Raw genomic sequence first — 72,089 nt, 5'->3', positions numbered from 1 at the left:
TAATAGCCTTTATAATTAATATAGGAAAGCTTTTTTAATAAGTAAAAATCTTGTCTTTAATAAAGCTTAATTACTTAATAATTTACTAAGTATTAAATAATATTTAAGATTTTTAATATTAAAAAGAAATAAAAAGGGTTTGCATAAGAGTTTATAAGTATATATTAAGCTTAAAAATAATAAATTTTAAGTCTTAAGATAAGATTTTAGCTTTTTTAAATATTATCTTAATATTATTCTTTATAAAGATTTTATTATAAATTATTATAAATATAAGAAAGAACTTAAACTTAATAATATAATTAATAAATGCTTAAATAAAGAGATTAATTTAATTATTATATATATACTTTAAAGATAAATATAATGTAATATTTAATAGCTAAAATAAATAAAAAAAATGTAATAATATATTAATAAAAATAATATTATTATTCTTATAATATTTATTAAACTTAGCTAATATATAGCTTTTATAATTATTTAATATTAATATTTAATATATACCCTTTATTTATTACTTAATATATTTATTAAAATATTAAATTTATTTTAAATTACTTTTATTATTTATTTATTTATTTAAAGTAAGTTTAATAATTTAATTATTTAAAAAATTTAATTTTATAGCTTAGCTTAGAAAATAATAAGTATTTTAAATAATTATAAATAATAAAATATATTAACTTTTTATATTAATATATTTAATAATTATAACTTATTTTTAATTATTAAGTTAAATTAATTTAACCTTTTTATATTTATTAATATTTATAATTATTATTAATATAATAATTATGCTTATTATAAAGTTAATTTTATTAAAGTTATAAAAATTATTATTTATAATTTTATATTTAATTATTATATTATAAAGTAGCTTAAATTAATTCTTAATAATTTTTAAATCTTTATAAAAAGCCCTTTAATAATTATAAGAATAATTAAACTTAGTTTTAAGGGTAAATTATAAGTTTATAAAGCATTAAGCTTAATGCTTATTAATAAATTTAGCATTATATAATATTAATAAAAAGTTAATTATATTTTCTATATTAAAAAATTATAAGGAAAACTTTTAAGTATTTTACTTAATAATATATTAAATAAGCATTTATTTTTTAATTTAATTAAGTTTATATATATTAATATATAATTCTTTATAAAAGCGTTATTAATTTATCTTATAATGAAATATAATTTTAAAGATATAAAAAATCTTAATAACTTAAATTATAAGTAAAGGTTTTATATTATTTTTTTTAAATTTTTAAATTACTTAAATAATTAAAAGAATTTTATTTTCTTTAAATAAAGGATATATTAATAATTATTAATTTTTAATATATTAAATGTTTAAGTAAATAAATTAAAGCGAAATTAATGCAAAAAATTAAAATATAATTAACATTAAAATAAAACCTTTTTATTAAAAGTTAATTACTTTAAACTTTAATGTAATTACTTTTAATTACTTTAAATTAATTAAATTAATTAAAAATAAGAAATTAAAAGTAATTAATATTAATTAATGCTAACTTTTTATTTATATATTAGCCTTAAGGTAATATTAATATTAGCTAAAGTTAAGTAAAGTTACGAAAATCTACTACTTATTAATATCCGCTACTTATTAATAAACTATATTATTCATTAATAATTAATAATAATTTAATGTTTTATAATACTTACTTATAAGCAAATATAGTTATATTATTATATTACTTAAGTAATGCTTATTAATATGGAAATTAAGGGTAATATAAGGCTTAATTATAATTATATTGCTTAAAATTATAAGGCAATAATTTAATTTATGCCTTTTAATATTTAAGTATAAGTTTTTATAAGATTAAATTAATAATAAAATATATTATAAAATTTAACTTTATTTTTATTATAGTTTTACCTTTATTTAAGCAGCTTATTTTAACTTTTATTAGCTATAAAAAGCGGCGGTTTAATATAAATATTACTTTTTACATTAACGCCAGCAAATTTTAACATGAAAATTACTTATATATTTAAAATGTTTATTATTATTATAATTAGCGGCGGTAAAAAGAAAGCTATTAAAAGTAAAGTTATTATAATTTATTATTAGCTATAAAAAAGCAGTATTTTAAGGTTTATAAAAATTAATATTGCAAAAATTAGCTTTTTAAATAATGAGTAGCGTGTTTTAATATTTTTAAATTATCCCTTAAAAAGGAAACGCTAAGCTTTACAGGTTTAAGCTAAAGGTTGCGGTAAGGTATTATAATAAAGTTAAAAGGCCTTTATTGCTAAGATTAAAACTTATTAGCAAAGAGTAATGCGGTTTAAAGGAATAAAGATGGGGGTAAATAAAAGTAAAATTATTAACTACTTTATTATTTCCCTAGGTAGGATGGCTATTAAGATTTACGCTAGCATAATATTAATTAAGGGCTTTAAGCTTTACGTAATTAATATAATTCCCATCCTATTTTAAAGGCGCAGCTAGCATTTCTCTTATTAATGGAAAGAGGCTGTTAAAATTTATATTAATATAACATTAATTAAGGGCTTTAATGCTTTAACTTTTTATTTAATTTTTAATATAAAAGGTTTAATATTCCTTTTATTTTACAGGCGTTATTATTATTTACCTTATAAAAAGGCTGCTATTCGTTATTATAAATTAATTAATATAGCTATTTCTACCCTTACTTAAGGGTAAATTAAAATTAACTTGCATAGCTTAATGAAAATAGGTTTTTATAACTATATCTTATGTTTTCCGCTTTGCAATAATGGTATTCTTTACCTTTTTATATAAGTTTATAAGAGTTTAAAGCGTTTCCTTTAAAGCATAATAGGTTTCCTTAATTTATTTTAATTATATTATTGCTTGCTTTTACTTATTAAATAATTATAAAAGTTATTATAATATAAAAGCTATTTTATCCTTATATTTAAACAATATCTTCTGGTTTTTTTAAGCATAAATTTGCTTTATATAATTTTAATAAATTGCCTTTTTTTTTAGTTTAGTTTAAAATGTCGTTATTTTAAGGAATTTAAATATTATTTATAATCTTTTATCTCTTATAAAGGGGCATATAATTCGTGTTAATAGTAAATTTATTATAAATAATTAAATTTAAGGCTTTGCTAATTAATGTAATAAGGAAAGGGTAAGCCATGGTTATAATAATTGCTTAATGGTAGTAATTATAAAATAATTAAAAAAGAAGCGTTTTAAAAGTTTAAGCGTTAAATATTAAAGATATAAATTAAATTTAGGATATAAAGGGTAAAAAGGGAACTTAATTTATGGAAAATAAATATTAAATGAGTTTTTATTATTAAAGAAGTAATAAGCCTTTTATTTATTAATATAGTTATCTTATATAATTTATTAATAATGTTAAAAGAAAGAGATTTAAAAAAGAGATATTAAGAATAAACTTATTATCTTAACCTTATTCCGTTTAATAAAAACTTAAAAATTAAACCAAGCCTTAAAATTTTCTTAAATTTATATTTTAATATATTTAATTATAAACTTATTTATTAACTTATTTTTTACCCTTATAACTTAATTAATTATATTTATTAAATTAAGTAATTTATTATAAATTAATTATTAAAGCATATTAAATAATAAATACCTTAAGTAATAATATTAGCTTTAATAAAAAAGGCTTAATTAAAAAAAAAGTTATTAAAAATAAATTAAAATAATATATAATTAAATTATTATTAAAACTTTAATAATTATATATAATTTAATAATTAAAAGTTTTATTATCTTAAGTTAATTAAATTATAATAAATTAAATTAATATTAAAACTTTAAGTACCTTTTTAATAAAGCTTAAAAATTAAAATAATTAAAATTATAAATTTAAACTTTAAATTTAAATATAAGAATTAAATTCTTATATTATAAATAAAAAACTCCTTTTTTTATATTTTAAAATACTTAATATTTAATAGAAAAAATATATTAAAAAACTATATATATTATAAATTATATAATTTTAAATAATAAATAATAAAGAAAAGATAAAAATATAATTTAAGAAAGGATTATAAGTAATTAAATAATATTAAACCTTATTAAAAATAATTAAAAAATATTTAATTTAAACTTATCATAATTTAAGCAATTTAATATAATTATTAAAAGGGTTTATTTTATATAAAACTTTATTTTAATAGTTTAAAGTAAATAATTAATGGTAATAATAGCTAGTTTCTTTAAAATAAAGAGCATTTTATAAGGAAATGCTTAAGATATCCTTAAATAAATTAAAAAGATTATATATTAATATTAATACTTTTAATTATTTTAAGAAATAAAGCATGCTTATGTTTAATTAGCTTATTAATTTAATTATTTAATTATGTAATTTATAAAAATAAATATTATTTCTTAATCCCTTAATTAAGCAAGTAATTTTAAAAATTTATAATATTACTTTTTAATTTTTTAATTAAATAAGTAATTTAAAAATAATCTTAATATACTTCTTAATTCTTTAATTAAATAAGTAAATTAAAAAATAATATTACGTTTTAAATCTTAAGTTAAGAAAGTATAATTAACTCCATATATTAATATAAATACCCTTAATTTTTCTTGCATTAATAACCTTAATTTAAAGCACTTATTTTTTAATTACTTTTTAATAAATAAAAATAAAATCTTTAAATTTTATTATAAATAAATTTCTTTAAATTTTTAATTAAAAATTTATATTTTTTTAATAACTTAGTTTAAAATATACAGCATTTTAATTCTTTATAAATTATTAAAATAGTATAATTATGCCTTTTAAGTGCTTTAAAAAGAAAAAGAAAAGCAAAGATAATAATATTAATAAATCTTAAAACCCTTTTTAAATTATATTATATTAATAGCATTTTTTAAATACTTAATTTATTATTAACTAATATATTACTTAAATTATTAAAATAAAATATATTGCAAAGAAAAAGAATAAGGTTTATAACTTTATTAAAAAATATAATACTCTTTATATAAATTATAAATAATATTGCTTTTAATAAGTTAATTAAAAATTACCTTAATATTAATATTAATATTAATAATTATTATATTTAATATAATTAAAATAATAATATTTATATAAATATTTTTAATATCTTAACTTTAATTATGCTTTATCTTTATATTTTTTAAAAAATTAAGTTTAAATATAAAACTTTAAATGCTTTAAATAATATAATTTAAATATAAAAAGCTTATTATAAACTTTATATTAATAATATATATAATAATTTATTTATTTATATTTATAAAAAATAATAATCTTAAGTTTAAAATAATTTTTATTTTAATTTAAAAGCTTATTAAATAATATATATTTAAGCTTATTACTTTAAGTTTCTTAACTTTAAGTACCTTATTTAAAAAGTATATTTTAAAAAAAAAGTTTAAAAAGTTTAATTTTAAGAAGTTTAATTTTAAAAATTTTAATTTTAAAAGATTTCTTAATAAGCTTTAAAAGTAAATTTTAAATTATTTATAAAAATTAATTTACTTAAGAAATTAAGTTTTAAGCATTAAATAATATTAATATTAAAGGAAAACTTAAGAAAATATATAAATAATAAATTAAAACTTATATTATAAAATTTATTTTTAAAAATTAATTATAAATTATAAAACTTATTATTTTAAACTTATATTTTAAAAAATAATTTATTTAAAAAAAGAATTTATATTCTTTTTAACTATATAACTTTTTCTTTAATATAAATTATAATTTTATTATAATTTATAAGCTTTATAAAAGTATTATTTAATTTTATCTTTATTATTATATTAATTAAGTTATTTTTATTATAAATTTACCTTATTTTATTTATTTTTTATTATTTATAAAATTATTTTAATATTATAATATTAATTATTAAATGCTTTTTAATTATAATTTTAAGTTTAATTAAATATTTATATAATAATAAAGAATTAATATAAATAATAAAGGAAATTAATAATAATAATAACTTTAAAATAATAATATTAAGCATTATTTATAATATAATATTAATATTAAATCTTATTATTATATTATATATTATTAAAATAAGAATATTATAAATAATCTTTTTATATTTTATTAAGCTTTAATAAATAAAATTAATATATAACTTAAAAAGATTACTTTATAATCTTTTATTCTTAAAAGTAATAATAAAATTAATTTATAAGTTTAAGTTTATTATATTTATTAATAATATATTTATAAAAATATATAACTTAAATATATTTAAATTAATTAAAATATATTTTAATTTTTAATTAATACTATTAATTTATTATTATAAATATATATTAAGTTATTTATAATTATTTTTTAAAAGGTTTTATTAAGTTTATATTATTAAAAAGAAATAAATTAAAGCTTTTAATTATAATATTATTATAATTTAAGTTACTTAAATTTATTATAACTTATACTTATTTTCTTAATTTATATTTTCTTAATATATAATTTTAAATAATATACTTTAATCTTTTTAAATAAAGTTAATTATATTTTTATATTAAATAATTTTATAATTATTAAAATTAAGATTATTATTATATATTAAATATATTAATGCTTTTCCCTTAAGCTTAATAATATATAATTAAGCATTCTTTTTTTAAAAATAATAAATTATAAAGTATAAAAGTATTATTTATTTATATTTTTATAATATTAAAATTAGTTATATTATTTATTATAATTAATAAATAAAGATTATATAAAAATATATTTATATATAATTATTTATATAAATAAGGTTAATAAGTTATAAATTAATATATATTTAATTTTATAATTTTATAAAGTAATTTAATAATCTTAATAATAATTTTATATAAATATTTATTAATTAATTTATTTAATAATTAAATAATAATATTTCTTTAATGCTTAGTTTTTAATTATATATATATATTTATATAATATTTTATAAAATTAAAAGCTAAGTTTTTAAGGATATTTTTAAAAGTATTAAGGTTAAGATTAATTTTATATTTATTTATTAAATTATTAATAATTAAGTTAAAATTAATAACTTTTTTTATTATTATATTTTTATATAATATTTTTATTTTTTTTAAATAAATTAATAAATAACTTTTTAACTTTATATATAAAGCATGCTTTAAATATTTATATATTATAATAAAGAATTTTATTATATTATTTAAATATAATTACTTTTTTATTAATTAACTTTTATAACTTAATTATTATAAATACTTTAAATAAAACATTTAATATTATAATAATATCTTTTCTTTATTATTTTAAAGTAAGTTTATAATTATTAATTTCCTTTTATATAATATATTAATTTAATTTATCTTTTAATTTTAATAATTTACCTTTTCCTTATTATATTTATTAATAACTTCTTAATTTAATTTAAGTTTATTAAGCATTTATTAATAATAATACTCTTTATATTTATATTTATATTTAATTTATATTAATTATTTAATTTATTATATTATTTATATAATTTTATACTTATTTATTTAAATAATTATATTATAATTATTAATTACTATTAACTTAAATAGCTTAATTTAATTATGCTTTTTTCTTTATATAAGCATATTGCTTTATATAAAGAGTTAAAGCATATTTATAAAATTTAATTTATAAAGTATTTTTAAGATATATTTAATATTCTTATATGCTTAATTTTATTAAAATGCTTTTATTACTTTTTAAATTGCTTTTAATTTTTAAATTATAATTAATATTAATAAAGATAAATTTATTATTTTAAAGTAAACTTTAAAAATAAATAAAATTAATATAAACTTATTAAGCCTTATAATATTATTTATTATTTTAATAATTATTTATAAAACTATTTTTCATTATAATTATATTAAGCTTAAATTATAAAATTTAAAATATATATCTTAAAAGTTTATAATACTTTTTTTCTTTTTTAATTTATTAATATACCTTAATTAATACTTATTTATACTTTATTTTTATAAGCTTAACTTTTTTATAAAATTTATTTAAATTAAATTAAGTTTTAATACTATAAATAATATAATTAAGTAATTTTAAATAAGTATTTATTTAAATTTATTTAAATGTTTTTTAAATAATCTTTATAAAAATATTATATATAAATAATATATTTTAAAAGTTAATTTCTTTATTAATAATATATAATATTAATTTTTTATTTAATAAATATTTAATATTTATAATAATAATATAATTAAAATTATAATTATTTTAAAGTATAAATTTAAAGCAATAAGAGTTAATTAAATATATTTAATATTAATAATAAAACTTTTTAATAAATTTTATTATTTTTTAATTTATATCTTTATAGTTTATTTTTATAAATAACTTATATAAATAATTAATTAATAAATAATTAAAGTATTTATAAAAGCATTATAACTTTATTTTTATTAAATAAAATATAATATTTCTTAAGATATATTTTAAAAAGAATTATAAGTACTTAAACTTTATTATTACGGAAATTAAAAGTTTATCTTTAATATATATTATTTCCTTAATTATATTATAAACCTTAATATTTAATTAATTTATATATTTAATAAAAAATAAAAAAAAAGTATTTAAATTTATAATATAAAAAAGAATTAAATTAAAGGTAATTTTAATAATTATAAAATTAATTAAGGTTGCTTTGCTTTTTTTAAATATAATTTATACCTTATTATTAATTAAAATATTAAATTAAATTCTTAAATACTTTTCTTAAAATGCTTTAAATTAGCATTTCTTAATAATTAAAACTTTTATTATATTTATATTTAAGAAAATACCTTAAAAAGTTATAATAAAGCAACCTTAAATAATTAAATTAATCTTTAATTTTTAATTAATCTTTAATTAATAATAATATTAATAAAATAATAAATAAATACTTAATTTTTAAGGTAATAAATTAAGCCTTAATTATTATTACTATTTTTTAAATTATTATTATTTTTATTTTTATTAATTTCTTTAATTTTTAAGTTTATATTATGGGCTAGCCTTAGGTTGTTTCTCATAAGGTGCTTAAATGGGGTTTATATTTAAAGTATAAAGAAAAAGGTTTATTTTTTATTTATATTTATATTAAAGCTTATTTTTATAAAGCTAAAGCCTATTAATTAATTATAATAAGCAAAGCTTAAATTATAATATATCCTTCTTTTTTAAGTTTTTATAATAAGCTTTAAAGGGTAGTTATATAATAAAAAATAAAGAATATTATAATTTAATTATAAATTAAATATTGCTTTTTATTTAATTATTTAATTATACTTTAATACTTTTTAATTATATTAAAGGCTTAACTTATTATTTATAATTAATATATCTTAGCCTTTATAATTTAATATATTAATTAAAGCAAATTAATAAAAGATAATTATTTAAGTATAAATTAATAACTAAATTAATAGCATTTTTATAATTCTTTAATATAAGCCTTTTATATAAGCTTTTTTACTTAAAATCTTAAAATTATAAATTTATTATATAATTTATAATTAATTAATGCTTAATTATAAATAATTTGCTTTATTAATAGGAATTTCTTAAATTTTAAGCATTTTTATAATATTAAATTAATTAATATATAGCTAGCTTATTTTAAGCTTAAGTTAGCATTAAGTTAATAATGCTTTTAAGCTTTATCTTATAAAAAAGATTTTATATTTCTTTAAATAAATTCCTTTTTTTTATTAACCTTAATTAATAAAAGCTATATTTTTATTTTTTTATAATAATTTAAATAATTATGCTTATAATAGCTAAATTAGCTATATATAAAATACTTAACTTTACTTATTAAGATTACTATAATATTAATATTTATTACTTTATTATTTTAAGGTTAAGTATTATTTTTCTTTATTATAATATTAAAAACATCCTTATATTATTATAAAATAAAGTAAAAAGCCTTAAATATATTTAATTATTTTTTATAATTAAGTTAAGTTTTTATTATAAAGGTTAAGCTATTAATTATTAATAATATTTTATATTTATTTTATTAATTTTAAGTTTTTATTATATAAATTAATTAATTAAATTAAATAAGAAATTTTATTATTCCCTTTTTATAACATTATTATAATATAATTAAGTTAAATTTAATATATCTTTATTTAAAAATATCTTTAAGTATAAAATAAATTTTTTTTAAAAAGCTTTTTAATTATATTTTAAATATTTTTATAAATTTAGTATAAGATAAAAATTAATTATAAAAATTTTTAAATTAATTAAATATATAAAAGAAATTAAGCCCCTTTTATATTAATTACTTCCTTATTTATTATAAACTTAATCCTTATTTTTATTAGTTAAGTTATTAAGTATTCTTAAAATAAAAGTTTCTTAAAATAAAGAAAAGCTTAATAAGCTATTATTATTTTTTTTAAGTTTTATTATATTAAGTTTTATATAATTATATTATAAATTTATAATATAAAAAAACTTTAAATATATATTATAAGCTAGCCTTAAATTATTTATTATAAGGTACTTAAATATAGTTTATATTTAAAGTATAAAGGAAAAGGTTTGCTTTTTATTTATATTTATGCTAAAGCTTATTTTTATAAGGCTAAAGCTTATTAATTAATTACAATAAGTAAAGCTTAAATTATAATAATTTATGCTTTTTATATTTATAATTTATACTTTAAAATTATTATTTTAATTTACTTAATTTTACTTATTATTTTTATTTATTTATTAAAAGTTAAAATATTATTACTTTATAATATTTCTTTATATAAGGTAATTTATTAATTAATACTTTTATTTTTTATATATAATATATATTTTAAGGCTTATATAAAAATTATTATAAGGTAAAAAGCTTTTTCTTTATATTATTACTTAACCTTTATAATTTCCTTTTTAAAAAGGTTTTTAAAAATATTCTTTAAATCTTCCCTTATATTAAAGTATTAATTAATTATATTAAATTTATTAAATTAATTTATTATATTAATAATTTATATATATTACCTTTAATTAATTAATAATATATATAAAGCTTTATTTTAATTATCTTATTAAAGTTATATTAAATATAATTATAACTTATTATATTAACTTTTTTATATTTAATTTTAATATTAAAAGTATTATTTTAAGCTTTTAAGAATTATAATATATTTTAATTATTATAACTTAAAGTTATTTATTTATATTTTATAGTATTTTTAATACTTTTTAAGCCTTAAATAGAGTATTAAATAGAATTTAAAGTATCTTTTTATTATGATTTAGGCTTTGCTTATTATAATTAGTTAATAGGCTTTGGCCTTATAAGAATAAGCTTTAATATAAATATAAATGGAAAATAAACCTTTTCCTTTATATTTTAAATATAAACTTTATTTAAATACCTTATAATAAATAACTTAAAATTAGCCTATAATATATATTTAAAGTTTTTTTATATTATAAACTTATAATATAATTATATAAAATTTAATATAGCAAGATTTAAAAAGAATAATAATAGCTTATTAAGCCCTTTCTTATTTAAAGGAACTTTTATCTTAGGAATACTTAATAACTTAATTAATAAAGATAAGAATTAAGTTTATAATAAATAAAGAGGTAATTAATATTAAAAAGGCTTAATTTTTTTATATATTTAATTAGCTAAAAACTTTTTATAATTATTTTTTACTTTATATTAATTTTATAAAGATATTTAAAAGATAGCTAAAAAGCTTTTTAAAAAAGATTTGCTTTATATTTAAGAACTCTTTTAAGTAAAGGTATATTAAGCTTAGCTTAATTGCATTATAATAACGTTATAAAAAAGAAATAATAAAATTTCTTGCTTAATTTAATTAATTAACTTATATAATAAAGACTTAAAATTAATTAAATAAGTATAAAATATTATTAATAGCTAATAATTTAATTTTTATAATAAAAGCTTAACTTAATTATAAAAAGTAATTAAATATATTTAAGGCTTTTTACTTTATCTTATAATAATATAAGGGTATTTTTAATATTATAATAAGAAAGAATAATACTTAACCTTAAAATAATAAAGTAATAAATATTAATATTATAATAATTTTAATAAATAAAGTTAAGTATTTTATATATAGCTAATTTAGCTATTATAAATATAATTATTTTAATTATTATAAAAGAATAAGGATATAGCTTTTATTAATTAAAGCTAGCAAGGGGAAGAAGTTTATTTAAAGGAGCATAAAATTTTTTTTATAAGATAGGGCTTAAAAGTAATATTAGCTTAATATTAGCTTAAACTTAAAGTAAATTAATTATATGCTAGCTAATTTAACCCTATAAAAATACTTAAAATTTAAGAAATTCTTATTAATAAAGCAAATTGCCTATAATTAAGTGCTAATTAATTACAAATTATATAATAAATTTATAATTTTAAGGTTTTAAGTAAAAAAGCTTATATAAAAGGCTTGTATTAAAAGATTATAAGAATATTATTAATTTAATTATTAACTTATGCTTAAATAATTATTTTTTATTAACTTATTTTAGTTAATATATTAAATTATAAGGGTTAAGATATATTAATTATAAATAATAAGCTAAGCTTTTAATATAATTAAAAGATATTAAGGTATAATTAAATAGCTAAGCAAAAAGTAATATTTAATTTATAATTAAATTATAATATCTTTTATTTTTTATTATATAGCTACTTTTTAAGGCTTGCTATAAGAATTTAAAAAAAAAAGATATATTATAATTTAAGCTTTGCTTATTATAATTAATTAATAGGCTTTAGCTTTATAAAAATAGGCTTTAGCATAAATATAAATAGAAAGTAAACCTTTTCCTTTATATTTTAAATATAAACTTTATTTAAACACCTTATAATAAATAACCCAAGGCTAACCCATAACACTTTTTAAGTATTTTCTAAATATTATTATTATTTATTTTAATTATATTAAGTATATTACTTATTTAATTATTATAATAATATTAATAATTTATAATAATATTAAAGTATAGCTTAAGTTTTAAATAAGTATTTTTAATAATATTTTCTTTTTTAATATATTAAATTTAAAAATTAAATATAAAATTTAATATAATCTTTTTAAAGATTATTTTAAATCTTAATAAGATAATTTTATATACTTTATATATAAAAAAAATATTAAATAATCTTTATATTAAATATATTATAAGCTTATTTTATATAATATTATTCCTTATTATATAATTTTATAAAGCTTATTAATTTATTAAATAAAATAATATTATTATAAAACTTTTTTAAAGGAAGTATATTATAATTATTTACTTTTAATTAATTTATTTTAAAATATAATTTTATTTTTTAATTTAAGCTTAATTAATATAATGATTTTTATAACTTTAAGCTTATATATATATATATATATATTAAATTATATTATAATTATTTATATAAGTTATTTTAATAACTTTAAGCTTAAATTTACTTATATAACTTAAAAAGTTAATTTAATAATTATTTATATAGTTTAATTATTTTATTATTATTATTTTTCCTTATAAATTATACATAAAGAGTTTAATTATATAAGTTATATATTTTAATAATTTAATTATTTAAGGAAATTCTTTTATATTACTGTTTTTATAAATATTATTAAAATGCTTTAACTTTATATTTTAATATAAATCTTATTTTATTTAAAAGTATGCTTTATTTTTTATAATAAAATTATATTAATCTTAAAAAATATCTTTATTTTATAGTTTTTAAAATTATTAATAAACTTTATAAATAAATTATAATTATAATAACTTATTAAAATATATTAATAAAGGTATTATATTATAAAGGCATTTAATTATTTAATTAAAAAGTTTGAATTATTAATTACTTTACTAATATTAATTAATTAATTAAATTATAATAAAGTTAAAAGCTAAATTTAAATTAGCTAAATAATTTAAATAGGCTTTTTTTATAATTTATTTTTAAGGTTTAAAAAATCCTTAATATATATATTAATTTTAAATATATTTTTTAATCCTTATATATATAAAATAAAAAAGCAAAAGCAATAAAGAAAATAATTAAGTTAAAAAAAGGGAAATAAAAAGGGAAAGAATATATTTTTTAATAAAATTATAAGTTTTTAAGTAATATTAAAGTTAAGTTTAAATAAATAAATTACTTTTTTATTATATATATAATATAATACTTTTTAAAGATAATAAATTATTTAATTAAGTGCTTAATAATTTTATATTACTTTAAAGCAATTAATTAAGTAGTTTAATTAAGTAATTTATTTTATTAAATGCTTAATAATTAAGATTTTAATAAAATGCCTTTTTAAAAATATAAATTATTTATTAAGCTTTAAAATTAATATTTAGCATATAATTAATAAGAAGTTATTTTAATATATTAAATTTTTATAATAAATAATTAATACCTTTTCTTCTTTTATTAATTTATAACTACTTTATAATTATTAATTAATATTAAAATGATTTATTTTATATAAAGTTTTATTTTAATGGTTTAAGGTAAGTAATTAATAATAATAATAGTTAATTTCTTTAAAATAAAGAGCATTTTATAAGGAAATGCTTAAAACGTTTTTATATAAATTAAAAAGATTATATATTAATAATAACTTATAAAGAAAAGCATTAATTTATAAAAAACTTATTAAATAAATACTTTAAATAATTTCCTTAACTTATAAAAGTATTTATTATATTATAAATACATTTATTTAAAAATAAAATAAAAACTTAAAATTAAAGTATAAAATATTATTAATTAATAAAAAGATAAAATTAAAAATAATATATAAATATTAATAAATAAAAAATACTTTTAATAAAAGATTTTTAAAAAAACTTTTTAATATTAAAAATATAATATTATAAGTATTAAATTTATTATAAATAATATTCTTTAAATAATTTAAATAATAAGTTATTATAAATAAAAACCTTATATTTTATAAAATTAAAAATAACTTTTATAAAAAATTAATAACTTATAATTTATAAAAACTCATTAAGGTTTTAAAAAAGATATTTATAATTATTTATAATAATAATAAAAATTATAATAATAAAAATAAAAATATTTAAATTATTAAAAATTAAGAAATTATTAGTTTAGCTTTTATATAATTAATAATAAATAAATAAAGTGTATAATTAATTTAGTTATAATATAAAGGGTAGGTTGCAATAAAGCTGCAGCCTTTTCTCGTTTAATTATAAGCTAGTTATAATGGTTTATGCGCAGGGCATATAACTGCTAGCTGGCAGCTAGCTGGCATTAACTAACAGCTATTATTAATAAGATTAATTTAAACCTTGCACCTTTAAATTTATATATTATTTATAATGTATTTATTATATAAATATATTATATATAATATTTATATATATTATTTTTATATTAGCAATCTTTTATATATATATATATATATATATATACTTTAAAATTATGCTTTTCTTTAAATTATTACTTAATTAATATAAATATTTTATTTTTTAAAGAATTATAAAGAATTAAGTACTTTATAATTATTACTTTAATAAGTTAAGTATAAGTATTTAAATATAAGTATATTTAAATATTTTAAGTATTTAAATTACTTAAATTACTTAATTAAATTATTTAATTATTAATATTTTAAAGCTTTAAAGTATTTAAATATTATACTTTAATTAATTAAAGATTTAAGTTATAATTATTAAAATAATTATTATAAATATTATTTAAATTATTATTTAATGCTAAATAATTATTTTTCTCTTTTAAGTTATAATTAATTTTATAAAAACATATAATAATTATTATTTTAAATAATTTCTTTTTAATTATTTCTTTATTTTTTTAATAATGCTTAATTATTATTTATTAAGGCTTATATTAATATTAATTATATACCTAGCTTTTTTTAAGGTTATAATAATATTAATAATAATAATAATTAAAATTATTATTATTTAAATAAATAAAGCTTTATAAATATATTAAGGTATTTTTAATAATATATTTAACGTCTTTATTAAGAAGAAATTTATTAAAGAAATAGTTATTAATAAAAAGATTATTAATAAGGAAATTATTATTATTATTAAAAAAGCTATTAAATAAGAAAGCTATAATTAAGAAAAAAAAGGTTTTTTTATAATAATTAGCTTTTTTTTAATTAATTTTAATTATTATTTTTTAAAAAGCTTTTATTAATATTTATAAATTATAAATTATAAATAAAATATTATTAATATTAATTTATTATTAAGCTATTTAAGTATATTAAGTTAAATAATATTATTATATAATAATTAAGATAAAATAATAAGTAATATTATTATTAATATATAATTCTTGTTTATATAAATTTTATAATAATATAAGATTGATTTAAGCTTTTAAAAAAGCTTTTAATTAATATTTTAAAAGCACTCTTATATTTATTCTTTAAATATATTATATTAGCTATTATAAAGAATTTTATTATCTTTATTATTATTATTAAAATATTAAGAAAGAATAAAAGCCTTTTTTTATTAAAAAAAGTAAAATAAGGTATTTAAAAAAGGTATAATTAATAAGTAATTTCTTATAATTAATAATAAGTATTATTATTATTAAGGTAAATTTTATAATAATTAATTATAAGATAAAGAAAAAGGGGAAAATATTTTTTTATTATATCTTTAAATTAATAATTAGTTTTTAAATTATTTATTTATAAATAATAATATTTAAATATTATTATTATTTAATAAATTAACTTATATTAAATTTTAAGAATTGTTTGTATTAAAGATTATTATTATTAAAAAGAAAGAAAAAAAGGAAAAATAATAAAAGTATTAAGAAAAAAAAAGAAAAAAAATATAAAAAAGGAAAATTATATATATTAATTAAATATTAATTATTATTAAAAGGTAAATATTTTAAAAATTTAATTAAGTTATTTATTTAATTAAATTTATAATAAACTTTAATTATTTTCTTTAATAATTTTAAGTTAATTAAATAAATAAAATAATTATGTTATTTATTTATTTATTAATACTTTAAAGTTTTAAAATATTTAATTAAGCTTATTAATTAAATATATAAATTATTAAAAAAAAATAATTTTTTTATTAATATTTTAAAGTATTTAAAGTACCTTATATTTTATTAAATATTTAAGGGGTTTTTAAAGAATTATAAGCTTTAAAAGTATTATATAAGTATTTTAAGGGTATTAATTATAAATAAGGGCTTTTTAAAAATATTAATTAAAATTTTTTTAAAAGTATTAATTAAAAGCTTTTTATAATAATTATAAATAAAAACATTAATAATTAAAAGTATTTTATAAAGGGCTTTTAAAAATATATTAATTATAAATATAAGAATATTAATAATTAAGAACATTAATAATTAAAAATATTATAAAAAAGGCTTTTTAAGCTTTTAAAGGGTTTTTTAAAGTTATATAAAAATTTTATATAATTATATTTATTTATAAAAATTATAAAGGCTTAAAAATATTATAAGAAAAGCTTTTTAATATAAAGAAATTATAAAAAAGGCTTTTAATATAAAATTTTTAAAACTTAATTAATAAAGGTATTTTAATTAATATTAATTATTATTATTAAAAATTAAATAAAAGCTATAAATTAATTTAAAGTTTATTAATTATTATTAATATTATTATTATTAAGTAGTTTTATATTAATAAAATATAATTAAAGTTAAATAAAAATTATAAATTAATAAAGCTTAAAAATAATAAGATTATTATTATTATAATTAAAAATTAAATAAAAATTATAAATTAATTTAAAGTTTAAAGAAAATATTATTATTATCATTTTATTATTAATATAAATCTTTTTATTATAATTATTATAAATAAATAAATATAAAAAAAAGAATTTATTTTTTTAATATTTAATTATTTATATTTATAAAGTAAATATTAATTAATATTAATTTAACTTTTATATAATTAATAATAAATAAATAAAGTATATAATTAATTTAATTATAATATAAAAAATAAATTATAATAAAGTTATAGCTTTTCTTTATTTAATTATAAGTTAATTATAATAATTTATATATAAAGTATATAATTATTAATTAATAATTAATTAATAATTATTATTAATAAAATTAATTTAAATTTTTTACTTTTAAATTTATATATTATTTATAATATATTTATTATATAAATATATTATATATAATGCTTATATATATTATTTTTATATTAATATATATATATATATATATACTTTAAAATTATGCTTTTCTTTAAATTATTACTTAATTAATATAAATATTTTATTTTTTAAAGAGTTATAAAAAGTTAAGTGCCTTATAATTATTGCTTTAATAAGTTAAATGTAAGTATTTAAATATAAGTATACTTAAATATTTTAAATATTTAAATTACTTAAATTACTTAATTAAAATATATAATTAATTTAATTATAATATAAAAAGTAAGTTATAATAAAGTTATAGCTTTCCCTTATTTAATTATAAGCTAGCTATAATAATTTATGCGCGAGGCATGTAACTGCTAGCTAGCAGCTATTATTAATAAAACTAGTTTAAACCTTGCACCTTTAAATCTAAGCATTGCTTGCAGCGCACTTATTATATAAGCACGTTATATATAATGCTTATATATATTATTTTTATAAAAATATTATTATAAAAAGATATAATTAAATTATATAAAAGTTATAATAAAAAAAACATTATTAATTTAAAGAAAAACTATTTTAAATAAACAATATTTTATATATAATATATTTTATATTTTTATAAAATATTTTTATATTTTTTTTAAAAAGGCTTATTTTAAATAAAAAATTATAAAAAAAGATTTTTAAAAAGAATAAAATAAGCTTTTAAAAATAATATTAATTTATAAATATAAATTTAAATTATTAAAAAATAAAGTTTAAATTAAAATTAAAAATATTAAAATTAATTAAAATAAAAGTAATTAAAAAAATAAAAATTAACTTTTAAAATATTATATTATTAATATAAAAGTTAAAAAAGTTTTTATAATAAATATAAATAGAAAAGTTTTAATATTTAATAATATTAAATTTAATAAATATAATTTTAATTATAAATAATAATAATAAATTATTTAATAATTATTAACTTTTTATTTTAAAATATAATTTATAATAATTTATTATAAATAAATAATTTTTTATAAATTAATAATATTTTATTTTAAAAATATTACTTTTTATTTAAAGTTATTAATAATTTTAATATTATTAAAATAACTTTAAAAAAAGTATTTATTAAAATAATAAATATAACTTAATAATTTTTAAATAATAAAATAAATTAACTTTATATTAATTTTAAAATATTTATAATTAATTTATTATTAAATATTAAATTATTAAAATTTAAAATATATTTAATATTTAATAAAAAAAGTATATATTTTATATTAAATAATAATTATTTATTAATAAAGTTATTTTTTAATATAATTAAATAAAATATTTTAGCTTATATATATTTAAATACTTTATATTTTTATTTTAAAAAATATATATTTAAGAATTAATAATAATTAAATATAAAGTATATATTTTAATTAAAATTATAAAATAAATTTATTAAATATTAAGAAACGTTTTTAAATAAGAAAGTTAAAAAATTATATTAAAGTTTTATAATTATATATTATAATTATTATTTATATATAAAGTTTTAAAATATATTTAAAATTATTATTAAAATAATTAAATATAATATTATAGTTTTTATAAAATAATAAATAATTAAGATTTTTCTTAAATTAAAATATATTAAAATTAAGCTTTTAATATTAAATATTTAAAAAATATAATTAAAAAGAAAATATAAATAATATAAATAAATTTAAAATTTTTATATTTACTTTAATTAAAAACTAAATATATAATTATATATCTTAATAATAAAATATTAATTTATAACTTTAAATATAAAATATTATATTATATATATTAATTAATAATTATAAAATATTTTAATATATTTAATTAAAATTAAAATTAAATTAAATTAAATATATTTATAAATCTTTAATTATAAAGTATATATAATAACTTTAAATATATAACTTAAAAAAAAGATATAAATATTTAAAATTATAAGTATAAATTAAAAGGTTTCTTAAATATTAATTTTTAAATATTTATTAAATATAAACTTTTTTTATTAAAAAAATAATTAATATAAAAAATATTATTTTTAATAAATATTAAATATTTAATAAAAATTAAAAAAAGTTTAAAAATAAACTTTTAATTATAAATATTAATTATTTAATAAAATAAATAAAGAAATACTTTTTTTAAATAAAAATAAAACTTTAAAATTAAAAGCGGAAAATTTAATTAAAATAAATATTTAAGAATTTAAAAATTAATTTAAAATTAATAAAAAAAGTAATATTAATAATATTTTTAAAAAAAATATAAAAGTTAAAGAAAAAGAATACTTTATAATAAATTAATAAAATAATATTTATATAAATATAAAACTTATCTTTTTATTTATATTTTTATAATTATTATTTTTAATATTTTTAATTTATATAATTTAAATAAAGATAAATAATAAAATTATATTTAATAAAAAAGTTTATTAACCTTTTAAATAATAAGCTATATTTCTTATAAGTATAAATATTATCTTAATAATAAAGTTAAATAAAAAAATCCTTAATAAAACTTAAATTAAAAAATATTTATATTAAAAAATAAAAATATATAAAAATAACTCTTTAAATTTATTAAAATAATATAATAATTTAAAAAATTATTTATTTAAAGCATTATTTAAAAAATAAAAATTAATTATTTATAAAGTTATAAAAATATAAAATTATAAATTAAAATTAATAAAAAAGATATTTATATAATTAAGAAATAAATCTTAAATTATATATAAGTATATATTTATAAGTTTAATAAGTATAATATATTTTAAAAATATAAAGCATAATTTATTATTAAAGAAGATTAATAAATATAAAGATAAATATAAGATATTTATATTATTATTTTTATTAAATAATTATTTTAAATACTTATTATTATTATATTTAAATTTAACCTTAAATTAATTTAATATAATATTATTAATATAATTATTTATACTTTAATAAATTAAAATATTTTATAAATATAAAAAAAGAAAATAATCTTATTATTTAATAAAATACTTTATAAATTATAAATCTTATTATTATTATAATAAAAAAAGTTTATAAAAATAATTTTAACTTATAATTATAAATAAATTTTATATAAACTTTATTATTATATTAAAAATAAAGTTTTTATATTTTTTTATATTAATAATATTATTATAATTTATTAAAAGAATAAATAAAAATAAGTTAATGCTTTTATTTAATAACTTTAAGAAAAGTATAAAATTAATAAAGAAAACTTAATATAATAATTTCTTATTATAAAAGTTATTTAAAATTATTTAAATAAAAGGATTTAATTAACTTAAATTTTATATATTAAGAAAATTATTAACTTAATTAAAAAAAACTTTTTTATATATAATTCTTATAATAATTAAAAAGCAATTATTATAAAATAATACTACTTTATTAATTAAAATATATATTTATTAATAAAAGATTAATTTATTATTATTTATTATAATATTTACTTAATTAAATATTATATTTATTACTTAATAATTTGCTTAATTCTTAATTAACTTAAATTAAAAGTATTAAAATATTATTAATTAAGTTTTTCTTTATTTTAATTAAATTAAATATATTATATTATACTTTAAAAATTTAAATAATTTAATTATTATAAGTAATGCATTATTTATAATATAATTATTTAAAAACCTTATTAATTAAAAAGTAAATAAGCAAGATATAATTATTATATTAATAATAAAACCTGTTATGGGCTCGGCCCCATAAGGGGCTCCAGGCTGGCTAGCGCCTTCTCCCATAAGCTGCAAAGCAGCAATCTTTTAACCATTAAGCCAAAAGGTACGTAATAATCCAAGCTCCCTTGGATTATCTAGCCACACTATATAAGGCTTGGGCTTCCAACCTAAGCCCATTACAAAAGCTAAGCTTTTAATACATATATAAGTTGCAAAAAAAACGCTTTTTATAAGCTAGCTTTTTAAAACATTATTAATAAATTTAAATATTATTATATTTAATTTAAATATAATAATATTTAAATTATTAATAAATTTAAATAATAATATTATTTAAATTAAATATAATAATATTTAAATTATTAATAAATTTAAATAATAATATTATTTAAATTAAATATAATAATATTTAAATTATTAATAAATTTAAATAATAATATTATTTGAATTAAATATAATAATATTTAAATTATTAATTTAATTAATAAGAAAGTTATTACTTTTAAAATAAAATTTTAATAAATAAATATTTATAATTATTAATTTTAATAAAAAGTTTAAAGTAATTAAATTTTAATAAAATATAAATTAATAATAAAAATAATAATAAATAAGTTAATAAAAGCTTTATTAATTAAGAAATAAATAAAATCTTTTTATTAACTTAAGCTAAAAAATATAAAGGAATAAAGAAAGGAAAATACTTTAAAAGAAAACCTTATGAGAAATGAATATAAAATAATAAAAGATTAAAGTAAGGCTAAATTAAGTAATTTATTATAAATTAATCCTATATTTAACCTTTTAATATTTATAAGTTTAAGGGGGTATATTAAATTAAGTAATTTATTATAAATTAATTATTAAAGTATATTAAATAATAAGTGCCTTAAGTAATAATACTAGCTTTAATAAAAAAAGCTAAATTATTAAAAAAGAAGGAAGTTTATTAAAAATAAAGTAAAATAATATATAATTAAATTATTATTAAAACTTATTTAATTATTTATAATATTAATAATTATATATAATTTAATAATTATTATAAGTTATTACTTAATTATTTTAAACATTTCTTTATATAATATAACTTTATTATAATTATTTAATGGAAATTTATTTATTTTATATAAGGTATTTAATAATAAAGGTAAATAAACGCATTATTAAGAATTTTAGCTAAGGCTTAAAATTTCTTTTTTAATATTATCTTAAAATTATTATTAAACTATTTATATTATAAAGATATATGCTTAATATATTTAATATATTAACTTTATATTACTTTTATTTATTAATATTATTTTTATAATTAATATATTTAATAAAATAATAATATTAAAAGCTATTAATTATATTTTATTTAATATAAGATAATTATATATATAAAGCTTAATATTATAAAAATATAAGTTTTATATTTTATAAGCGCGGTAATTAATATTAAGCTATTAATTAACTTTTATAAGCTTTTTATATTTAAGTTTAATGCTTATTTTAAGAAACTCTTAATTTAATAATTAATAATAAGGTTATGCTATTTTTTATTATTATAATCTTTTATAAAAAGGCATTAATTAAAGAATATATTTATTATATATTATAAATTAAAAATATTAAATAATTTTAATATAAGTATAAATTTAAATATAAGCTTTATTTTTATTATAATAAGTTTTAAAGCAACTTTATAAGGATAAATATATTAATAAATAATAATGTAAAGATATAAGCATAATTTAAATAATTAAGTTATAAAAGTAATATTATTATTAAATATAACAAGGGTAATTTTAAGGAAGCTTAAGTTTTTATAAATATAAAAAAACTTTAAGCCTTGCTTTTTAATCTTAAGTTAATAAAGGCGCCCTTATTATTCTTAATGCCTTTTAACGTTAAAATTTATATTTAATGTTATTTTTTACTTAAACTTAATTTAGCTAACCTTATAAAAAGGCTATATAATATTAATGCTTAAGTTAAATATTATAATAATGAGCTATTAATATAAGTTAAGCTATATATTATAATAATTTAAGATTATATTTATAAAGGTTATTTCTTTAAATATTAGCTTTATATTTATGCTTAATTTAAAGAAACCGTTATTAATATAAAGGTAAATAATATAATTTTAAGCTTAAAATAATGTAAAATTAATAATTAATTATATATATTACGTGATTTTATATATGCAAGATTATAATTTAAAGTTTTAAAAATAAAAAATTTTATTAATTTAATTAAAATATAAAGAATTAATTAAGATAATTTATAAATAATAAAAGCTTATAATATAAAAAGAATTATTATAGCTATGTATTTTATTAACTTAAATAGCTGTTATTATTTACTTTTTAAATATTAATTATAATATTATATTGAATTATTATTATTCTTGCATTTTTATTTATAATAAGAACTTATTATCTTTAATATAAGCGTTATTAAAATATTATTATAAGAGATTATATAATGTATTTTTAATTATATTAATACCTTTAAATCTTTTCCATTTTAAGTATAAAAATAATAATAAAGGCAAGTAAATAAGTGTTATTTAATGAATATTTTTTTATTAAGCTTAATAATAAAGGGGTGGTTATATATAATAAGGGATAGGAATAAGTTATGATAATGGTTGGGGACTTTAAGTAGTGTTAATAACGGCTTATTTAATTAAAGTAGGTTTCCTTGCTTATTAATAGCTAAGTTAAAGGCTAGTATAATTAATATATAAAATTAAGCTTTAATACTTAGCTATTATGGGCTCGGCCCTAAAGGGGCTGCAGGCTAGCTAACGCCTTCTCCCATAAGCTGCAAAGCAGCAACCTTTTAACTAAGCTAAAAGGTACATAATAATCCAAGCTCCCTTAAATTATCTAGCCATATTATATAGGGCTTAAGCAATAACCTAAGCCCATTACATAACCCCTTCCCCCAAAACCCCTTTAATATAATAATATAATTACCCTTAAGGCTTACCCATAATATTGCCTTTTTAAGCCAAGGTTCCTCTTTATAAAAGGGGTGCCTATATATTGCAGCAAACATAACTCAAGCCTTTAACCCTAAAGCTTAAATTATTTATTATAGGCTCGGCCTTAAAGGGGCTATAGGCTGGCTAACGCCTTCTCCTATAAGCTGCAAAGCAACAACCTTTTAATTAAGCCAAAAGGTACATAATAATTCAAGCTCCCTTGGATTATCTAGCCACACTATATAAGGCTTAAGCAATAGCCCAAGCTTATCACATTAGCAGGAATTTTATAAATTAAAATTAGGAAATAAAAACCTTGCTAAAAATCCAGAAATTAAAAGGGTATAAAAGCATTATAATAAAACTTTATATATATATTTATATATATGAGAAATATTTAATATAATATTAAACTAATTATTATTTAAAAGAAAGCTTATAAGTTTATTAAGGCGTTATATAAACATTTATATTTAAGCTTGTTATGATTTAAGCTTTGCTTATTATAATTAATTAACGGGCTTTAACCTTATAAAAATAAGCTTTAACATAAATATAAATAAAGAGCCTCTTTCTTTATACTTTAAATATAAACCTTATTTAAGCACCTTATAATAAATAATTTAAGGCTAACTTATAATATATATTTAAAATTTTCTTATATTATAAACTTATAATATAATTATATAAAACTTAATATAATAAAACTTAAAAAAAATAATAATAATTTATTAAGCTTTTTTTTATCTTAAGAAACTTTTATTTTAAAAATACTTAATAACTTAATTAATAAAGATAAGAATTAAGTTTATAATAAATAAAAAGATAATTAATATTAAAGGAGCTTAATTTTTTTATATATTTAATTAGCTAAGAATTTTCTATAATTAATATTTACTTTATATTAATTTTATAAAGATATTTAAAGAATAATTAAAAAGCTTTTTAAAAAAGGTTTATCTTATATTTAAAGACTTTTTTAAGTAAATATATATTAAGCTTAACTTAATTATATTATAATAATATTATAAAAAAGAATTAATAAAATTTCTTATTTAATTTAATTAATTAATTTATATAATAAAGGCTTAAAATTAATTAAATAAATATAAAATATTATTAATAATTAATAGCTTAATCTTTATAATAAAAGCTTAACTTAATTATAAATAATAATTAAAAATATTTAAGGCTTTTTATTTTACTTTATAATAATATAAGGGCATTTTTAATATTATAATAAAAAAGAATAATATTTAACTTTAAAATAATAAAATAATAAATATTAATATTATAATATTTTTAATAAGTAAAGTTAAGTATTTTATATATAATTAACTTAGCTATTATAAGCATAATTACCTTAATTATTATAAGAAAATAAGGATATAATTTTTATTAATTAAGGTTAATAAAAAAAGGAGTTTATCTAAGGAAATATAAAATCTTTTTATAAAATAAAGCTTAAAATATTATTAACTTAATATTAACTTAAGCTTAAAATAAGTTAATTATATATTAATTAATTTAGCATTATAAAATACTTAAAATTTAAAAATCCCTTATTAATAAAGTAAATTATTTATAATTAAGCATTAATTAATTATAAATTATATAATAAATTTATAATTTTAAGGTTTTAAGTAAGAAAGCTTATATAAATGGCTTAAATTAAAGAATTATAAAAATGTTATTAATTTAATTATTAATCTTTATTTAAATAAATATTTTTTATTAACTTACTTTAATTAATTTATTGAATTATAAGGGTTAAAAGTATATTAATTATAGAAAATAAGCTAAGTTTTTAATGTATTTAAAAGGCATTAAGGTATAATTAAATAATTAAGTAAAAAGCAATATTTAATTTATAATTAAATTATAATATTCTTTATTTTATATTATATAATTATCCTTTAAAGCTTATTATAAAGACTTGGAAAAAAAAGATATATTATAATTTAAGCTTTGCTTATTATAATTAATTAGCGGGCTTTAGCCTTATAAAAATAAGCTTTAACACAAGTGCGGATGGAAAGCAAACCTCTTTCTTTGCACTTTAAATATAAACTTTATTTAAGCACCTTACGGCGGATAGCTTAAAGCTAGCTTATAATAAAGCTAACTTTTATTACTGCTTTAATTAAATTTACTCCTATGTTAATTGCTTTAACTTTAAATAATTTTATAAATAAATATTTTATTTTAATAATAAAGATTATAAATATATATAAAAGTATATAATTTAGCCATTAAATAAAACTTATTTAATTATATAATAATATATTATATAAGGTTATATAAGTATAAAATTTTTAAAAACTAATGGTATTTCCTTTTTATAATGCGCTTTTTATTAATTTTAAGCTATTAAATTTAATCGTTATTATAAGAAACTTTTATTAAGTTTTATATAGAAATTACGTTAAGATTATAAATATAATATATTATTTAAAATTATGAAATATTTATAATATAAGGCATTAAGGATTATATATTAATATAAAGTTTATTTACTTTTATAATAAGTTTAAAATAAAGCTAAGCTAAAAGCCGCTTAATATAGCTAGCAGGATAAAGGTATGGAATGTTAATTATATATTTAAAGTTAATAAAATGTATAATGCTTATAATTAAAGCATATTTAAGAAGAGAGCGATATTCTTTGCTATAAATTCCTTCTTTATTATAATTTAATTAATTATAAAGTTTATATATTTATATTAATTATTTTATTTAAACGCTGCTTTTTCTTAATAATAGCTATTAAAAGGTTTTTATTTATAAAAATTTATTTCTTTTAAAGTAATTATTTAGCTTGCCTTTTACTTAGCATTCTCTTGCTATTATTTCTTTCCTTAATAACTTTTAATGCCTTTATATAATTAATGCTTTGCTCCTTAAAGCTTGTTAAAAGAAAGCTATTTAAGTAAATAAATAAGTAATATATTTATTATGCTTGCTTTTTATTAATTAAGGGGTATATATAAGCCTTAATATTTTCTATTCTTAAGTACTTTAAATAATAAAATAATATATTAAAGTATACCTTTTTTTTATAAACTTTTATTATATATATTATTAAGTTAATAAAAAGCTTATTATAAATAAAATAATGCTTTTATTTATTCTTTAATTTTAATATAATATAAGTTATATAAATAAGTTCCTTATAAATTAAAGTATAATATAGCTTTTAATTTTTAATATTTTTAATAAATATAACTTTTATACCCTTTTTAATATGCTTTAAATATAAAAAAAGCATTAAATTATTTTCTTTCTTAAATATATTAAGAAATATAATTTTTTATTTAATATTAATATATTATATAAAAAATATTGCTTTATTAAAAATATTATTAAGTAAAGAATATTTATATTATTATATTACTTTATTATATAATAATATTACTATTTTATAATATAAATAAAATAGCTTTTTTAATTAACTTAATAATATTTAAGATAAGGAAATAACTTTTTAAATTTATTTTCTATCTTAATATAAACTTTTATTATATAATAAGAAAATATATATATTATAAAAAAGATTGCCTTTAAATATTATAAATATTTATATAGCTTTATATTTATAAAAGGCAAGTATTTTATATAATAATATAAAAAGCAAGGTATTATTATAACCTTATAGCATTAATAAAATTATTATAATTAATGCTTAATTGCTTATATTTATGATAAAGTAAGGGCTTAAAAAGAGCTTAAAACTTATTGTAATCCTTTTTTTAATAATTACTTAATTTTTATATTCTTTAAAACATTTTACAGCTTAAGAAATATTAAAAGGGCTCCTTTTTACTTAATATATATTCCTTATATATATATATATATATATATATATTATTTACTTAAATTCTTTATCTTTTTTAAGGTTGTATTTTATCTTTATTATTAATACTTAAAATTATTTTACAGTTATTTTATTTCATTAATATATTGCTAATTATTATATTTTTAAATAATATTTTATAATTTAAAGGTAATTAAGTATAAAAAGCAAGTTAATAAGTTATAATATATTTTATTTAAATATTTAAAAAGAAATTAATATATATTAACTCTTAATTAATATTTAAAGGCTTATTTAAGTTTAACTTTAATAAGGAGTTAATTTTATTAATAATAAATAAGTAAATAATCTTATAATAAATTATAAATATTAAACCTTTAAGTTAAAAGTTATTAATAATATTATTAAGCATCCTTTATATATTAATTGCATTAAAGTAATAATTTCTTATTTCTTTAATTTAATATATATTTAAGCTAATGTAATGGGCTTGGGCTGGAAGCCCAAGCCTTATATAGTGTGGCTAAGTAATTCAAGAAAGCTTAAATTATTACATACCTTTTGGCTTAAATAGTTAATTAATTGCTACTTTGCAGCTTATAAAAAAAGGCGCTAACTAGCTTATAACCCCTTTAAGGCCAACCTATAATAAATAATTCAAGCTTTAAGATTAAAGGTTTAAGTTATATTTACTGCAATATATAAGCACCCCTTTTATAAAGAAAAACCTTAGCTTAAAAAGGTAATATTATAAATAAGCCTTAAGGATAATTATATTACTATATAAGCTAAAAAAAAGGGCTATATAATAAGCTTAGGCTAAAAGCCTAAGCCTTATATAATATAGCTAAATAATCCAAGAAAGCTTAAATTATTACATACCTTTTAACTTAAATAATTAATTAATTACTGCTTTATAGCTTATAAAAAAAGGTATTAATTAGCCTATAGCCCCTTTAAGGCCAGCTTATAATAAATAATTTAAGCTTTAAGATTAAAGGTTTAAGTTATATTTATTATAATATATAAATACCCCTTTTATAAAGAAAAACCTTAGCTTAAAAAGGTAATATTATAAGTAAGCCTTAGGGGTAATTATACTATTATATAAGCTAAAGGAGGGGGCTATGTAATGGGCTTAAGCTGAAAGCCCAAGCCTTATATAATGTAGCTAAGTAATTTAAGGGAGCTTAAATTATTACATACCTTTTGGCTTAAATAGTTAATTAATTGCTGCTTTATAGCTTATAAGAAAAAATGCTAACCAACTTATAGCCCCTTTAAAGCCAGCCTATAATAAATAATTTAAGCTTTAGGATTAAAGGTTTAAGTTATATTTATTATAATATATAAACATTCCTTTTATAAAGAAAAACCTTAGTTTAAAAAGGTAATATTATAAGTAAGCCTTAAAGGTAATTATATTATTATATAAGCTAAAGAAGGGGGCTATATAATAAGCTTAAGCTAAAAGCTCAAGCCTTATATAATATAGCTAGGTAATCCAAAGGAGCTTGAATTATTACATACCTTTTAGCTTAAATAATTAATTAATTGCTGCTTTGCAGCTTATAGGAAAAGACGCTAGCCAGCCTGCAGCCCCTTTAGGGCTAGCCCATAACAGCTAAGTTTAATTATATAAATTTTATTATATTTATTTAAGTTATTATTATAATATAAAGCAAAAATATCTTTCTTTTTATTTTAATAAATTTAATCTTTTATAAATGCTTTTATTAAGGTTAAATAATTACATTATAATAAGAATTATTTTAATAAGTAAAAAAGGTTATTATTACTTTTTCTTATTATTTTAAGCATTAAGATAATAAAGAGATTTTCCTTAATATATTAAGCTTTATAACTTCTTTTATAAATTATAATTATATAAAATAAGAGTTGATTTTAAATAATAAAAGTAAAAGTATTTAAATTTAAGAGTTAATAAAATAATTTAATTATAATATTTTAAGTAAAATTATTTTAATATATTATTTAATTTATTCCTTGCTTTAATTTTAATTATATATAATTATAAGTCTTTTAAATAGCTTATAATAATAATTATATAACGTTATATAAATTAATATTTAATTTATAAAATTAATAATATTTTATATTTTAATAATTCTTTTTTTAATAAGAGAAAAGTATAATTTATATTCTTATTAAATAAAGGTTAATTTAATAATTTATATAATATTATAAAAGAATATTAAAATATATTAATTATTAAAGCCTTTATTATAATAAAACTTATAAAATAAAAAAAACGTTAAGAATATAAAATAAAAAAGAATTTTAAGCTATAAAAAGTTAATATAATACATTATTTAGCATTTAAAAAGGTATAAGCAAGGCTTATAAATATTTTTAATTAATATAAATTATATTAACCTTTTATTTATTTTATTATAGCTTAAAGTAAGTAATAATACTCTTATAGCTTATTTTAAATGCAATATTATTTTAATAAAAATGTTTTGATATTTAATATTTATTAATATATTAAGGTAAGTTTTAAAGATAGCTTTAAGTAAAAGTATAAAATAAAAGGAAATATAAGTTAAAGAAGTAATTATAATTAAGTTAATAAATCTTTAAAAAACTTAAAGTAAAAAAGTAATATTTTTATTTATTGCTTCTTTTTAAATAAATAATTATTTATTGCTTAGCTTTATTAATTATATATTAATGTTAATTTATTAAAAAAAGTTTATTAATTATTAAGTAATTAATTATTTATAAGCTTTATAAAGGGAGCAGGATTTTAAACTTATATAAATAAGCTTATTATTTAGTTTTAAGCCTTAATTTAATTAAATTTTAATATTAAATTTTAAATTTTACTTTTTAATATTATTTAAATTTTATTAATACTTTTAAAAAAGTATAATTTTATTAAAGATTATAATTATAAACTTTTATAAGGAAACTTTAGTAAAAACTTAATTATATAAGTACTTTTCTTTCTTTTTTTAAAAATTAATAAATATTTAAGATTTTATTATCTTTATTATAATAAAAAAAAGTATACCTTATAATATATAATAACAGCATTATATTTTAATTTAATATTATAAAGATTAATTTAAATTTAATTTAAGTTAGTTTTAATTATATAAGGGGCTTATTAAAATTTATAAAAGTTAAAAGCGTTACTTTCCTTTTTTTAATCTTTTTTCTTAAGATATTTATATAATTATATATATTATATTTATTTATTTTATTTTTTTTAATATATAGTTTTTATTTATTTATATAAAATAACTTTTTACTTAAATTTTATTATTTTAAGGATTATTTTCTTAAAGTTTAAATAAAAAATTATTTAGCTTATTATTAAGTAAAGTAAGGTATAATATAATAAGATAATAAACAAGGCTTAAAAGCTAGCTTTATTATTTAAATAATTAAGTTAAATAATAAGGTAATAATTTAATTTATATAAGTAATATAAATAAAAAAAGTTAAATATATTATAATATAATAAAAGTAATTTTAATAAAATAAATATTTTAAAGTAATAATTAATATATTAATATTATAACATTATATAATATAAGGTAATGCTTTTTTTATGCTTAATTATTAAGTTATTATTTTATAGCTTATTAAGGTAATAAAAGTTAAGAAAAAAGTAAATATAAGTAGATTTTTAAGAATTATAATAAGCATTAAAGGCTAATATATAAATTGTAAATTTTATAAATTATGGAAATAGGAAATCGTTAAATTTAATAAGTATAAAGTAATATATATGCTTAAATTTTAACTTATATTTTATTAAGGGGCTTAGCGTCTTATATAAAAGGCAGCCCTTTATATATATAATTTATTTTATTATTATTGCAAGATAAGGTTATTAATAAGGTATTTAAAGATGGGACTTAGAAAGTATGGTTACCTTTGCTTAGGCTATCCATACGGGCTACCCTTGGGTAGATCCTTAGCAGCATTTGCAAAGGGCATTAACATATCCAAGAAACGGAAAATAACTCACGGTCGGCCAGAAACGGCGCCAGTGGTTTAGCGGTAAAATCCATCGTTGCCATCGATGGGCCCCCGGTTCGACTCCGGGCTGGCGCAAACGTTTTGCTGTTTTCGTGCTTCTGCACCGTCGTTCATCCCAGGCTTTACTCTTCTTCTTTCTTTTTCTGGTGGGATGCTCTGTATATTCCGCAGGTCGTACAGAAATCCACGAGGTGACATAACTTACTTGATAGATTTAACGCCAAGTTCTAAGCCGCTGTAATTCATTTTCACGCAGGATTATCGTCCAGTTTCCAATCCCGCAGCCCTGGTTTACGCGCCGTTGGATTTGTTAGTCCAGTGTTGCGTCTATCGACACGTGCAACGGCTGATCTCGATGCCATGTGCCTGTTGGAACAACGAAGAAAGGGCAGGTATGTCCTGAAGGGGCAGTCCGATGCAACAGTCTTTTGCTCTTCGGGGCCTGTTCATCACTCTGTCTGTCCATTTTCGCTCCCCGGCCGCGTGCACGACGTTGCAGATGCCTTTGAGTGGAATATATCACCCATAAGGGTCTTACATCCAGGAATGTAGCACAAGCCCTCGGACGACCTGAACCGCCGCGCTGGAGTCCGAGATTATCTACAGTCTTAAGTGAGGGTCATCATCCAAACTGCACCTGCGTCCTAGTACATACAGGTGTAGCAGGCACCGACAATAGAGATACCGTTATTTCTCGTTGTCATTCCGTAGCTTTACAGTGGGATCGTCTTAAGCCATATCTCGATGAAGTTAAACCAAATCTTCAGCTCGCTTAAGCGACAGTCTTTAAGTTCCCAAGCAGTTCTCACTATCCGAACTAAATATGCATATCCGACATAGCACGCCTCGGATGGAGGCCATGCAAAATTTACGCCTCTCCCCTTTTCCATCAAAGGTTCGATTCAACTTTCTCATGATGAGCCACGTGGGCATGCATGCCCGTGACACTGGACCATAGGCCCTAGGCCTCCAAAACTGCAATGCTGATTATGCTCAGTTGGATTTCTAGCATGTCGCATGAGACAACTCCAAATATAGCCAGACAATTTGTGCAACGACTTAGACGATAGAAAGATGAAAAGCTTGAATAGGCTCCAATTTACCTACATCATAAGCCCAGCGCTGCAAAGCTTTTGGTTAGTTGACGCATTGGACGGCATCTGAACCACCCAGGCAAAGAAGACGCAATTCAACTCGAGGTTCCCGGGAAAAGGTGTGGTATATCATAAAACAAAGCTTCAATGCTAAAAGGATCGTGAAGAGAGAAGAAATCGAGTCAGCCCCCATGTCCCTTCACCAATCTGGCCCACTGCACCGTACGCACCCACCCATACGCCTGCCTCATCATCACATGTCCCTGACCAAATTTCCCGTGGTGGCTTGATTCCCATCATCGTCCGCAAGCTTGAAGAGGGCCTGATGCTCGGCCCAGCCTCTGGGAGGTCGTTTCCGCAGCTTTCTGGGCCGGCGAGGTTGTTGATGTTGACGGTTGTTCGAGGAGGAAGGGGGAGCGGAGTAATTGCTGTCGCTGCTGCTGTTGTTGGTTGTGGAGAAAGAAGAGGAAGAGGAGGACCCTGCAGTCAAACGAGCGAACATTTTCGGAAGTCACCACGCGTTGCGATCCCAATTCGGATCTGTAGGCCACAATGTTAGCCATGCTCTTGTAATTTCCCTCTGAACGGGCGTGCACGCGAGCAACCTCTCGTGCCCCCCCGTGGCAACCAGCTTACCTTGCACAAAGGCCGCGAGGACCTTGCTCCCTGTCTGTAGCAGCGGGTGGCCCACGACGATCTTGAGGAACTTCTCCAGCCCCGCCCTCCTGCCCTCGATCACATCATCACTGAACCGGTTCGTGAACACCTTGCCGGGCAGGGGCGGTATCGTGACGCGCGCGCTCTCGCGCTCCAGGATGTCACGGAAGTACTCAAAGTCGGAGTACCGGCGGCGCACGGTGCTCTGCCGTAGTTTGAAAGCTGGGATGTTGGTCCGGCAGACGATCTCGTAGTCAGTGTACATGGAGCGGCCGATGCCGTGTGTCCGGGGGTTGCGGACCTGGTTTGCGGCGGACACGGTCAGCGTCTTGTTTGCGTCTTGGGGTATGCGTACGACTCTCTGTGTGCGTGCTTTGCAGGCTCAGGTAGCGTAGTCACACGACATCGCATGAGGCCGAAAGCAGTCGGGCAGACTGGGGAAGGGGGCAGGCCACATACCTCGATTTCGAGGAAATTCTCGGGAGGGCCGTAGATCTCGTCAAAAGACTGCTGGCGCGTATCCGGCAGACTGGACATGGACTGCATCACAGGTTTCTGGAAGCGGGAGACGGGCCCCTTGGGGGCGGTTGCTGGGCCAGGAGAGGTGGGAGAGATGGGCGGCGCCTGGTTCGCCGGTGCCGCAGCGCCATCGGCGCGCGGGGCGTCGTCGCCGTTCGAAGCCGTTTTGACGGTATTGCAAGGGTCGTCTGGGTGTTGTTCTGCGTATTCGGCCCGCCGTCTGCCGCCTGGATGACGCGCGGGTAGCTCGTTCTGTCGCGTGGTGGGTAATGATGTGAGAAGTGGTCGGGCTTGGGGTGGACGAGACCACAGTAGCAGCCAGCTACAAAGTCAAGGTGGGGATTTGGAAGCTGCTCGTATAAGCGCGGGGCGCTGTCGAGCTTCCTCCAGTGAAGGCAATTGCTTGGCGCTGCCGCATCAGCTGCGTCACTCACTTCGCATGTGCCTCTCTACGATGCGCACGTGCATTATCACTTTGTGAGACTGGGTCTGTCGTGTTGGAGAACATTATTCTTTCTGGGTCCGGGTACAGATTGCATTCTAAAGCCCATAGAGCCAGGGCGGAAGCAGCTGGTCGCAACCGACGCTGGCCTAGTATCGCCCAAGGCCAGCGGGTACTGGATCCTTAGACACACATAGCGAGCAACTCAGCTCTGCAATTCAGGTCTCTCAACACGTGCTATGGTGTACCTAGGTAGCTGCCTCTTGACCCAATTCGCTTAATGCCCACAGGAGGGCAATCAGATCTCCGTCACATCAGACGGTGCTTACAGGAGCTCCTCGTGGAGAGAACATGTCTCCAATTCTCCTGACACAGTCTCACGGCACGATGGGGGCATTGATGCATCAACAACCTGCTCCATTTGGTTGGTATAAGCCTTGACAAACACACAAGTCGTAAGTAATTATGTCTCACCTAGCATCCTAACGCCTGTGCCCTTCCCGCAAACCATGCTACGACCGCACCTGGGGCTGCCCGGTTCGGCTGTTCTCGATATAATGACACGGCAGCCGGCATGCTGTACCTCAATGAGACCCAACAGCATTTTCATCTGACAGGTCCGCCACCTTGCCTCATCTCTTCTCCCCGGCAAACTTCTGATGAATCGCCCTAATCTGCTCCTCCACGTTGACTGACTGCAGATGGTTCATGTGGGCCTGGCTCTTCCCATCAGGATTGCCATCGAAAGCGTTGACCGCGACCTTCTTCCGCCGGGCTGCCTCTTCCTCAGAAACTGGCAAGCCGGTAACCCCATCGAAGACATCGCTGCGCTGACTTGCAAGTCTCTTGAGGTTGTTGGCCACGTCCACCGTCGACAGGTTCGTCGTGGCATACCGCGAATCCGCCTTGGCTTTCTGCTCCTTCCACCGCGGGTCCAGGAGTTCGATGCGCATGTGCTCTTGTAGCTCGTTGAGTGGTATCTGCTGCTTGCAGTTCGGGCAGATTGCCATCTGCGCTCCCACTTTGTTTGCGTTCCGCGCGGCTGCTCTGGGAACCGGGGTTTCTCTGATCTTGACCTGGGCAGGGCCTCCTCTGGCCTCTGCCTGAGCTTGTTGCATACGGGCCCGTGCTTGCTCGCGCTCCTGGATTCTCTGAGCTTCCTCTTCTTCCTGCGCAGATCTGGCACGCACGGCAGGAGGCGTAGCCCCATGTGAGGGCGGGTGCATGGGGGGTTGGAATTGTGGCGGGGTTCCTTGCGCAGCTGGAGAGGGGTGGACAGGTAGTGTTTGCTGGGCCGCGGGCGTGAAAGTGTGGTCGTCGAAGGGGAAAGCCTCCTCAAGGCGGAGGTTGGAGCTGATGGCAACGTTGTTCTTCTCCTCCAATGAGGCGTACTGCAGGTCGTTCAGGGACGTAGGCGGAGGGAGGTTGGCCTGGTCATCGGACTCGGTGAAGACGATGGTCTCGACGACCACAAAGTCGTTCCAGTCGATTCGGGCAAACTCGAGCTTCTCCTCTTCCTCCTGCTCCTCCTTCCTTATCCTCTCGGCCTCCTGGTGCTTTGCCCACTCCGCCCTCTGCCGGGCCCTCGCAAGCACGTGGTACTTGTCGTCGACGGTCCGCTGCAGCTCCTCCATGCGCTCCTGCTGGGCCTTGGTTCCCTCGCCGGTGCTGCCACCCTCTCGAAGCAATATTGAGTACTGGTCAATCATGTGTTGAAAGTAGTTGTGGAACGTGTGGTTCTGAATCAGGAACTGGAATTGAGGGTTGCCGCCTTCGCGCTGTGCCAAGGTCGTCATAAACTGGCGTCCATTCCTCGCGACGAAGAGCGCGGTCAATCGGAGGATTTCCAAGTCCTTCTGGTTGATGCGCGGCATGCGTGCAGAGAACTGGAAGTCGGGCGGTTTCGGGGGTCCCTTGGGTTCCTCCTTGGCCGGCGTCGCGAAGTCCTCGCCGACGCGGCCGGCGGCGTGAGCTGTGACGTTGCCAGACTTGTACTGTTCTTTTCGCCACTCGTACCAGGCGTTATAGGGGTCGGCTTGGCCATTCAAGAAGCTAAATTTGGGGTTGGCTCCATGGCTCTCGCGGATTCGTTCCTCGAAACTTACTCCACGTCGGGCTACGAAGCCAGCAGTCTTCTCAATGGCTTCACGAATCTCGCCAGGTGGAGGGACGACAATGCCTGGTGGGGGCTTCAGCTTGTCGAGCTCGGCGGCCGCAGCTGCAGCTGCAGCATCGCCGTTGGGAGTGGCCATGGTCGAAGATGTACGCGATGGCCCACTGCGATGCGGGTTGGACAATGAATGGTTCAGGTAGGTCGGGTGTTTCGAGGCAGACAGATAGGGACGTGACACGGCCAAAAAAGTTAGCGCAGCGCAGTGAGGCAAATGGGGGTGGTGTACACATGGGCTTTTCAAGAGGGACCAGGGGCAGCTCTTAATCACACCACCCCGAAAAATGGGGCTCTGTCACTGACCAGAACCTGCCCAAATTCCGTTTTGTCCAAGGGTCGTTGGGATCTGCCATTGAAAGAAGATTTCAAACCTACTGAGGTATCGATCCCGACATTCTTCTAGCAGCTCCTCGGCAGCATTTGTGAGCGAGCTCAACACAAAAACCTGCAGCGCTTTCCAATTGGGTGTTGAATTCGTTTAAACACAGAAACACAAACTCACGCCACGCACCTCACACTGCCCAACGGACGAGACAGATATCTCACATAGGCTTGCACAAATCTGTGCTGAATTGGGGATATAAAATTACTTGTCTTTTTTCTTATTATTTGTGGACGGCATTCGCTGGCCGCCCTCCGTTACAAGTTCCGGCTACTCAACGTCGGACCAATTTCCAGTCAAACAGGTTGAAGTATGACGAGGTGAAGCATGTGCGTCTACAGACATACATACCTACAAGTACATGGATAGCTCCAAGCAGAGCGTGACAGCATCTGCTGTTCCCAAGACGGAATGGAAAGGTGGTCCTAATTCCCACGGTCAACACGCGCTGTCAGTCCAATTTTAGTATGGGGAAGACTTGGCATCCAAGTCCGTGCAATGTCTAATTAGATGGTACATCAGCCTGCTCGTGGATTTTCTCCGTTTCCCGCCGACAAGAGGTGTAGATACAGCACTGTACTCCCTCAATTGTGATGTCAAGACAGCTGGATGTAGAACCGGAATCTCCTCCATCTCCTGGTGGATTTCGAAGCGGCACAGCTGCCGACCACAGTATATGGTACACGATATGCTGTGTACGTATCGAGCCACCGTTGTCGTGTCCACAGTAGCTCTTCCAGTAGCTGTCCCCTGTTTCCTGCCACGGTGGTACCGTACTAGCACTAGCGGGAGCTGACAGTCAGACAGCAAGCTGTCTTGTTTGTTTGCCTGGCCAGGATGATGTGGAGGAGAGTGCTCGCAACGAAAGACCAGACGAAGTTTCTTCCAAAAGCCAATTGTGTTTCTAGAAGTCACAGGGAGGAAACAGGCCAGGGCCAAGGGATGGGGTGTTCGGAAGATCGTCAAAAGCATGTGCCAAATTGAATCTCCCTTGGCTGAGCCCGCCCCTGCGCGGCCTTGGGCGGAGCTGGATCAGTGCTGGGGCCAAGGGACCCTTGTGGTCGAAAGTTTAGAGGCCAGGTCAGCCTACAATGCTACCCAAGCTCCCACAACGCAAGCAGGCATCTTCTTAATCCCATCCCCTTTTTTACCCACCCACGAGCTTCTTCTATCAACTTCGAACAAGAGGCCACTCTACTGCATCGTCAGTATAGGCGACAGGAAGGACAAGCCATTCTTGATCTCTTGTCCCCGACCCAGGCACGCTGCCTCTTTTTCTTCTTTCGTCCGTCCTTCGCCTTTTCTCCCATGACGACGACCTCCTTCTAATGTCCTTCACTTCTCGACGATCGTTTCCGTAATCCGTTCCCCTTACCACTTCCCTGCGCGTATCGACCCTGGCGACCTGAGTCGTACGCGGCATCTATCCCATAAACCAAAGGGCTGCTGCTCCTTCAATTGCAAGAGCACCAGTTCAACCTCGGATCTTGACCTTTGGCACCATGGCGCGCTCAGTTGGCGCGCAAGCGCAAACAGCGAGGCCACCTTCTCCCCTCCCCCAAAAGAACCATGTGGACCCCAGGACTCGGGCACGGAAGCCTGTCGACTACACCTCCGAGGGTGTGGACGATAATGATGTCTTCCTCCTTCCTGTTTCCGACTACCAGGTCATGCTCGGCGTGACGATCCTCGCCGCCATCGTCCGTCTCTTTCGCATTTACCAGCCCAGCAGTGTGGTGTTCGATGAGGTCCAGTATGTAGCCTTCTGCTCCGCTCCCCCCTCCCCTCAAACATCGCATCCCCGGCTGACGAGTTTCTCCCCCTAGCTTCGGCGGCTTCGCTTCGAAATACATCAAGGGCAAGTTCTTTATGGACGTCCACCCTCCTCTGGCCAAACTCCTCATTACACTCTTCGGCTGGCTCGCTGGATTCAATGGCGACTTCGACTTCAAGGAGATTGGGAAGGACTATGTCGAGCCCGGTGTCCCATATGTTGCCATGCGAATGTTCCCCGCCATCTGCGGAATCCTCTTGGTCCCTGTCGTGTTCCTGACTCTGAAGGCTGCTGGGTGCCGAACCTTCACCTCGGCCATGGGAGCTGGCCTGATCATCTTCGAGAACGGCCTCCTTACCCAAGCCCGTCTGATCCTCCTCGACTCGCCTCTGGTTCTCGCAACGGCCTTCACGACCATGGCGTTCCTTTCGTTCACCAATCAACACGAATTGGGCCCTACGCGAGCTTTCCAGCCAAGCTGGTGGTTCTGGCTTGCCATGACCGGCCTCGGCCTCGGTGCAACTATTAGCATAAAATGGGTCGGTCTCTTTACGATTGCATGGGTGGGAAGCTTGACGCTGGTCCAGCTCTGGGTCTTGCTCGGTGACACCAAGACCGTCACCACCAGGGTCTGGTTCAAGCACTTCATGGCCCGCTTCTTCTGCCTGATTGTCATCCCGGCCACCTTCTACTTGTCCATGTTTGCCATCCACTTTATCTGCCTCGTCAACCCTGGCGAAGGCGACGGTTTCATGAGCTCCGAATTCCAGTCCACCTTGAACTCGAAGAGCATGCAAGATGTTCCCGCGGACGTCCTCATGGGGAGCAGAGTCTCTATCCGCCATGTCAACACCCAAGGAGGTTACCTTCACTCTCACCCTCTGATGTACCCTACCGGTAGCAAGCAGCAACAGATCACGCTATACCCTCACAAAGACGAGAACAACGTGTGGTTGCTCGAGAACCAGACTCAGCCACTAAACATCAACGGCGAACCAATCAACGGGACGGACGCCTGGGACAAGCTGGATCCGACCTTCATCAAGAACGGTGATGTTCTCCGCCTGTACCACATCAACACGCATCGACGTCTCCACTCCCACGACGTCAGGCCCCCGGTCACCGAGCAGGATTGGCAAAACGAGGTTTCTGCATATGGCTACGAGGGATTTGAGGGCGATGCCAACGATTACTTCCGGGTCGAGATCGTTGGGAAGCAGTCCAAGTCCGGCGTCGCTCAAGAGCGGCTGCGTACAATCGAGACGAAGTTCAAGCTGGTACACATCATGACTGGCTGTGTTCTATTCTCGCACAAGGTCAAGTTGCCTGAATGGGCCTCCGAGCAACAGGAAGTCACCTGCGCCAAGGGCGGCACACTTCCCAACAGCCTGTGGTACGTCGAGTACAACGAGCACCCAGGCCTCGGTGCCGATGCCGAGAAGGTGAACTACCAGAACCCGGGCTTCTTCGGCAAGTTCTGGGAACTCCAGCAGGTCATGTGGAGGACTAACGCCGGCCTGGTCGAGTCGCACGCCTGGGACTCTCGCCCGAACTCGTGGCCGATTCTTAAGCGAGGTATCAACTTTTGGGGCAAAGACCACCGCCAGATCTATCTCATCGGCAATCCAATCGTCTGGTGGAGCTCCACTCTGGCTATTGCGGCATACGTCCTTTTCAAGGGTATCGCTGTGCTCAGGTGGCAGCGGAGCTACAGGGACTACGACAACGTCACCTTCAAGCGTTTTGATTACGAGATTGGAATGTCTGTGCTTGGTTGGGCATTCCACTACTTCCCGTTCTACTTGATGCAGCGTCAGCTCTTCCTTCACCACTACTTCCCGGCTCTGACTTTCGCGGTCATCGCTCTTTGCCAAATCTTCGATTTCTTGACCGCTCGAGTTACAGCTTTGGGCATCCGAGAGAACTCGATTATCAACAAGACGACAACCACGAGCTTCCTGGTCCTGTCTGCTGCCGTCTTCATGATCTACGCACCACTCGCATACGGAAATACGTGGACGAAGTCAGAGTGCAAGCGCGTGAAGCTTTTCGACTCTTGGGATTTCGATTGTAACACGTTTTACAACGACGTAAGTTCTTTTTCTGGCTCCCCTCCGGAACAGGTACCTGAGAGACAGTTGTCTCAAAAGGGCTAGGAACAAGGAGGGACAAGTGGAGGAATAGCTGTAGCAAGTGCTCCATAGTATTCCGCAAATTGCTTGCGCACAATTTTGCGACCTCTGCAACCTTCCGGGGAACAGGATAGCAACTTGAAGAAGTCCCTCGCAGCATAGCTTGGCAGACCTGGAAGTCTTTTGATAGACGGCAAGGCGGCAAATGCTCCGAATATCGTAGTGGAGATAGGCATACAATGTTGACTTCGCGGCTCAGTAACTAACGGTGTACCATTTCACGTAACAGTACTCGCAGTACAACACCATCGGGGGAGTCCCAGCTGCGTCGGCAACGTCCAAGAACTCGGTGCCGAGCTCCAAGGCCCCGGAGGCGCCTGCGGTGGCGCCGCCCGCTGATGGGCAGCAGGAGAAACTGCAGCAGGACCAGGGCCAGAAGCCGATACACGACAAGGACGAGTTCTTCAAGGACGGCGAGGCAGGCATCAGCGGAGCGCCGGTGCCGCCGGGCCAGCGCCTAGTGAAGCGCGAGGAGCGGATCGAGTACCGCGACCAGGACGGCAACGTGCTGAACGAAGAGCAGGTCAAGGCGCTGGAGGGCAAGGTGGAGTTCAAGACGCGTTACGAAACGCGGACGCGCATGGTGGACGCTGATGGCCGTGAGTTCGAGGCGCCGCTCGGCGAGGTCCACCAGCAGGCGGTCGGAGAGCCAGTTGCTGTCGCGCCGCCGCACCCGGACGTCGAGGGCGTCGACACGCAAACGGCGCAGAAGCAAAAGGCCGCCGGTGACGACGAGGTTGTCCCACCTGCCAAGGAGAGCGTGGAGGGCGACCACGAGGCCAAGGCTAAGGCTGCGAAGCCTGCCAGCGAGAAGAAGGAGGCCAGCAAGGAGGCTAGCTCGTCGTCATAGAGGTGACGGGCAGCCTCCTTTCCCCCTTGCTAAGTTTTCTCGCCGCTGCTGGGCCCCATTGGCGCCGCCATTTTTTGTTCCTATGTCGTTCTTTTTTTTTTTTTTTTTTTTGGTAGAGTGAGGGGAAAGGATGTAAGATACCAACCAAACAACATTTATACTCGGGACCAAATGGGAAAGAGGCGCAGAGTCAAATGCGGTGCGAATCGGGCTGGGCAGTCAGTTAGTTGATCTCGCAATGTCTGACGAAGTTGATCTCATCTAGGGCAAGTATAGACAGTTGATCTAGGTCCTAAACATTATTACCTACCAGTCATCAGCTCACAGCTTACTGCAACTGACACCAATGCTCAGAAACATCATAAGCCGCCCTGATAGGTAATATGGTTGGCCTTGCATTGAGGTAGGAGATATTGAAGCTCATGCATGGATGGATCTCGTTGTTTGTCATCGGTCATCCTAAATATGGGTTTCTCGCCGTCAGAAAAAATATAATCTGCATATAGGCCTTTGGATTATCTATCATCGGGATAAATACTAGGACAGGGGGGGTAGAGCACATCGAGCGTCTGTAATGGTCTGATTATCTGGGCTCCTTATGACCTGCATCTCATTGACGCTGTTGGCCGACTGCGGACCAAGTAATGGTGCCCACCACGCCCGGAACTAAGAACTAAACATTGTTTGGCGCCTCGGCCGCTTTTGATGGCAATGCTCATGCGGCAGATGTAGGACATAAGTTAAGGCTGTCATTCCAGAGCATGAGACATGAGCCTCAATCTCCCAGCCAGCCCACCAACTGCCCTCTGAGCAGGACAATCACAAATATTGAATGTCAGCAATCTAACAGCGAGCATGCCTCCAATCTAACAAGACCGTGAATAACTAACGGCGTTTTGTCTCTTGTTTTTGTTTTGGGGGGGTATCTGTCCATGCACTTTTCCCCTTCCTTAAGCTCCGGGTTGATGCTGCAATATCTAAGCCGCGGCCGTTTTTTGGTATCCGATGCGATGTCTCCAATGTGCCCAGAGACACCAGAATGCGTGATCCATCACAATGGGCATATACTTCAAGATCTCGCCCCGCATAGTCCTCCTCAAACAAGTTCTCTCCACCGGAACCGCAGCCGTCCATACGTGGGTGTCGCTTGCAACTGTGTTTTCGAGGAATGTGGCCCTCTTCTCTATGCCGGATCTCAGCAATTCCTCTCTTCCTCCCTCTCGCTATGGTCCCATCTTCGCCTCGCCGTCAGCCTCAGTCGTCGTCGGCCTGCGCAAAAGGATTCGCTATCTCCTCGCTGCCGTCGACGGGGCTGATCAGCACGATCAGGGTGCCGCGGGCGACGGTCAGGCCCAGGGCCCGCGTGGTCTCCTTGCCCTCGTCGTCGCGCATCGTCTCCTTGGCCTCGTCGAGGACTAGGTTCATGAGAGGGTCGTAGCCCTTGAGGACGCCGGTGACTGTTACTCGCACGAGCTCTCGGTTAGCACTTGACCACTCTTCTTCCATGGGGCTCAGATAGCCCGTGGGCCCCGGGGGTATCGTGTGCGGGAAGGAAGGTAGGCAGGTAGGTAGGTATGGGAAAACGCACCCTCACGGCCGCCGTTGAACTTCACGGTGATCTGCTTGTCATTGTACTTTGACAGGTCGAGGATGTTCTCCTTCTTGGGTCGCGACTCCCCGCCGCCCTCGCCGCCGTGCTGGTTGCCGCCCTGGTGGTGGCCACCCCCGTGGCCTCCGCGCCCTCCACCGCCGCCGCGTCCTCCTCCTCCTCCGCCGCGCCCGCGGAAGTTACCCCCTCCGCGGCCGCCTCCGCCGCGGTGAGATCCCCTGTCTGCCATGGCAAGGCGAAGCAATCGAGGTGTGTGTGTGCGTATGCGTAGTGCGTGTGTCGCGCGCGTGTGGGGGAGTCGCGTGATGGTGGCAAAAAAAAGGGGAGGACAAGGAATTACTGAACAGACAGTCGGGGGCCGGGGAAAGGGTAGCGCGCTCGTTTCGAGTGATGGTGGAAATTGTGAGGCAAGGCAGGGTGGGAGGGCGATGTTGCAGGTGGCGTTGGAGGGGTTTGGGACAGGGAGCCAGCCGCGAAAGAGTTTCCCAGCACCTTGGGGTAGCTCGGCAGAGCCGTCCAGCAGCTCCAGCTCTTGGCAGGTGCGGCAGGGTTCCAATCGTCGAGGCTGCGGGTTTGGGCATTGGCGGGGGTTGGGCCCTGTTGGCCGGGGCCCTGCTCGGGTGCAACCCTTGAATGAAGGTACACCCACCTGCGTATCTACTGCATCTACCTGTCCGAGTGCTTGGATCAAGAATTGCGTCTACACGTAATGAACATGGGTCAATTTCCCGCTGACCACCACCTACAAAAAGAAACAACTTGAAATACAATAAACTCGAGTTCTCGTCTTGAGTGTCGCAGGGGCGGGGACAATACCGGCCGTCGTAAGGCTGGCAGGGGCCGAACCAGGTTTTGATCAAAGTTAGTCTGGAATTAGCAGCGTCCTGGGCATGACATGTCGGTGACTGAGGATGCAAGATGTAATGTGAAACCACAGGAATTCAAATAGCATGCTATTGAGTTCGTCGACATTACTATTCCTCGGTACCGTTTGTACCTGATACGAGCACGGGCATGAGCTCTCGAATAGTACTATCGAGCTTAGTTGGGCAGTGAGGTCCGCCAATACATCCATCCGCCCGTGGATGAGTGGACGGGAACAGCAGGGCTGCAGCGGCAGATGAGATCGCTGTGTCATGTTGGTCAAGAGTGCGATTGAGCAAGTGCTTTTTTTTTTTTTTTTTTTTTTTTTTTTTTGTTTTGCCAGAGATGCTCCGGGTGATACCAACTTGTTTGTGATCTGCCAAGTATCACAGGCTCGCAAATTGCTTGCCGTATGCGCATCTTCATGTGTGAACTCGGTTCTGTCTGCATACTGGCCCTTGGAGTGCAGACCATTGTATCCATAGGCCCTCTCACAGCGTCCATGTCTGAGAACTTCCAGATCCATGGGTATCTAGTCCCAAGTGATGGGTGGGATACTAAGAACAACGACGTCCTGGTCAGCTATTTTCTCGTGGGATCTGTCGGATAGCATCCTCTGGGATCCTCGACTTGTTGTACGTGATGTTATCAAAAATCCTTTCAATCTCAAGGACGCTGTTCAACAAAGCGCGGTCTGGTATTGTACGCACGCATATAATGAGTGTTTGGAGCGAGAGGTGAGGCGGACAAGTTCTCACCCAGTGACATCACCAGCTTGGCCGCGGACAAGCTCGTCGGGATCCCGAGTCAGTTGTCTGGCTGTCTGGCGCTCGTTGGTGCAGGGCTGCGTGGGACGGAGGAACCAGGGAGGCATCGCGGGCGCCCGTCTGCACGTCCGCGGGCCGCAATCTCGCCTCCCACCGCCCGGCGGACAGGGGACACCAGTGGAGGATGCAACACAGCGGGCGAGGCAGACGCGCGCCTCATTGGCTGCGGGATGCTGTGCCGCTGCTCTGGGCTCGATGTCCGGACCAGTACGCCGCAGGGGCACCAGGCTAACGGCCTGACGGGGAGCTGCTGTGTTATCCTGGGGGAGGAGCAATTACCCCCTCGCCACAGGTGTCAACCTTAATCTTGAGACGAACCACAAAGGAATTGGGGGAGGGAGACGTCATAGGGGTCCAGATGGGCTGACACAAGCTCAGAGTATATCCCCGGGGTCTGCCGGGGTTTGATTTGGACGAGGATGGGACCGGCTCGGAGGATTTGGCAGTGAGCTCGCTGGGAGGCAAGCAGCATGTACCTGAGAGTCCCTGAAGTCGATGGTCTCCAACAACCCAGTTAGACCAGACTACCAAGGTACAAGGTAGAGTGGCATTGGGCTCGGCCCAGGGGAATGGCGGGTGACACGGAGGGTGACAAGGTTCATTCGGAGTGCAAGAACTTGGTAACAGGATATTTGATGTCTAATGTATATGTGTGTGTGTGTGTGTGTGTGTGTGTGCACGCGTGTGGCTGGTTGGATGGATGGAATAGATGGATGGGGATGCTTGGTCGTGCCGGAACCGAGGACGGAGTGCTGTGGAGAGGAGGGGGGGAGGGAAGCGGGAAGGGCATATCCCATCACATAATGTCGGAACCACAAAGCACAGATGATGTTGGATGTTGCGGCAGAGAGGTGCAGGTGCACACGCAGTAGGTAGGCGGTGATGGCATCGGATAAGTAGGTAATTGGTGCCCAGACCCCAGGCAAAACAAACGAGAATGTTGACGACGAAGAGCACCAGGTGGATTTGGGCCGGGGCGGAAAAGGCCTTAGCTCCCGCCCCAGCGGGTTGCGTGGATCTAGGTACGGTGCCATGTAACTGCAGCGTGTATGACATCCAAGGATGTGTGTGATGCGTGCAATTCGCGGATGCAGACATTACTTTTTTTGTGCAGCTTGGCTGGCTTGGGGCCCCTGGCCTCCCCACCCCCGGCACCCGGGCACACAAGGAAGGAAAACCCCCCGTGGGACGCCCCTCCCGGTGGACAAGGGCCCCTGCCGCCAGAGGGGACAAAGTGGTTCGATTTCGACATCACCGGGCATCAGAGGCGGAAACACAGACATGGGCTTGTCGATCGCAACGCCCCCAGGGCGGCGCCGCGAATCTGGCTGCGACTTTGCGAGGGCGACCGCTTCGATCCGACGGAATCCTCGTACGATGCAGAGTTTTGGCTCCGGAGAGGCTCGACACCTCTTGCACCTGCCGCACAATGCAGACACGCACATGTGGCACATGTACCTGTGGGTGGGGGGTTGCAGAGGAGCCCCAAGAAAAGGGCGAGCGCTGTGTGTCTGTTTCCGAATCGAGCCCGCTGCAAGGAGGCCCCTGGCAGGGGACATGTCCGCCGTGTGCCCAAGGTTTCCAAGATTTGGGGGAGCTGGGGGCTGCTGGGAGGAAGAGGCTTCCATTCCATGTTTCTAGAAAGAAACAAGGCAGAGGGGCGGGAACTCGAGCGGCGGGCAGGAGGCGAATTTGGGACTTGGCGGCGACAGTTCACGCAGCCGGTCTGTCTGTGCCTTTGCCTGTGATCTTGTGTTACGGCACGACTGCGCAGGACTTAATTAGTCGAGGCACCGCGTCTGCATCTGACTACCCACCTGATACGTCCAAAGTAGAAACAGTGCCCAGCTCGACCAGGGCATGTTCTGGCCACCAGCATCATACACATCACCATCTCCTCTCTACAGTACTGACCATCTTCGGTGTCTCCCCCATCCACCCCTGGCCCCGGCTGGCGACCGACATCCAGGTGCCGTTGCCCCCGGGATCCGGCAGAGGGATTCGTTTCCGTCTCGTTTCGTTGCGTGGCGTTGCGTGGGGCGCGAGGTGCTAACTCAGAAGAGAGAAGTGCCACAGGCAGAGGGCGAGGGCATTGGGCGTGTTGGAGTGCGGGTGTGTTGAGTTGATGTGGAGGGGGGTGAGAGGACGGACGTCGACCCAGGCACGAACCCGATTGTCACGAAATAGTGTGTACCGTACCCTTGACGGCCAAGGCAAGAAGCGTCTACAATACAAGCCGGCCTCCTTCCGTCTTAGAACCTATCCACCTGCAGCCTGGATCTCGATCTTTTCTTCCCCTTCCTCCACCCTTCTGTTTCACTGTCGCCCATAGAGAGAGAGAGAGAGAGAGAGAGAGAGAGAGAGAGAGACAGGCCAGCCAGCCAGACAAGCACACGCGTCCTCAGCCTGCGTTAGCAGACCTCCGTCCCACTCCGCCGCCCTCCGGCCTCTCGAGCTCCAATCCGCCCTGCCGACCTCGACTATCACCGCCCTGCATCTCGCTACCACCGGATGGCGTAGCCTCGCGAGCCTGGCAAGATCTGCCCTCAGGTATGCATGTGCATCGAGCTATCGGGATTTTCTCACACACACACACACATTCTCCCACACGCACCCACTGCCATCTCCACGCGCACACACGCGCACGTACACACACACATATGCATTGTACATGTGGCCGGCCCCACAGGCGCTCCCCATCCCCCCATACTCCCCTCCCTCCAAATCTGTCGACGCCGTCTCTAGGCCCGCGGGACCGCCCTTCCCAGTCGCACTCCTCCCACGCCGCCAGGCTCCCCACACCCTCCCTCCAATGCACGTCAGAGCCGTCCTCATCGGCACGCGGGCAGGAAAACAGCTGAGCTAACAGCCCCTGGCATGTGCTGCAGCTCCATCAGGAACAGGAACACCAAGAGCAACAGCAACAAGAGCAAACGCGTACAACCAAAAAGAAAAAAGACAAGAAAAAAAAGGAGTGTCCGCCGCACCTGCTCCACGAGCCGCCCTGCTGGCCTGCTGCTGCCCCCGCGACGTCTCCAAACACACGAGACGAGACAGATGACAGTGGGAAAAAGGAGGGCCGGATAGCGCACAAACGAGCATGATTCACTGACCCAGTGTGGGCTCTTGGCGTCTTGTTCCTCCTCTCGCCCCGTCTCGCCCGTCGCCATTCCTCGCCTTGCGCCGAGCCGAGCCCTCCCCTGCCTTGCCTTGCCTTGACTCCGGGTCTCTGCCTCTGCCTTTGCGCCCAGCCAGGCCCAGGTGCATTCATTCTTCGCTACCCTCGCTCTTACTTCTGCGCAACCCGCCAACCCACACGCGCGCCAGCGTCTCACTTCTCCCGTCTAATCCCATCTTACCTCACCTCACCTCACCTCGTCTCGGCTCACTCCAAATTACTTTACCTCACTTCAACTCACCTAACCTCACCTCACATCAAGTCGCACACCGTCATATCGTGTCAATAGTCCTCGCGCGTCTTGGCGACCACCTCGCCCTCCGCCCGGAACCCAACAATTGTTTCTCATGGGATTGTGGCGCATCTGGCACATCTCCATCCCACCCTCCCCATTGGAGCACCCTGGTCCTTGAACCCGCCACAGAAGCTTTCTATATCTCGCCCAATCCGCTGGAGGTCGACCCTGAGAACACCCTGAGAACACCAACCTGGACCGGATCCGATCGGATTGCATTCTCTGCATTCTTGCGGCGTCGCTCCTTTGGTCATTAGACAGCGAATTCGTTGTTCTACGTTCCTGGCGGTCCGCAGTGCGTCTTGTCTGCTGCATCGCTCGGACACGCGACTGTTGACTGTTGGATCGCAACCCCACTGGGCCATCGATCCTACTAGACTTGCTAGAGAAAATATTGTTCAGATCTCCAATGGGACAGTGTCTTGTGGCTTAGTCCTCCGTGGTAGCTGTCGCTCTACTTGTCACCTGCTGTCACCGCCGCCGACACCACCACCGCCCCAAACCACCCCCCTTTGGAAAACTGCCAGCTTCGACCCGCTCAGGCAACGGGCAGATATTTCCCTGCAGAAGCGTGGCCTTCCTGCGTGACAACCGCGTGACCCCCAGGCAGCCTTGAGGAGAAGCCCTCGACCCATGTGGCTCTATCCCAAATACTATCACCTACCGATTCGATCGAGCACTTGCGATTTTGACTTGGCTCAACGCAGTGCTGTGCTCTGGGCTGCCCACCATGGCACACCCGGAGCCCCTTGCGACAGACCAGCACCACAAGCGGAAGCGCGATTCTGACGACAATGGCCAGCAGTCCCACGACAGGATACCTCAGCCGCCCCCTCCCCAGTCTGGCAACGGCGCGCACATCAATTACCTGGCCAGGTCCAACTCGACACGACTGAAACTGATTCAGGGAGATGGCGAGGTATTTTCGGACGTGCTAGGCCTCATCGGGGACTACGAAGGGGTGCTGAGTCGTCATGAGAGCTTGGCTGCGAACTTGGGCGCCAAACTGACAGGCCCAAGGCTGGTCAAGGCCATGGAAGGGCTCTTTGAAGGCTCCATCACGGCCACGCGCAGAGACCCGTACAATTCCGACACGGTGACCTGGCTAGACATTGTCCAGTTTGCGAAAGCCAGCCCCAACGAGTTCACCCTGACTTCGAATCCAGATCGCGGCCGCTACTGCTCCTTCTTTCTCAAGGGAAATCAGGTCGAGATCACGGAGGATGACTGGCGGCTGATCATGTCGGGCACGCTGGACAGGTTCAACCTGGCACCCCTGCAACCGCTGGAAGAGGACGAGAACTCCGAGCTTGCGACCCTGGAGATAATGGAGCAGAGGCTCCAAGTCCTGATCAAAAAGGCCGACGAGGTTGCGCGTAAGGCGCGACAACTCAACTACCACCTCAGCGGCCGCAAGGCAGCCATCAATTCCCGGCGCACAGTACGCTCACCTACAACTCACCATGCTGGCTTTCAACCCGTCAACCACCCACAAGCAGTCCCGCGCTCCAATTCTACGTACGACCTCCACGCCGACCTGCTTCAGCAGTTCACATCCCAGTCGCAGCCCGGTTCTGCCAGGATCCCGGCTCAGAACTCAATATCTCTGCCTACGACACCCGTCATTCAGGTAAGCAATCATGTCGCCCCGTGTACGCGCCAGTTTCCTGGCCGAACAGATCCCACCGACACCGCACGCGCTGCCCAGTGGCGAAGATCCACGTCTGCCGTACCCGCTGGTCCGAAATAGACAATCCTGAGGACAACCCGTCGGTAAAAGCTTCGCCAGGGGATCCAAAGTCATAATACATGAGCCCAAGGAAGATCATTTCCATGCGATGCTGGTCCGTAGCTGGTTGGTCCAGAAGGTGTTCTGTTCTACTGCGGGCTAGGTCCAATGAGATGTTAGACCACCAGGGTTGTGTGTTGCCGCAACATGCTATTTGCCACTTACCTACTCATCAACACATGCAACTCATCATACGATCACTTCTTCCACCAAACAATGGGCGCAATCACTGCGTGAGGAAACCATGGATCGCTAAGAAAATGAGCAACAGGGACCCCCAATCGCAAGCGTCAAACTGCCAATCCAGCCAGTTCAGTCCATCCACACACAAAGCGGACGCCCCTCGCCGGGGGCTTCTGAGCAGTCCCAATCCCAACAGCAGCAGCATCAACACCAACACCAACAGCAGCCACAGCGGTCAGCAACAGCACAGTCTGACGATCCGTCTGACACGCACCGGTCGCTTGTGACTGCGCGAATTGAGAAATTGGCCAAGGGCGATACCATCCACCCGCCCTGCGACCGGTGCCGCAGGTTGCGCGTGCAGTGCATAAAGCATCTCACGGCCTGCCAGGGCTGCACCAAGAAGCATGCCAAGTGCGGGTGGAAGACGATCTCGGACGACGAACTCAACTGGTTAAAACGCGAGGTCGGCAGCGGGGCCAGCGGGGCGACGAGCGGCGGCGAGGGTGACGGCACGGAAGGAGATGACACTTCGGGCCGCAGTGGCGGCGGTTTCTCGCCCGAACCACCCTCACTGCCGCCCATCAGCACCACCAGCGCCACTGCACCCTCGTCCTCCTGCTATGGGGACCGGCCGCTGGCCGTCGATACGAGGGCGTTCGCGCCCGTCAACCATAGCAACAGTGTGAGCAGCGCCAAGGAGAGGGGCAGCGTCACGGACTTTGGGCTTCGCGACCACCGTCCGTCGTCGTCGCAGGCCGAGCACCGTGTCGACCACTATCGATTGAGTCACATGGCGAACGTGGCGCTGAGCGCTGACGCGAGGGAGCAGCACCAGCACCAGCAGCATCATCAACATCAGCAGAACCACTCTCAGAGGCCTATGATGCGGGGGGCCAGCGTCCCGAGGGATTAAAAGTCTTTGGTAGCTGGACGGATGCGTAGACTGGGTAATCGAAAGGGAAAGGGAAAGGGAAAGGAGGGATTAAAAACAGAGGACTTGCCTTGCTTCGAAGGCGCTTGTATAGGTTTGCATTTGCTGGATACCCCCACCCACTCGGCCGCAGTGATATAGAGTAGATCGGATATATGGTCGGCATGAGAGGGCCAGAAAATGGCTACAGCACTGCTTGCTGGTGGATACCCCAAAATTGGAGAAGAAAATAGGAGCGAGGGAGCTGCTGACCATGAGTAGTCTACTCCCGGCTTGATGGAATGGTGCAACTGGTTGGTCATCATGGTTGGCCGGTGGGTATTGTGTATATGTAGCATTCTGGCCAGAAGATAGATCACTGGTCCGCGGGGACAGTAGCCAGACACGAGGCTGTCTTCCTGGCGGACCTAGCTTTGATATCCCCCGAAGTGGATGAATGATAGGTGGCTTCGTGATTAGGAGATGGTGCATGTTCCCCGCCTTTGCGCATTGGACGTGCATGTGTTTACGATCGGGTTGGTCAGGCCTCGCCGGGCGCACGGCAGTGACGATGCCTCGGGCTGCCCGGGTTCCGCCTTCGTCCTGATGGGCACCTCGCCCCAGCAGCGATATACCACGAGTGCCTCCGCGGAGATAGCTTTCCTTCTCGTCAGCGGGATGATCATCGGCGCTGGAGCGTGCCGCGTGAGTTCTCTTCCTCCTTATGTAGCACCCATGAAGGCGCCACTGTGCTCGTGGACGGTCGTGGCGGCTTGTGTTGTATCATATCGAGACCGCGGTGAGGCTAGAGCCGTGGCTCCTGACCACCGATGTATCGGCAGCGCACAGAATTGAGGCACAAGAGGCGTGAGCTAATCGAGGCCTGGCCACAGCTGAAGGCTGTTGGCAACCTAACAGGCGCGGGGGCAGTGCGGTCGTCTTCTCGTTGGCATGCGAAACCAACCCTCTTGGCTCTGACCGACTCCAGCTCGCCCTCACTACTTCATCGCTGCCGAGCCCAGCACGATGCTCTTCCTGCGATTGCTCCTCTTGCAGTCGCCCGCTCTTCAATCGATAACCTGCGGCTTTTCGGTGAGGCAGACTGCGAGTTGCCGTTCTTGGCTGACCAGTCATGATAAGGGAAACTCTTTTTTGACAGAAGTGAAAGGCGGTTAGTTCATCGCCGTCTTGAACCTTATGCTTTGATCCGGCAGAGAGCCTGTCCTGCCAGTTTCTCGTGCCCTAGGGTTATTTTCGTCGTTCTACCTGCTCATCCTGGCTGTCTTCCGATGCCCTCCGAGATGTGAGAGTGCAGCCACGAGTTTTCAGACCGCCTTCGCTTGCTCTCTGATGTACAATCAAAGCCAATGCCTCCCAAAGCCCGTATCGTGTCCTCGACTGCTGTACCGCTACCGGTGACCGCCATGGCATGTTCACGGTGGGAGTCTGACAAATAACAGTGCTACATGGAGAAATTCTAGCCCCCACTATTGGTCTGTACAAGAAAGTCCCTCTCCTCTAGGAGTGTGTCGGTAATGCTCACTCTGTAGCTTGGGAGAAATACAGTAGCACACACGAGACAGCGCGGCCAGTTTGTCGACCGACCCCTCGATTCCGGGGTAGCAGGGAATGGGCTGGCTGGCTGGCTACGACGTTTCCAGGATACCGCCCGTGGTAGGTAAAATCGTGCATCTTGGGGCTAGATTGAACTACAATGAAAATTTAACCAAGATGAATCAACGGCCGCTCTTGAATTTTTTGCCATTTTAAGGTCCCTCTTATTCGAGATGGCGAGGCAATGGGCGAGTGGCAGGTCCTCTTCCCTGGCACTTTGGTGCACACGATAGAAGAGGGAATTGCGGTGTTGTCTTTATATTTCCTTGCTACAGCTGATAAATGAGATCGATTCTTTGGAGGATCTAATTCAATCCTGCTGTGGCCTTCCAAATTGAATCGAGGAAATCCGCGCGATGCTGGACTGTACTGGTATAAGGGGGCAAAAGTGCCATTATTGTCTTCTTTGGCCAACTCAGGCACCCTTGTCTCGGTTGCAAGGAGCAGAGCAGATTTTATTCAGGTCGAAATCATACTTCAAAATAATCACTCCACTTGGACCAACCCGATATTGTTGATGGTGGTGTTTCACGGGTGTGGACGCGCCCCGTCAACCGTGAAGATCTCTCCCCTGGCCAAGGGTGCCGTGCCCACATCAGGCGAGGTCGGATCGTTCAAGGTGGGAGTTCAACTCGAGTGCTCTCAGCCATGTTCACCCACAGATGGCCAAATTCAATGGGATCTAAACCGTTCTCAAGCATAACTACTCTCAAATACATGAGGACTAGGTAGAGATTTGCGAGTGTCTGCCGTTTGCGTAAATTCACCCGCATAGAGCCTTTGTTTATCGACGGTCTTGAGTGTCGTGACCTCGGGACTATAAATCACGTCACTCGTGGATAATCGCGCCGTGCCCACAGGTGGTAGCCCAACGGCGAGGAAATTTTCTTATGGAGGCATTTCTTCTTGTTTTGAGCAGGTGAACTCTGTGGCTTTTGCCAGCCTCATGCAGGTCCTCCTGCAGGCGAGGCTGGAGGAGTAACTGTCCGGCTACTGGTGCTACGGACATCCTCCAACTTCAGCAAACTGACGACTCTGCGAATTTGATGGGAAGTGAAAATCACGCTCGACTGTCAACCTGGATTCTTGCCTGCCAATTTTTATGAATCCTTCCTTGTTGACTTTCTTGTAGACAACGCTGGCGGGTGTCCTCCAAGGGGAACACGAGGGAAGTCTCGATATGTGTCTCCTTCTCATCCACATCCGGCAGGCCCTATTTCCATGGGAACTCACCTGCTCAGTCGTGGTCGTAGTGTAAAATTCTGATCCGGAGCAGGAAGAATGTAGTCTCATTGTTACCGTGTGGCGTATATGTCACCGTTCTCGTCGAACACGGTGGTTTGACCCTATCCGACCCAAACAAAGCAGCCAGCTGTGTCCGCCAGTAGGAACAACCCAGCCACTCGGAAGGAGGACGAATGGCACACACGTGGGTTTTGAAAGCCATACCCGTCCAAAACTAATGGATGTGGCAATCCAAGCTGTCTGTGGCTGCGGTCTGGGCTGGGTGGATGGCCCCAACGGACGCCAACCGGAGAGCACTCTTTCTGGGAGGGATCATCTGCGACTGCTCAGGTGCCGTCCAGGCAGAGGTGAACAAGTCACTACCACGGGACACCTCGAGGTATGACCGATCCTCCTCCTCTCGAGGTAATCAGGGAGTGTCTCAATGCATCAAGCAACGGGCACTGTTCCGATAGCCGCCCGCTCCCAGGCAAGGGGTAGGGTCGGCGTCGAGTGCCCATTGCCTCAAGCGGGCAGGTGAAGACTGTTCAGCTCGCACAAGTCTAGGCCTCAACGGGGCCTCGTGCTCAAGCTCAACCAAGCCCACGCTCAAACGCCCACCATGGGGCATGGCATGCCATCACATGGAGTTGGCACAATTGCCTGCCCGCCTCAAGTTGTTTTGTGCGCGTCTCGAGACCAACGAGGGCGTGGACAGGGAGGGCAAGGCTGTGGTGGCTGTCACCGTGCCGGCTGAAGCTCGTCGAGAGAAACGCCGACTCGTCCGGGATGGCATCGTCAGGGATGGTAGCCCTCCTTGGCGGTCGGCCGTTGGACACCCACCCAGGATAAAAAATGGCTGCTTGAATGGTGCCGGTAGCCTTCTCTGGCGAACACCGTGCCGGATCTCCCATGAGCTGAGAGTTTACTAGGTAATGCTGTATGCTGTGTGGAAGTCGAGGCTGGCATCTCCCGCATTGTCAGCAAGGGAAGAAGGAACAAGGTGCGAGCATCTCGGATTGGAATCCCGGTAGAGTAGAGAACAGAGAGGCACACACACACACTCACACACACACTCACTCACTCACTCACTCACTCACAATAGGAGTAGGTGATGCTGCTTATCAGGGGGAGGGGGTCTGGGCTGGAATGTGTGGGCTCTGCTCGGCCTTTTTATTCACTCATCAGGAGACAGTGTCCAGTGTTCGAGATTCCGCGCAAGGAAAGGTAGAGGTCGCCGGCCCAGCACGTTTTCTTTTCCCGGGTCCAACCTCTTCTCTTCCTCTCGACTGGTCTCAACTGGACGCCGACCAACGCTGCGCACGTACGCAAGCACAGCGACCCAACGCATTGCCCTCCGCCCGCCTCCCGCCTGCTCACTCTCACACTCCACCCACTCCTTCTGCTCTTTCAATCCCCATCTCCCAAAACAACAACCCTCTCCATCCCTTCCATTTCGACAACGCGACCTCCACGCAGCCACCTCAAATCAACAAACCGGCTGCTGGGCTTGTCTCCGTCACTCACCCGCCATCATACCACCATCGCCACTCGGGTCTCCACGACACGACACGACACGACCTGCAGCTGCGGTAATTGTCACGGGAGGAACTGCGCTGCACTGTGCTGCACACCGGCTGTCTGTCCTCTCTCACTGCTCTACAGCGACAACACCCAGTCATCAATTTATTCTACACGGGGTGGCCGTTTCAGCCCACAACACAAGCTTGGTCTTAGTCATCTGATCTGATCTGTTCAGTTCTGGTCCGGTCTGGCCTGGCTGTCCGGTCGGTCTGATCTTCATTGGTAGGCCTGTTGTTGCGGATACAAAAGGCCTTTCTTATGTGGACTTTGTCGCGCGCTAGGATCCCGGCCACACCCTCTTAATTATCCGCGTCCATTGCTCGTCTCCTGTTTGGACCTCACCTCACCTCGACTCGCCTCGCCCGCCTCCCCTTCCGCAATACGACATCAAGCGACGCGTCAACTCCATCAAACCGCCCGCGTCTGCTTACATTTGTTCATTTCTTCCACCGCCCGTCGCGTCTTCCATCGCCACGCCTCGGGATGGCCGGCCTCCTCACTGAGACTGCTCACGCTGAGCTGCTGCCTCTCCCTACGCCTGAGCCTGCGCTTGGCCCTGACTCCGTTGAGCTCCCTGCCCTCCCCTCCGAGTCGAGCTTCCAGTTCTCCGGCTTCCCGACCGATGCATCCTCCAACAACGCGTCTTTCACGTCCACGCCCCCAACCACTATTGCTGACGCAGCCAGCGTCGCCTCTGACACTTCCAAGCACGAGATTACAGCTACCATCCAGGCTCTCGACGCCCCTGCAGCATCCACTCCCGTTACCGGCTCTGCTGAGCCTGCAGAGCCCGCACAGCCTGCGGAGCCCGCGGAGCCTGCGGAGCACACTGAGCACATTGAGAAGATCGAGCAGACTGTCCAAGTCGCCACCGACCAATCACCCCAATTAGACCAACAGACCCCCAAGGCGTCCACACCAGATCTTGACAATGAGACTCCCACCCCAAGACGCGCTCGAACCGCGCGTGCGGCTGCGCAGGCCCCCGTCTACAATCTAGCCAAGCTCGCAGGCACTCACATCCACGGCAAGAGACGCGCCAATGGCGATTCTGTCAGAGAAAAGCGCAGGAGGACCATCTCGGGCGACACGCTGGTTGCCGACAACGGTGCAGGCACCAACCCCAGCCTCGACAGCATTGTACAGCGTGGCGTTGACGCGTTGGACATGAACTGGTCGCTGTCGGCCCCCAACTCGCCTTCGACCGCACGTGACGGCAACGCGCAGACCAAGTCTGCTGCGAACACCAAGAAGCAAAAGGCAAAGGCAGTTCTCGCGAAGCGCATATCCACACGCGCTTCAGGTGCGGCTGCCGCCGAGGCACTCATCACAAAGGCTGCTTCGGTGGGCAAGCGGGGACGAAAGATGCTCGAGAACACGCGCATACCACGCGAGCTCAGAAGGCTACAGGACACAAACGAGTTCATGGGCGTCGAGGCAAAACCTGTGCTTCATACTATCTGGAGCAATGGCAAGTATGTCGACCCTAACGAGTTGGACGTCGACGGCGAGCCACTCCGAAAGAAGGCCAAGAAGGAGCGCGCATCGACAAAACCCGAGGCCGAGGTCGAGGCTGAGGCGTCCAAGGAAGAGACTCCCACGGTTGCGCCTAAGCAGAAACGCGTCAAGAAGTGGCTGGACAAGGGCCTGTATGCAGGCCAACCAGCCCCATTGGACTACACCAAGGGGATGAGTGCTGCCGAGAAGAAGAAGCTTGCGCAACTGCCAGAGCTCGCCCCGACTGGAAAAGTGAACAAGACATTCCCACTGCCCATGTTTGCCGGCTTGAGACTCCTAATCAATGGTCGTGATTTCAAACTGCCATTCGATGTTTGCAACCCACTGCCACCTGGTCAGCCCAAGCCGGATGAGTGGCGCAAGATGACCAAGAGTAAGACGACTGCAGCCCGGTATTTGGAGTCTATGAACTGACTGTTTCTCCTAGATCGATTTGTCGGCGACGCTGGGACATACTGGCGGAAGACGGACCATTTCAAGGACTACCAGTCAAAATGTATCTGCAAGCCTGAGGACGGATGCACCGAAGACTGTCAGAATCGCATCATGTTGTACGAGTGCGATGACACAAACTGTAATGCGGGCAAGGAATACTGCCATAACCGCGCTTTTCAGAACTTGACTGCGCGCACCAAGAAAGGCGGGCGATACCGCGTTGGTGTTGAGGTTGTCAAGACATCCGATCGCGGCTACGGTGTGAGAAGCAACCGGTGTTTTGAGCCTAATCAGATCATCATGGAGTACACTGGTGAGATCATCACACAGGTGGAATGCGAGACACGGATGACCGAGAAGTACAAGGACAACGAGGTGAGTTGTGTGAAGGGTCAGGCGCTCTGCATGTGGATCAAGGGCTGACATCTGTTTTCAAGTGTTACTATCTCATGGCGTTCGACCAGAACATGATCATCGATGCGACGACTGGCAGCATCGCTCGATTTGTAAACCACTCATGCGCACCGAATTGCCGCATGGAGAAGTGGATCGTGCATGGTCAGCCGCGCATGGCGCTCTTCGCGGGCGAGAAACCCATCATGACTGGAGACGAGCTGACGTACGACTACAACTTCGACCCTTTCTCGGCAAAGAACGTACAGAAGTGTCTCTGCGGCAGCGATAACTGCCGTGGCGTTCTGGGCCCCAAAGCACCCACGATTCCTCGCGGCGAGGCCCTGGTCAAAGGTGTTAAGGAGACTGTCAAAGCCGCAACCAAGGCCGGAAAACGCAAGTTGGCGGCACTTCTTGAAGGCCAGGAAGAATCGGGTACTCCCAACAAGAAGCGCAAGGTGATTAAGGCTACGGGTGTCAAGCGTTCCCTGAGCGCAAAGGCCGCCGCGGCAGTCAAGAAAACTGCCAATAGCATCTCTGTCAACGCGAAGGCGGCTCTCTCCAACTCGACAGCGCCACCCAAGACTCCAGCCAAGACGGTGTCCGTCCGCAAATCGACGCTCGTCAAGGCGTCCAGGACGTACAACAAGAATGGGAAGGAGTTGCTGCTTGCTGCGAGCCTGACCTCAAGTGCGGCCACGATTGTTGCGACACCAGCGACGGGGAAGTCGGCAGGCCCTGGCCGGAAGAAGGCCACTCCTGCAAAGGGCTCAGCGGCCAAGGCCAAGGGCACCATCAAGGGTACCATCACCAGCGCTGCCGGCAAGGGTAACATTAGGGGCACCATCAAGAGTGCCAAGCACACGATCAACAAGTCTACCGGCAAGAAGACGGCCACCACGAAGACGGTCAAGGCGAGGCAGATTGCTAAGAAGAGCATCTTGGAAGATGCCGAGGACGGCAAAGCGACCAAGAAATCGGCCAAGTCAGACCGAGCACCCACCGTTGAGGCCGGGTCCATTAGTGTCAAGGGCCCCCGGAAGGCGCTCGAGTTGTCCCGTACGCAGAATAAGATCCGCGTAGTGACAGACTCGGAGTAGACCTGACACAGCTCAGATGGGGAGAAGGGTTGTCGATGAAAGAGACGGTAAGCACAGTCTTGCAGAAGATTGTGCGTCCTGGTATTCAGAGAGTTTTACGTCTCGGCTCTGCTCGACCAGTTGACAGGGTGAGGATACTATGAAGAGAAGGAGGAAGACACGTTGGGGCCGCAGGAGCTCATGTAAGAGTATAAGGGGCATCATCTACGTCGGGGACACACGAGGAGGAAGGGACCAGCATTGCAGGGGCACAAGGTTATCTTACAAACATATTTTGCTTGCTACGCCGAGGGCTGAGTTACTGGTTTGGTTGTGACCTGCCAGGCAGGAAGGAGGAAAGAGTTACTGTCTTCAACCTCAGGGCTCTTGCGCGTACCGTGGCCGCCTCCCTCCCCTCCAAGGGCCGCTCCCTGGGAGCAGTGGGACTCTTTCTGCAGCAGGCATAAGAAGAAATGAATAATATGATGGTTTAGCTTCAATCCTCCTCGCCCCAGTAGCCAGGCATTTCACATACCTCCTCACACGCCCACGCGCGAGGCTTGAGGCTCTGCTATTCCGCCTTTTCCCCCTCCGACAGGCCTGCTTATACGAGAGCCTCGTCTACCGTCGACCGAGCCCTTAATTTGGTAGGGTGCGTGCCCCGGGGGCGCAGCGGCTTGGCTGCCGTAGGACTTTGGCGTGGCCCGTCCGCGGAGAAAGATGAGGGAGATGAGGCTCTTCTTGTCTCCTGTGAGGATCCAGGGGGCTGTGACCCACCACCACCCGCCTCTCCTCCTTCCCAACAGGCGGATTCCTCTTGCTCTCTGCATGCGTTCATCTGCGTGCACACGTGCGGGCATGCATCAATGCCCAACCTGGCTCTACACGCGCGCACGCACACACACACACACTATCTCTCTCTCTCTCTCTCTCTCTCTGTCTGCCCGGGCGGGGCTGACATAATATCCAAAGTACTGCCCTGTCGGGCAGAGCTGCATCTGCAGTGGATGGAAGGATGGAAGGGCGGGATGTTGATGGGCGGGTGGTTGGGTGGATAACGTACCCGCCCGCGCAGGTTTGGTGCAACATGCATACACTCAGTCCCTCCAGAGCCTGACTGAATTCAAGTCGGAGTCGTTTTGACCTACCCGTGGGGTAGTGGGGAGGGAGGGAGTTGGAGGAGCCGATTTGGCTGCTTACGCCGTGCGAGCGCGAGCTGATATGGGATTGGGATTGGGGTTCGTGACTAGACCCAACCTCCCTGACGCAAAGTGGTAAGTCTCATGGGTTGGATATTTGGAAGTTCACGTACTTGGGCCAACCCCGTTGAATATGGATGGGCCTTAGTATTGCCATCGCGCATTTGGGCGTATTCATCCATTCGGGACGGGTTGGTTTGAGGCGCGTCGTCCCTTTCTTGGCATGGTGGGGTGGTGTAGGTGCGTCTGCATGTCTGCAGTTGGGGAGGGCGGTTCCACAGAATTTCCAGGCAGTCGTGATGCAGAAGCAGCACATGAGTGTGGTAAAGAATTGGCTGACGAGTTCACCTTGACGCGTTGGTACCAGCTGCTAGTAAGAACGCGCGTCTGAGTGCTGTTGGCTGCCTGGAACAATTATCACGATTGGAATTGTGCGTCTCGGTACTGCGTGGGTGGAATGCGCGACTGCTGAGAGTTATGATGATCAAAATGTGTGCGGTCGAGAGCACGGCATGCAGGATCGCACTCGATGTTGATTGTAGTGTTGTGACAATGAAATTGGTATAGCCGTTAACGCCGTGTGTATAGCTTTTGGGACCATCGATAAGGCTAAGGACAGAGACATTTCCTGAAGACTCCTAACCCTGTGTGTAGACAAAATCAATATCGTGCCCGCGAGTCCTGACCGCCTGTCTATGGTTCCCCGACTAGCCCTGGAAGTTTATAGAAAAGCCACAAAAGGTATCTCTTCTACTATATGAAGACACTCGGGTCGGATCCTGCGATCCTGCGCATTCTTAAAAATTCAACCGCGCCTGTCTAGTAAACTTCAAAGGAAAAAATCCAACGCTCGCTTCGCATTCGAAGATCGTGATAGTCCTGAGTCAAAGCGGTGGCCACGATGGACTGGAACTAGCTCCCACTAATCATCTTGCGGCGGTGGATAGAGACGATGGCTGATATGAACCACAGATCCGGGCCGTGTTGCGGGGAGTTTCAGTGAGCGGAGGAGAGTAAGTCGGTGAGAGGCGTGAGCTGAGACGGTAAACTGTAGTTATAACTCTCCGCAGCTGGTTGTCGTCCATTGGTGGGGCCCAGGACGAAGGACGTGCTGCTGGGATGGCAGTATGTGGAAGGCTCGACGAGTGATGGTTTGGCGTTGGCCGAGACTGGTCACTTCTGGTAACCACCATCCGGATAGAGCCCCTCCCCTGACTGCGGTTGTTAGTGTGGTTCAGGCTTGGGAGATGTAATAACGTAGAAATTCCTACCAGCTGAATACAGGAAGCCTCATCGGCGAACCTTGTGTGCCTCCATGTGGCAGTTGCCGCACCGTGCCACACCGCAGCTCATACATTGCAAGGTCATGTGCGCGTTCATGCCGCCGTGGCCGCAGTAGCAGCAAGTCCAGATATAGACAACAGCACTCTTGCCCATATTGTGTATGCGATGTGTTTTGGTCTTTGGGAGGATTGTGGTGGGTTGGTTGAATGTATTCAGGACTCTGCTGGGTGTTCCAAGTGAGGAGAGCTATGTTATAGCAAATGATGAAGATGAGGTAGCAATAGAAAGCGTGATAACGGTGGCGAGAACCTGGAGACACTTATACCCAGCAACGAAGGGAGAACGAGGCGAGACATGAACGTGTATTTCCACTTTGTGTATTCACAGCCCTCGTAAACAGGCATACCAGAAACGTGAGGCGGCCAGGTTGAGGCGTGAAGCGACATAGCCAGCATTGACGGGCCGCAGCACTTGCTGAGGGTGAATCGCAAATGAGCCTGGGCCTAGGCAGAGATGATTCAGACTTGCCATGAGGACTCAGGACAAGTGCCTAGCCCCTGGGGCCGCCGGTGGAAACCGTCACGCGTTCGAGTATGTGCCGAGAGGCGTCCTCCACTTAGAGGTCGAGACGGCGTTGGTCCAACAGTTCACCCACGCATATGCCTCGCTGCGCATGAACAGTCATCGGCCATCCCACGCCTGTGCCCCATGGCCCAGACAAGTTGGCACCCCGGGGGACGGGGTGGACGCCTAGGATGACAGGCAGAAAGCAGCAGCAGCGTCAGGGACCTGGAGAAGGAGATTAGCCTTGCTAAAGATTCGGTGACAGAATAAGGCAGCGACGGGGCGCCAGGCGGGTGTAACGCGTGCGATTCGGTCTGGACGGTGGCTTAGTATATCCATGCTCCCAACGGCAAGGCCCGGTGACGGGGTGAAGAGTAGAGTAAGTACGGAGCAGGAGGGCGATGGCGGTGCGGACTGTCCCGGGGCTCTGGGTCGGGGCCACATGAGTGGTGAGCGGCCGTGGAGAGAGATTGGGTATCCCTGCGGATGGCGGTCACGCGGCAGAATTCCACTGCTCGCTGGGCCCCGGGCCGTGACGTCGAGAAAGGTTGTGCTCGTCCGCGAATTGAGCAATGGGCGGAGAGATGGAAGGCAGGGAGAGACTGGGCGAAACTGGCTCGCTGTCCCCCAACTGGCTGCGCATTGGTCAGCCGGCCGTTGGAGGGGATGCGGCTCAAAATTCTCCAACCTCCCCCAAAAATGGGCCGGGTATAAGCAATTGCCTCCACGTTGGCGGGGCAGCAGCGTCGGATACTCCACTTTGTCAAGGCCGGCAAGGCACCAACGTGTGAACGTCCAAGTGTCTGGCACTCGGCTTGACTCTGCAGCCTTGAAGCTTCCTCGAACCCAGCCATTCTCACGCCGCCCTAGTGCTCTAGACAATCAAACAATCAAAGCATTGTCCCTCCTCTTGGACCACATGAGCTCTCTGACTGGACAAAGACAGCCAATGTCCTCGCTCGGCCGGGTCCCAACCCTGTGGTTTGGCCGCGCTGGTGCATCGCGTCGTGCAGACTGGCAGGGCGACTCTGCGCAAAACCTCCAATGAGCATGGCCATCCTCTCAAAGACAGTCTCTGTTGACTCATACCAACGTCGGAAAGGGTGTTGTGTGATCTCGAGACAGGCCGTCGCAGAGCCGCATCGTGGCTGAGCCGGTATTCTGTTGCTCCCAGCCGCTCTCCGTGCTCACCCATCAACGCTGGATCTCGGTCCCGTCTGCCTGGACACTAGTGTCCAAGGTGAGTTAGGTGACCCACAAGGCTGATTCAAACCCCTTAGGGCACCCTGCGATGCCGTGTACTCTCACCCTCCTCCCCTCGGAGTCATCGATGACCCGGATGTGCAGAGCCGCATGCGGGCTTCCTGTCGGTTGAGCCGCATCGCCTGGCGCCCCCCCCCCATCGAGCCACGGCTCCCATCCCCCCTCCATTCCTCATTCCTCCCGTGGTGGACGACGCATTTGCGACTTCAATATCCTTCGTGGGACGACGTGGTGACCTTCGTGGGACGACGTGACAACAGCTTGTCGTCGAGATAGTGAAGAGCAAAGGTTCTGGTGTTGAAAGCGTCGAACCGATATCCGCGTCACCGTGACTTGCCATCCCTGGGAGGCTCGTTGACTTCCAACCAGGGTATCTTCCTTCCATGGACTGAGCGATGACAGCCAACCGACCCCAGCATGCCAACAACGAGCAAGCTTCCTCAGCTTTCGTCTATGCCTGAGCTGAAACTGGACGACCCAAGCATGGAGTCCCTAACAGCCCAGACAGATACCGTTGGGAGACCAACGGAAAGCGTTCCCAGGGGGTTGTTGTGTTCGCTGCAGCGTGGTGTACCCGTCCAGGCAGGCCTCATCCGATGTTGCTAAATGCTTCGTTGTTCCGTGAGAATGCATGCAAGCCCGCCTAGGCCCGCTGCCTGTTCGGTGGTGGTAGGTCGAGGGCTTGTCGACATCACTTCGTATCAATCCGTAGGCGTGAAGAGTTGTCGTAAACGCAGTCCTTCGAATCCAGTGTCCCCTGAAACCCCCATCATATGCAAGTGATATCGGATTCAATTGAGAGACCAATGAGATAAGAGAAACACTTGGGGGAGATTGTTGGCCTGGAACTGCTACACAGCTCTTGACCCCTGCTCAGAAATGCCTCTCTTTTGCATCACCTCGTCTCCGCTTTAACTGGAGCACAGAAGCAGGCAAAGAGGAAGTGCATGACCAAATTCGGAAAGAGTTCGAAAAGTAATAATAGGATCATCCGAGTAAGGTATTCCAGAAGGCTGATGAGAGGGAAGGTGCGACCAGGCAGGCAGTTTAGGCTTCTGAAACTCTTGTGGTGTGACCTGCTGCTCACTTGCCACACTTGAACAGTGGGAAATGTGGTACTCACAAGGACATGAAAAGAAGAGACACCGTGTATATATAGCGAATTTTTGGCGTGAGGATATTTCTGTGGAGCTGAGCCACCGGGAAGCGGAGGGAGGAGCACTCGAACTCATTACAAGCCATTGCGAAGTCTTCGGGGGAGGCGCGGAGTATTTCCTGGGAAAGTCGAGGGCGAGAGCAGAAAGAGCGCCCAAGCTGCAGGCGACGTGCCAATTTATATCTATGAGAAGGTGAAATTGCGGCTCAAGAGCCTCGAAACACCAGGTGAGATCGGGCGGCGAGTATGCCTTCAAAGACAATGCCGGTGCATGACTACCACACCACCCACACACACCCACACAATTCGGGCAAATTGTCTGCTCGACATATTCGAAGCTGCCCTCCAAGGCTCCAGCATGTGCTTGATGATTGTTGCTGTTGTATCGGTTCCGCTGACCAGTACGGAAGGACCTAGCCTTGTGTGTCCAGAGAACAGCCGCCCAATATCATTCGTCGGCCGGGGGCGGCTCGTAGACTCTGCAAAGCAGAAACAGAGCCTGTCGCGCATCTAGACTGCCAATTACTGATCGGAGGGCAGTGGTAGAGCAGTGACTCCATGTTGTGCTCACGACTTGGCACAAGCACCGGCGATACGTGCAAGTTTTACACCCGACACAAGGCAGGTTTTCTGAGTGGCACAGCAGAAAATTGAAGTCACCCGTGTGAATCCGGGTTTTCGTTCAACGTTGTGGACGTGGCCCATGGCAAGGTAGAAGTAAAAGGAAAAGATTGGGTTGATATAATACGTGATCAGTAGTGATGGCAGTTATGGGGCGCTGCAAGAATGATTCATGCACCATCATGGGTAATCATCCGAACCTCGAGTCCGTGATATCCGGGACTTCCAAGTCGACACAAGGATTCACGCACGGTCGAAGAGCCGCACAGAGCTTAAAAGACTTTCCTCTCCGAGCGAACTACCAACCATTGGACCAATGAGGTTGCCACTGTCGTCTGGGTTGGTGTCATCAGTTGCAGCCTGTTCACACTGTCGGAAAGATGGTGGAGCAGGTGGCCACACGCTGTTTAAATAGAGCAGTCCTGGTTGGTGGCACCAAGCGCGTTGACGCCACGGATGACCGAGTGACTGGCTGGACGCCCCTTCATTAGAGCTTGCTGGCTCTAATCATCTTCGGAGGTTGGGTTGGCATGGTATGATTATCTCCGTGAAAGGCAGCTGAGCCACCTTTGCTGTCGACAGCAACTCGAAAACTCGTAAACTCGGAGAAGCGAGTGGCGAAATCACTGGCTGCCCAGACGACAACCCAAACCAGGAAACGGACTAGACGGCATGATTGGGTGGCCAGACTGGCAGAAGATGAAGCTGATTTAAAGTAACAGAGCGCAATTCGAATTTCAACGGCGAGATGAGAGTAATCTGTCAGGCCCCGGCGCGGCCGACGATCCGAGCTTCAGCGCCGGCAGTCCCTGACAAGAAGCAGATGAGGCCAAAGACAAGAGAAGACGCAGCCCATGGCCGTAATCCCACGCTGCTTCCCGGTGACTGGCCACTCCTTCCCTTTTCATCCTCTCCCTCCTGTTCCTTCTCGCATGGGATAGCGGCTGAGACCAAACACTCTGCCCAGGTGTGGCCACGACCCTGGTCCCGCCTGCTACGGGTTAGTGAAGGTACCAACTGATCAGTACGACTCGAAACAATCCTTCTCGTCCACGCGTCTCGGTCCACCCCTGATCCTATGCCAGGCAGCAGGTCCGGTCCTGTTGGCCTCTGGCGGTCGATTGGGTTGCTGCATTATTGAATGCCACTTGGTGCTTTGGTCCTTGGAGGTGCTAGGATCTTCGAAGAAGGATAACTGAAGTATCATTGTACGACGTGCGGACCCACAATAGCCTGTCTGCCAACTCGGCTCTACTGTTAGCCCCTCGGCAAGGCAGTGATCGCCAATGCATGGCAGGGCACGGACCCTCAGGATTTGCGGCGCTCTCCACACGTCACTCGTCCTATTATTATCATCCTTATCCCCCGACCATCCGCAGATTGGCAGTTTGGACGCCCGACGACACCTCCTGTCCACCTCGACGGTCGCGCGTCGTGGCGCTACCATGGCCGCCTCGCCCAAGCTGTTCCCCAGCCCGGAAGCCAGGAGCCACAATGCCGCCAACCGATGGACAACCCGTATAATTCCCATTTTCCTCCTCGCGGTCATCGGCTTCGCTTGCTGGGCCCTCACCAAACCTATCTGCAGTGAGTGTAACTCTGCCACGCGCAACCGCACAACCAAGAGCTCCATCCAGAGGACAAAGACAGAGATCGCTAACACAACATGTCGCACCCACGCAGTTGACTTCTTTATTGCTCGAAACCAACTCGGCAGCGCAATCGTCCTTCTCGTCCTTCACTACATCTTCCTAATATTAATGCTCGTATGCTATGCCCGTACGCTATACGCTGTTACATACAACGCGGGCGTTGTGCCCCTCGAACCGAAGCTTGGCCTCGAGTCCTTCTACACCCGCGATTTCTACACCTGCCGGAGCGACGGCCTCCCAATATGGTGCTCCGACTGCCAGAACTGGAAGCCTGATCGAGCCCACCACTCTGGCGAGATCCAGCGGTGTGTCCAGAAGATGGACCATTACTGTCCTTGGGCAGGGGGAATGATCGGAGAGACAGGTAAGCGTTTCTGTATATTTTATATAAAAGGCTTTCTGGTGGTTGACTCATCGCGGATTATCCATTGCGAAGACTTGTCGTGAAGGCTGTGACACTGTTTTGATGTAGTGATGCAAGAACCATGCCTCTCATCCCAATCAATTTCTTTAGAATGTTGACTGATTTGTTCTGCAGCCTTCAAATTCTTTATACAATTTGTCACATACACCGCTTGCTACTGTACAATTTGCTTATCTGCCGGAGCGCATGTGACCAGAACGCTTGCGAACGAAGACAAGGATGTTTCGGTTCCAGCGATCATTCTGATAGCCTTTTCAGCTTTCTTTGGCTTGTTCTCATTCACCATGGCCGCCATGTCACACGGCTATGCCCTAAGCAACATCACAAACATCGAAAACCTGAGTCGGAGGACCAAGGTTCACCAGCTCGCCATCCGGATCCCGCTCAACCAGACGCCGAATTCTGACAATAGCGCCATGCCGAGTGACTATGAGACCATAACTTTCCCACTGGCAAATCCTAATTTCGACGGGAATCAATTCATATACGAGAACCAGAACGGCGCCAACAGAGCCAGCCAGCATGCCCCGGAGCACAAGTTTGCTATCGTGAAGACCGAGGTGGGCGAGAATCCGTGGGACATGGGGAGCTACTACCAGAACTGGAAGTCCGTGATGGGGGACAAAGGCGTTTTCGACTGGCTTCTACCTCTTCGGCTCTCTCCCTGTTGCAACTACAACGGCGAATACCCCACGGGCCCGGTGGTGGATAGACTGCGTGAAAGTTTGAAGAAATGATACAACTCAAAACACCCAGACCTGCATTACGTTCTTAGTGAGTGAATTGATGCGCTCCCGGGCTCCAAGCTCAATCATCAAATTTCGATGTTTCTGTGATCATTTATTGTTCCCAGATTGCAATTCTCAGGTCTCCTCGTGTAATTGTGACCACAGGCGTCCTCAACAAGATTAGCTACGCGGATGTGTAATCCGTATGGCGTGGACCGCGGTGGAAAATGCTGGCCGAGGCTAACTTCTTGTGCAAATTACAGATCAGAACAGGGAGGTTCCTCCAGAATCGGGTAATCCATGCTACCAACAGTACAGGCCTTGTCATGTCAACGCAGCACTGCCGGCTGCCATGGCCAGGAATTCACAAAGCGCCCGCTATAGATCGCATTTGAACCAGTCTGGGCAGCGCCTTCGCGTCGAAAGACCCGTCGGCCCTCAGCCATCGTTCCGGGTGGAACTCGTCCATGTCCGGATGCCAGAAAGACGGCGTTGACGTCCAAGCCCAGCAGGGCCTTCCAGAAGGCGTAGTAGGTGGCGATCTTGAAGTTGTCCCGGAAACAGACGGGCCTGTCGCCGACGACGCGGGCCCTGAACCGCCAGAGCTCAATCAGCTAGGAGGCGATTCGTTGCATAATGGGCGCGGCCTGGTCGCGGAGGATGGATGGTGTCGCTCCACAGCCTGACCTGGGCCCTCCGCTCCGGGCCCTTGACCTTGGCGAGGCTGGACCCGGGAACGATGGGCTTGAAGGGGAGGACGTGGGCTGGGGACTTGTCGAACTCGCGCAGCCGGTTCTGCAGCAGGTTCTCAATCTCGAGCGTGTCTTCGACCTGGACCAGCGGCGGCCAGAAGGGCATCAGGAACAGCTCGATGATGGGGCTCCCGAGCCGCTCGAACTGGGAGAGCAGCATCCTGGCCGGGTCCCGGTGGCGCTGCGCCTCAGTCGTGAGCTCGGGCATGTCGCCAAAGAGCCGGCGCGTCGAGTGGGGGCTGTACGGGATGCCATTGTACGGGCGGCGATGGGTAGCACGATGGCAGAGGTAGGCCAGAAGGGTCAAGATAGGGAGCGCGATCGTGACGGCTGTGCTGGGGGCTGCCATGGTGGAGGTTCATGGTTGGTGGGTGGGTATGAGACCGTGGGTTCTGCCTCGTTGAAGGGCCTGTTGCATTCCGGTTGTACTTCAGGTTCCACAGGAGAAGGGCTGGCAGCAGCATTTTGCAAGCGGACTCCTGAATGCGGGCGGGGGTAGGTCCTTTGTGTGTGCTTATGGCACTTCAACGAAGTGCTGTGTCTAAGAGTCCGAGTCAAAATCTAGAGCATGGGACGCTTGGTATTGTGCGCCGTGTTGTTATCTCTTACTACCGGCGAAGCGGCTGAGGCGGCACAGCAAACCAAGAGGATATAGAGAACCGACAGAGAGAGAAGAAAATAATGCCTGCAGCCGAGCCATCTCACCGTGACACTGACTATGTAGCCCGACGGTTCCCAAGGAGACTTATTGAGTGTGTGGTGTGTAAGTATAATGTAGGATGGTAACACACCAGATGGAATCACGAGAATATTGCTGTACGTGCCACAACACGCGCCTTTGGTTTCCACCGCATACTGGGAATGATTCATGCGTGAACTCTTGCCAGAAAAGTCGTATGTTGGGGGAAGGAGGGTGCCATCAGGATAAGCAGAGACCCCAAATAGGGAAATCACTTTCGCGTTACTCCTCGCTCAAGGCTACCGTCTCGCTTCGGATGCCGGTTCAACATGCAGCTCATCATGTCGAGGAACACCACGCGAACCCATTAATTTGTGAAGCTGCGGCATACATGTACAAGGGAATGGTCTCAAGACGCCTTAAATATCATGGTGGAGTCCGGCGGACTCCACCGTCCAAACAGGTCATACGTCCACAACATACACAATGATCAAAGTTGGGAGAGGCGACGGCGTCAAGGCAGGGGGGGAACACTACCCAACCAACGGCCTGCATGAGAGGTCACGGGCAGAGCCGCAAGATTTCAGGGGTCTCCGGACTTCCAGAATCTTGGAAGCTTTGTCAAAAATTTGAAATTCAGGTTTCTGATTTCTGGGCGGGCCCCAGCTAGAGCCTCGTGGGTGCCTAGCTGGGTCACCTCGTGGCAAGCCTCCCTCATCACATACTGCCGCCCTGCCAGCCCAGATCTGACCGATATTCTGCAGCCTTACGCGTTGTTCCTCGTCTTTGCCCCTTCTGGAACCGAGTGGATGGGCATCTTTTCCACCTTTGGCTTGCTGACTAGCTGGCTCGCTTCGTCCCGCGATGTCTTGCCCCCTGCTTCATCGCACCCCGGAGCCTTATGGGACCAAGACACTTTGGGGGAAATCCAACGGCCTTCGTTGCTACCGTGACACAGTCTCAGAGTCGAGGTGAGTGGCGTAAAAGGATGATCATGAAAGCAGTCAGTCCGAAAAAGGGCGGCTGAGGGAGTGCCACAGGGAGAAGGATGTTGCTTGTTGCTTGTTGGCGGCCGAGGCGGCGACGAGGTCGTAATAGACCTTTCGATTTGTGTGATTGATTCATGTCCTTCCAGAAACCATCTCAGGGTCACATTGAGTACAGAGGCTAAACGAAAATATCCCGAGAATTGTGTGCGGAAAAAAAGGTCATTCCTGTAGATGGGCAGTCAACTTCCATCTCAACCGACTTCCTGACTGCCGCGGGTTGGCGACCGTGGCATCGGAGCTGACGCGTCGCTAAATCTATGAGCGGTGCCGTGAAAAGGCCCGAATGTGTCGATCCAAGGGCAGAAGTTCCTTGCTTCGTGCCGAGGCTCCTCGTAGACCATGAATAACAA

The 72,089-nt window shown here is 36.1% G+C and overlaps 8 protein-coding genes and 1 non-coding gene across 9 annotated transcripts; 5 read left to right on the top strand and 4 right to left on the bottom strand.

The window, feature by feature from the left end:
* Positions 1-32,787: 32,787 nt before the first annotated feature.
* INS49_001436 lies at positions 32,788-32,858 on the top strand. The gene has a single exon. It is a non-coding gene; the product is annotated as a tRNA-Gly (tRNA).
* A 1,530-nt stretch (positions 32,859-34,388) lies between these two features.
* On the bottom strand, positions 34,389-35,521 carry INS49_001435 (uncharacterized protein; the record flags this gene model as incomplete). The annotated part of the gene is made up of 4 exons (XM_043162264.1): positions 34,389-34,417; positions 34,514-34,835; positions 34,994-35,280; positions 35,488-35,521. The coding sequence occupies 4 exons, from the start codon at positions 35,519-35,521 to the stop codon at positions 34,389-34,391; spliced, it is 672 nt and encodes a 223-aa protein (XP_043030770.1).
* Positions 35,522-36,127: 606 nt separating this feature from the next.
* INS49_001434 (uncharacterized protein) lies at positions 36,128-37,747 on the bottom strand (the record flags this gene model as incomplete). The annotated part of the gene is made up of 1 exon (XM_043162263.1): positions 36,128-37,747. One exon carries the CDS (start codon positions 37,745-37,747, stop codon positions 36,128-36,130), a length of 1,620 nt encoding a protein of 539 aa, XP_043030769.1.
* A 1,802-nt stretch (positions 37,748-39,549) lies between these two features.
* Positions 39,550-42,863, top strand: INS49_001433 (uncharacterized protein; the record flags this gene model as incomplete). The annotated part of the gene is made up of 3 exons (XM_043162262.1): positions 39,550-39,800; positions 39,874-41,911; positions 42,243-42,863. The coding sequence occupies 3 exons, from the start codon at positions 39,550-39,552 to the stop codon at positions 42,861-42,863; spliced, it is 2,910 nt and encodes a 969-aa protein (XP_043030768.1).
* A 1,254-nt stretch (positions 42,864-44,117) lies between these two features.
* INS49_001432 (uncharacterized protein) lies at positions 44,118-44,701 on the bottom strand (the record flags this gene model as incomplete). The annotated part of the gene is made up of 2 exons (XM_043162261.1): positions 44,118-44,320; positions 44,452-44,701. 2 exons carry the CDS (start codon positions 44,699-44,701, stop codon positions 44,118-44,120), a joined length of 453 nt encoding a protein of 150 aa, XP_043030767.1.
* A 5,665-nt stretch (positions 44,702-50,366) lies between these two features.
* On the top strand, positions 50,367-52,524 carry INS49_001431 (uncharacterized protein; the record flags this gene model as incomplete). The annotated part of the gene is made up of 2 exons (XM_043162260.1): positions 50,367-51,266; positions 51,697-52,524. The coding sequence occupies 2 exons, from the start codon at positions 50,367-50,369 to the stop codon at positions 52,522-52,524; spliced, it is 1,728 nt and encodes a 575-aa protein (XP_043030766.1).
* Positions 52,525-57,426: 4,902 nt separating this feature from the next.
* On the top strand, positions 57,427-60,389 carry INS49_001430 (uncharacterized protein; the record flags this gene model as incomplete). The annotated part of the gene is made up of 3 exons (XM_043162259.1): positions 57,427-58,834; positions 58,889-59,271; positions 59,334-60,389. The coding sequence occupies 3 exons, from the start codon at positions 57,427-57,429 to the stop codon at positions 60,387-60,389; spliced, it is 2,847 nt and encodes a 948-aa protein (XP_043030765.1).
* A 7,352-nt stretch (positions 60,390-67,741) lies between these two features.
* On the top strand, positions 67,742-69,268 carry INS49_001429 (uncharacterized protein; the record flags this gene model as incomplete). The annotated part of the gene is made up of 3 exons (XM_043162258.1): positions 67,742-68,042; positions 68,139-68,471; positions 68,790-69,268. The coding sequence occupies 3 exons, from the start codon at positions 67,742-67,744 to the stop codon at positions 69,266-69,268; spliced, it is 1,113 nt and encodes a 370-aa protein (XP_043030764.1).
* A 320-nt stretch (positions 69,269-69,588) lies between these two features.
* On the bottom strand, positions 69,589-70,360 carry INS49_001428 (uncharacterized protein; the record flags this gene model as incomplete). Its single annotated transcript, XM_043162257.1, has 2 exons — positions 69,589-69,873; positions 69,947-70,360. 2 exons carry the CDS (start codon positions 70,358-70,360, stop codon positions 69,589-69,591), a joined length of 699 nt encoding a protein of 232 aa, XP_043030763.1.
* Between the last annotated feature and the right edge of the window lie 1,729 nt (positions 70,361-72,089).

Source organism: Diaporthe citri, assembly GCF_014595645.1.
Source record: "Diaporthe citri strain NFHF-8-4 chromosome Unknown scaffold_1, whole genome shotgun sequence".
NCBI classification, from domain to species: Eukaryota; Fungi; Ascomycota; class Sordariomycetes; order Diaporthales; family Diaporthaceae; genus Diaporthe; species Diaporthe citri.
The sequence above is the reverse complement of the archived record's forward strand: the minus strand, read 5'-3'. Positions and strand labels throughout refer to the sequence as shown.